Source organism: Dama dama, chromosome 11, assembly GCF_033118175.1.
Source record: "Dama dama isolate Ldn47 chromosome 11, ASM3311817v1, whole genome shotgun sequence".
In the NCBI taxonomy this organism is placed as follows: domain Eukaryota; kingdom Metazoa; phylum Chordata; class Mammalia; order Artiodactyla; family Cervidae; genus Dama; species Dama dama.
Window position 1 is genome coordinate 74,000,863 of NC_083691.1, and position 71,571 is coordinate 74,072,433.

Consider the following 71,571-nt stretch of genomic DNA (forward strand, 5'->3'; position numbering starts at 1 on the left):
AAGTTACTCCCTCCTCCAAATGCCAATTGGAAAGAAAAAAGAGCAAGATCACCCCTGTTATTGTAAGTGTCTCCGCATCTTTTGTGACATTGCTTTTCTATCACTGTTCAGATGCACTTTACCATGAGTTGTCATCTTGGGCATCAAGGCTGCCCTCCTCTCAGGTCACAAGTCCAGGCTTAACCCTACTCTTCAGATCTCACACAGCACCAGGGAGATAGGCCTATGGAGCATCCAGTACCAGTTACATCTTGTCCCACCAAAGCACTTAGACACTTGTCTGAGCCTAGCCTCTACTCAGATTTCCTACTCCTCAGAAAAATTTCAAGAGTCCTTCCCCTACTTCCCCCTCCTCACCCCATCCCAATCCTGAGCTGTGGTTAGATATTGCCCCCTATCTTTCTTCAACAAGTCTCTGACCTCAGATTCAGGGAAAACTGATTAGACACTTTTTCTTTCCATCCTGAAAGTCCTTGGGTAAAACTGGCTCACTCCTCCTTTGTCACTAACTCTGCAAAACAAGGGGTGAGAAATTTTTGGCCAAGTCACACAAACCATAAAAGGCCTTATGAAACCTTAATTAAAGAGAAAGGAGAGGAGAAGGGCTTCTGCATTTGTACAAATGAGAAGGCTGCTCAAGTGGCCTTCGCAGGAGATAGGGATGACCAGTTTCTCCAGATTGTATGCTATATTTCCATATTATATATAATATTATATATATATCCTGTAACACAACTAACTACCAAATGAGTAATGTAGACAAATATTACAGGAGTTCGAGATCAGGAAGATCAAAGAGGTTTGGAGGTACCCAGAACACTTTTAATTTGCTATTTGGAATGTTGAATTTTTCATCAAAATATTACCAATACAGATTAACTTTTAAGAGAAAGTATTTTGTGACACAAACTCCTTTATTCAAGTTCAACTTCATAATAAATTTTCCCTTTAGCACAGTCATATTGCTTCCAATTTTTCCCATTTTTATTTTTCCCCCATTTTTAAAGAAATTATCTTTCTTTGGATAAGTTCTTTTCTATTTCCACTTTTTTCAGTAAAGATTTCCTTGATTAGTTGCATTTCTATTTGTTTTTTAACAGTTTTATTGAGATATAATTCACATTACATACAATTCATACATTTAAAATGTACAGTTTGAAGATTTTTAGTATATTCACAGATCTGTGGAATCATCACCACAATCAATTTTAGAATTTTTTTTTTTTATCATTTTCAAAGGAAATCTCATACACATTAGCAGTCATTCTCATTCTTCTTCAATTCCCCAGACCTAAGCAACCACTAAGTAATCATGTCTTTATGGATTTTCCTATTCTGGACATCTCACACAAATAAAATCATACACTATGTCATCTTTTGTGACTGGCCTCTTTCACTTAGAATAATGCTTTTAAGATTCATTCATGTTGTAGCATGAATCAGAACTTTATTCCTTTTTATTGCTGAATATTTCTTTGTATAAATTTACCACACTGTACAGCTTCCCTGCTGGCTCAGACGGTAAAGAATCCACCTGCAATGTGGGAGACCTGGGTTCAGTCCTTGGGTGGGGAAGATCCCCTAGAGGGGCAAATGGATACCCACTCCATTATTCTGGCCTGGAGAATCCTATGGACAGAGGAGCCTGGAGGGCTACAGTCCATGGGGTCACAGAGAGTTGGATGCGACTGAGCCACAAGCACACACATTCCACATTGTGCTGATCAGTTCATCAGCTGATGGACATACGGGTTGTTTCCACTTCTGTGAATAATGCTACTATGAGCATCCACACTCAAGTTTTCACGTGAATGTATGTTTTCATTTATTTCGATATATACCTAGGAGTAGAATCATCATTTGATTGCATTTGACCTGACCTGATTTTCCTGATTAACACTCCTTCCATTGTGTTTTCTTTTACAAAGTAAAGTACAGAAAGACACAGGGAGAGACAGGGTGAGAAGACAGAGGGTGTATCTGCTCAAGTGTCTTGTCTGAAGTTCGTGAGGACATTCAGAATCAAATGATCTATAGCAATCAATGTGATTGGGTCAAAATATCCTATAAAGAAAAAGTTTTCTGGAAGAACAAAGGTCCTCCCTGAGTTGAGCTGCATACACAAACAGCTGGAGGAGAAGAGAAAGAAGACGGCACTCCAGCAGGGGCCACAGCGTAAGCAAAGCACTGGTGTTTGGGCTGAGTATGGAGCATTTGGGGGATAAGTTGCAAGTAGTAGAAGGTGAGGTTGGGATGATTTGATGGGAATCACATCATCAAGGTCTTTGAAGAGCAGCCACAAGGGTTTAAAGACTAAATTTTTAGGTTTTGAAGGAACCATTGGAGACTGTAGTCTAGGGACATGAGTGACATGATCAGATCAAATGGACATGATCAGGGTAATGACGGGCAGGTACAGGCAGGATAGACAGAAACATGGACACATTTGTGATAGCAAGTCCCCATTTTTTGGAGGCTGTTACAGCAATTCAAGGTTGAGGTTAAAGCTTTGTGGATAGCCAGCTTGAAGCTGGTGACTTACATTGATTCAGTGGGCAAAGGCAGCATTCATCATGGCGCTGGTTCCCCAAAGGGCCCAAGTCTATGTTCAGGGAAGTGATCATTTCCCTATTATATAAATTGATTAGGTCATTCAGAGCTGAGATCAATGCCAGGGGTTTGCTACTAATCAAGCTAGAATAACAAGCTGGAGGACAAGGCAGGCCCTCTGCCAAATGGGTAAGGAGAAAGTCCAGAGGCACAGAACACTGCAGCAAAGTGCTCTGTTCCTGCCCTGGGAGTCTGGGCAGAGAAAACTGCCGAGAGATCTGGCAATGTCCTTCAGCTTCATCTGGAGACTCTAGGGCCAACTCCTGGAATGACAGTTCTAGGCCTTCTGTCAGAGCTGACCAGTCAAGTGGAATCCAGCCCTGGAGGCCCATGGCTGGGCTGTCCTCCCTACCTGCAGGAGCTTGTAGAGACAGGGATATTATAGGGATGGAGGAACAGGCTAAGGTGATGACGCTAGTAGTGAGCCCCGGAGAGGCAAAGGCTTGGAGAGAATAATTGAAGTGTATTTTGATAATAATAACAATAGTCTGCAATGGCAATGATTTGTGTTTACATAAGGCTCCCACTGTGCTTCAGAAAAAGAGAGGGCTCTATATTCTCAGTGGATGAGATGCTCTCCCTCACTCAAAGGTTCCCCTGACCCTTTCTGAGAAGACTGTAAAACTAGCCACAAGCCATCCAGGACCAGTAAGGCTACTTCTGACTCTGTTAGTGGTGGAGCCTCTCCCATTTGTCCCTTCCCTACCACAAAGGAGAGTGCAGTTGGCTCCATCTATAAACTGGAGTAGAATTTCTAAGAAGAGCCAAGTCTCTGATGTGTCCTGGTTTGGGAAAAGCAGTATCTCAAGTCGGATGCCTTTCAGCTTCTGGACAGCTCTCTTGTCCCCACCAGCCTCCAGTCTTCCTGTCAGGGCATGGGTCAGAGGCGTTCCCAGGCTCTGAAATGCTCAGTGAATGGTGGAGGCTTGCTCAAGAACCACTTTGAGTTCCTTGACACTTAGGGGACTGACGATGCCACTACTTTGGGTGGAACTTAGCTTGAATATTTTCTATTGTGGAGATCAGACAGCCTGAGATTTGGGGTGGGGGGTTGGTTTTGGATTTCCTCACAGTTCACTCATCTAGGGTATCTAAGCACAGTCCCCATCATTATCTTCATTTTCTGTCATCTGCATCATCTCATCATTATTCAGGGTCCCCCTCTCCTGTGGAAGGGGGACGGACGGAGTAGGGGCTGGCTGCCAGAAGAGGACAGTTTTCTGTCTGTTCCAAGGGCATTCCTCGACACAGAACTTAAGAGATCCAGGCAAAGCCGGCCTGCGTCTGGGCGAAGAAGCTCCCGCGGTAGGGCCGAGCCTCGCGTGGTGTTCCCCTGTTGCGGCGGGGCGGAGAGGGCGGAAGATATCCGGCCCCCGACACACACCCTCCCCCTCAGGGCTCAAGAACACAGCCTTCCCACTGCTGGCCTGGGGGAGCCGGTTAGGGAGCTCTCCCTACATCTCTACCCACCCTGCCGCCTCCAGGATCTTAACCAGGGTCCCCCACCACCCTGGGTCGAAGGATCAGAGGGTAGGGGTGACGAATGGAGACCCCGGGTGGGCCTGAACGCTCCCTCCTCCCGAGGCACCTTGGTCCCCTACTCGCGCTTGACTCCTCCCCCGTCTCTATTCCGCAGCGTCCCCGCCCTGCCAGCACTCTGCTTCAGCGACCGCACCTGCCTTAGGGGTCGAGGGGACACACGGGAGGCAGAAAGGGAAAGAGAGGGTTTGGGGAGCGTAGCGCATCAGGGTGACCGGCTGGGCCCGTGCCGCGCGTCCCCGCAACCCGAGCGCAGCCCGCCCCGCGGCTGCCGCACCGATGCGCTGTCCGCGGTGCTGACGCCGGCCGCCCTCTCGGTAGGCAGGGGGAGGAGACGCCCTCGTTCTCCCGCCGCCCGGAGCCCAGTGACCCCACCCCCGCGCCTAAGTAGGATCCTTTCCCCCGAAGGAACTCTCCGAGACCGGGCGCCGCGGATGGATCCAGGAAGAAGAAACGAGCGAAAGGGAACTTAAACTTCGGACTGGAGCCCGAGAACCGGGTGTTGGGGAACTAGCGTCTTTCGGCCTCCAGCACCTGAGACCGCAGGGCAACGTCAAGTTGAGCAAAGTTTGGCGGCCGCTTGGACATAAGGGAGGGATTCCGGGGCTGAAGCGCAGGGAGGGACTGGACGGTGTTCCCCGGCGGGGTGGTAGCTGCACCGCAGCCCGGACACCTGCTTCGGTGCCCCGCATTGGTGTCACCGGAACGACCGGGAAGGCGTCGCAGGAGCCCAGCTCCCCACCCCTTCTCTCCCGTCCTTACTCCCCACCCCCCAACACCCCGCCCCGGGCGCCGGTGACTCCGCCTCTCCCTGGCGGGCGGCTCTCCGGCTGGAGCTGGAAAGGGAGCGCTTCCCCGGACTCTGCTCGGTTCCAAGGCTCCGAAGCCGACGCCGCCAGCTCAAGCCCGGGGGCGGGAGCTGGACTGGCCGCGGAGCCTGCGTCTGGGAGCCGCTTGGCAGGAACGCCTCATGGGACGCCCCCGGGGTCTCTCTCCGAGCCTTGCTGCCCTGTCCCAGTCCTAGGCGCCCGGGCTCTACAGCCCGCCCCGCCCGCAGTCCGCGGCCTGATTGGAGGGGAGTATGAGGCCCGGGGCCCCGCGGACTCCGGCCACAAGGCACCAGGGGCCTACCTTGAGACCCCCGCGCCCGAGGGCGGTGGGTGAGGAGCCGCGGGAGCCGGCCAGGCGTCGGGGCGCGGAGAGGAGCGCCCCAGCTCTGACGCCCGAAGGGCCGCGGGACCCGTGTGCGGCCTGAGCGCCGAGGAGGAGGCGAAGGCGCCCTGCCGTCCGGGCTGCTCCGCGGCGGCCCCAGTCCCCTGGTCACCATCCTCACGTTTCTGCTCCCGCGGGGGGGATGTCGCGGCCCGGGCCCCGAGCGCCGCCCCGGCCCCGGGGCTGAGCTCCGGACCATGTCCTCCCGCAGCCCCCGGCCCCCGCCCCGCCGCTGCCGCCGCCGCCTGCCGCGCCCCTCCTGCTGTTGCTGCTGCTGCCGCCGCTCACACCTCAACGAGGACACGGGCCGCTTCGTACTGCTGGCGGCGCTCATCGGCCTCTACCTGGTGGCGGGCGCCACCGTCTTCTCGGCACTCGAGAGTCCGGGCGAGGCGGAGGCACGGGCGCGCTGGGGCGCCACGCTGCGCAACTTCAGCGCGGCGCACGGCGTGGCCGAGCCGGAGCTGCGCGCCTTCCTCCGGCACTACGAGGCCGCGCTGGCAGCCGGCGTCCGAGCCGATGCGCTGCGCCCGCGCTGGGACTTCCCTGGCGCCTTCTACTTCGTGGGCACAGTGGTGTCGACCATAGGTGAGCTACGCGCCCGGCGCGCCACTTTCCTCTCCGCGTCTTTCACCTGCTGCCCTTTCCACTGCTCCGGGGCTCGAGCCGCTTCCCTCGGCTTCCTCTTCCCTTCTAATGCCCGAGTGCTTACTTTCATCGCGCCCTCTCCTCCCCGCCAGTCCCTCTCTTCCTGCTTCGTGTTCCTCTTTACTGGCTTTAGGCGCGGGAGGTGACCTGAAAGGCCTATCACTGGCGCTTACCCAGCGGTGACTGCCCGGCCGAGAGGCCAAACGGGGAGAACACTCACCCGGGTACTGGGCAGACCGGGGGCCGCCCGCGCTCCAGCGCTTGCCAACTCCGTGACCTAACCTCTTGTGTCTCAGTGTTCGCTTCTGAAAAGGACAGGCGAGAGTATGTATGGGGGGCCTGGGGCTTCCTTCTTATTTCTCACGGCCCCCGGTCCTCGGTTTCCTCATCCAGGTAATCTGGAAAGCCCTTTCTTTCTCCTAGCGTTTTTGTCTCTTTTCCCTCTCTTCTTTCTTTTCCCATGCGTTTTCCCGAGTCCTCTAGACCCTTTACCTTGGAAAAGGTGACCATTTTTCAGACTAATCCCCAGGTCTCCTTCCACCTTTTCCCTACAGTCTGTACCATCCCTTCCCAAAGCAAAAACCCATTAGACTTGGAGAATGGGACTTCAGCTGCTCTTATTCTGGTTTTCTGCCCTTACTATCCACCCTGCAATTTCCCTCCAATTTTTTGACCTCTTTTCTTTGAAACCTTGTTATCTTTTCCAATAAATATTGGCACCAAGGGGTAGCTTGTATGCAGGGGTTAGCTTCTCTATACTTTCCATCATCCCTTCCTCTTATTTGCAGTAAAAACAGCTCATGGTTTTGTAACAGTACAGGAAATGCTGTGTAAATGTTCCTTGAAGCCCTTCCCCCTACTTCTTTTACCCTCCTCTGAGCTTCTTCTATAGAGATTCAGGAGCCACCACTGCTCCCCACTCCACCCTGTCTCTGTCTCTCTTCTTCTCTTACCCACTTTGTGCATCCCCCCATTTCCGGGTGTCATGTGCGACAGATCTCCTCCCATTACTGTATAGAGTGCAGAATAAACACAAGATTGTTACTTTGGCATGACTCTGTGTCTCATCCACTCCTCCTTTGAGTCCCAGGGTGAAAAAAAGCATTTGGCTGCTCTTGCTTCCAGTCACCCCAAAGCACTATCTGCTGGTGGTAGGTTTGGCGGAGGGGACTGGAGTCACGGGACTGAAAGGTGAAGGATGTCGTAGGCAGCCTTCTCTGGGTGAATTCTGGCCTGGAGTGGTACACCAGCTTAGAGATGGGGTGTGGACTAACTGCCCGGTGTAAGCCATTGCAGATGGCTGCTGGAAGGCAGAAAGACTGCATCCATGTGCAGAGCATGAGCACCTAGAGGTGGCTCTCTGAGCGTGTATGTACAGTCTACGAAAGGACTTCTTTTCAATGAATTTTCATGTGTCATGTTTGATCTGGTGACTTAAAATAGAAAAGGCAAATATGGCCCAAGTCCAAAGCACAAACAAAGTGGATTAAAATACCCTGTAAAAGCTATATCATGTTGTTATGGTGACTGAAGATATAAAATGACCCCCTTAAAAAAAATCCCCTTTTAAGAACTGCATCAAGTTGCTATAGCAACTAGTTTTTTTTTAAAGTGCTTTAAAAGTGCTAAAGATGCTTAGTCCTGATGACATCATGTGTTCATAGCTCATTATTGATTTATGTTCTTCCTCTTTTAAACACACCCATTTGCTTTCACCTAGAGGCACACCTGTGCACATATTGGACAGTCACAGCATTTCTGTCCCGGCGGTGTGCTCTGACTTTGGCTTCCTAATGGGACCCACTGGTTAAGGGAAAAGGTGACAGCAATGTCTCCTTCCCCTACAGGCCATGAGTCCGTCTAGATGGGGCCTCATTCCAGTGACCTGTGGTCCCTGTGCCTTTCTGATGAGCTCCCTTCTTCATTCTTCATTCACTGCCTTTATTCACTGCCCAGCCATGGCTTCTACAGCTTCTTTTCAGCTCTATGCACAAAATCAAGTCAACATGTTGGCAAATTGTTCCAAGCCTGAGCCTTTAATCTACTGGCAGGATTGGCTGTTTTTTAGTCAAGCAGAAAGAAACTATGTTCTCTTTCTTGATTTGTGTTTGGGAATGTAGGCAAGCCTTGTAGGAGGACTATGTTGAAGCTTGTGGCTATGTTACAAATGACCCAGCACATTGTTTCCAAAATCTGCTGCAGGGAGACATTCATCTTGGGTAAGAGCTGCATTTAGGGACCAGAATCAGCTGGTGGACAGCTCAGCATTCAACTAGCCCCTTTGCAGAGGTGCCAAGAGAGCCACATAGGTAGCAGGGTCTCTGCCAGTGACCCATCTGCTGTCATGGTCTCAGGCAGTTAGATAAGTTCTTCTGAATCCTGAAGTAGCATGATTTTTATTTCAGTCTTCTTTTGCAAAAATGTACTTGGATGAAATTTTAAGTAAAGACCTACATACGTCAGTTTCACTTCTGTTTATATAGTTCCTTTCCCTTAAATGCCCTGAGTCTTCAGAGACAATGATTATCACTACTGGTGCTTTTATGGATTCAGCAGCTCAGGGAGCCAAATCTGAGTCCAAAATGGGCTGTCAGGATTCGATATCTACCATGTCACCCAGTGAAGAGGAAAATTAGCATGCACTCAGTTTTATTTGAATATCACAGTGTGTATGCTCCATGCAACAATGTGGACGTTTTCTTGTATTGTGTAGACCCAGCTAACAGATTTGTCTAGACCTTAGTGTAGAAAACTCTGCCATCATTTATCCCATAAATATGGTATATTGTCATATAATGTGTATTTCAGGCCCTGAGTGCTATATTTTGAAAGGTTAAAGCTTATTCTACAAGGCAAGGGTTGAAGCATATTCCAACAAGGGCAGTTGAATTGCAATGTTCACGGACACTACATCTTGGCTAGCCTCACTAATGATGATTGGAACAAGGAGGAGTCCTTTGGTCCAGTCCCATGTGGCTCAGAGTGTTAAGGGATGTGTCTCGGGTCACAGTTAATTATGTGTTCAGCTGGGTCCAGAATCCAAGTTATGCTGTGTTTATTCTGCCAGTTTCATTCATATAATTGGTGGGCACATTCTTGTTTGAGGCTGAAGTATTTAATGTGTGTGTGTGTCTGACACCGCAGCAGGGCTGAGCAGACAGACTGGTCTGTTGGTCAGGCCAACAATTAAGTCCAGAGAGAACTTGAAGGATCAGACACATCTTAGAGTTCAGACAGGCTAGAAAGAAGCATCTGGCAAGTCTTAGACAGCTGGGAAGACAAGAGCCAGTACCAAGAAGGTCAGAGACAGGAATGCTAGCAAGTAGGAGACATTTGGGTAAATTCTGGTCCAAGAACAGTAGCCACTTGCTCTCTGCCTTCTTTTGCACTAGTTTGTATGTGTGTGTGTGTAGAGGAGGGAAAGAAGGGGCAGGAATGGGCCTCCAGCTAGAGGGAGAGATAGAAGAAAAATTCAGGTGTGGCTGTGTATACTCAGGTTAGATGAAACGTCCTAATGAGGTGGAATATTTGTCCTGACATTTGGCTTGAGCAAGGCCCATATCCGGAGCTAGGTAATCTGCAATTGTGAGACACATGTGTGTCCACACAACACAGACCCAGTAGGAAGATTTGCCAGTGATTGTTCAATGGTAGTTGAGGCTGAATAGAAATTCAGTCTGAATAGCTCAAGTAAAATAAAAATCCACTTTGTGGTCTAAATTATTCATATTGATTGCTTACACTGAACTGAAATCCTGGGCAATTATTTCTCCCATTTATGCTCTGTGACATATTCCCAAGGAGATGAAATCAAGTTTGTTTTAATGTAAATGCATCCAGTTATTCATTCCTCCATTTAACAAAATCCTAAGCAAGCAGAATTCACAACCATGCATGTATTGCCTTTGGCATGTTGTTATCTGCATCTCCCATGATGACTTGAACTCCTGAAGATAAAGACAGTAACTGGTGTTCTTTTAGCACTAAACAGTGTTCTTGGAGGTAGTCCCTAGGTGAATGATATTCAAACATACAAAGAGTATTAATCTGTCATTTCATATCCTAAAGGATGTTTTATTGGTTTACTTTGAAAAGATTAAAAGGAAACTCTCCACTGGGGTTTTAATTATGCAACTGCTGTCAGATTTACACATAGGGAAGAACATATTTAAAAGTCTCTCTCAAATGGCAGCTTGATATAAACAGAAATATTTTTGCTTCCTTTTATTAGGTTTTCTGGCAGCGTATTTTAGCTATAAAGCTAAAACCATGCCGCTCTAGCCGGGATGGTGTAGGTATAAGAGATGTCACTTTTGGCACTGCATAATTTAGCTTGCTACTTTCAGAATTAGGCATACTTAATTATTCAACTGCAAGATTAGTAACAAGTTCTAACTTTTTTCTTCCTTTTTAATATGGAGTTTTTAAAATGTTTTTGTTTCAAAGGAAACTAAGACATTATAAGACCGAAATGTCACTACCACATTTACACTTGGTTTTCTTCTGACATGTATGTAATCCAGCTGGAGCTGGCTCTGATGCTAGGAGTAAAATATATTACCCAGAAGGAGAGGAGCACCTTTCTTTGCTTATTTCTCTCATCAGTTTGTTTTTTTTTTTAAATTGGAAGATGATGCTGTGACAACTTTGAAGGACAATTGGGGGGGTGGGGTGGAAATCCATCGTTAGATTTGGAACTCTAGATGGACAGCGAGGAAAATGCATTCTAATTCATTGCTCCTTCCTCAGCAACTAGCACTGGACCCAGCACATTGTAAATGGTCAATAATTATGATAACTCATAATACTCTGCCCTCATATAACTGTTTTCATTTTTGCAAGGTCCCTTGCAGTACTTTCTTTTGTAGGAAAATGAAAGGAAACTGATTGACAAGTGCTGAGCTGCTTTTGGTCTAACATTTTATAATGTCATCAGTGTTGTTTCCATCCTTCCACATGTCCTTCACACACTCATTTTATTTATTTATTTTTTAGCTGCATGTGTCTTTGTTGCTGCACGTGGACTTTCTCTAGTTGCAGCAAGCGGGGGCTACTCTTCATTGTGGTTTGCTGGTTCCTCATTGTGGTGGCGTCTCTCCTATTGTGGAGTGCAGGCTGTAGTTGCATGGGCTTCAGTAGTTACAGTTTGTGGGCTCTAGAGCACAGGCTCAGTAGTTGTGGTGCAGGGGCTTAGTTGCTCTGCAATATGTGGGATCTTCCCAGACCAGAGATCGAACCGGTATCCCTTGCATTGTAAGATGGATTCTTAACCACTGGACCACCAGGGAAGCACCACATACTAATTTTAATGAGTGCCTAATATTCTCTCTAAATGATGTGCTATAATTTACTACCCCCATTGCTGGGTGTCTGGGTGTGGTTCTCAGTTTGGGGAGCTATTTTGAGTAATACCACAGTGATTATCTTTATGCAGATGGCCTTTTCTTCATGCAATAGCTCCTTGGGTTGAATTCCCAGCAGTGAAATTGATAGTCAGGAGACACTGCCATTCTTCATGGCTCCTGGGGCCAGTCCCTTTGGAGTGAAGGACTGTCTGATCTCTCCTGAGCTGAGCCTACAGCCTCTACAGAGCCTAGAAGAGACTAGACAGTTACCCAGCAAATTGCTCCATGGAAACAGCCACAGGTCCACTTGGTTTTCTCCAGGATTGCGCTCAGACCCTGGGACTGAGCTGATCCCTGACCAGGGCAGTGGCTTCAGCATCTTCAGCCTCTCTTGCTTTACTGAGGGCCACTTCCTTTGGGGAATTTGGGTGAGTGGAGAAGGGCAGGAAGGAAAACAGGAACAGCTTCCCAGCCATCAAAAACAGAGAGGGAATACCTGGAGCCACTTCCTTCCCGTCCCCTGCATTCCCGGGGATGTCTGCCACCACTTCTGGGCAAGCCAGCTGACGGAGAGGGTGCGTCCCTTTGATCCTGACTGTGCCCAAGGACCCCAGCCTGGACTGGCCCAGAACTGTGCCACATGGAGCAGATACCTATCTCTAGAATATTCCAGCTGGATAACACTGTAAAAATCCTCTAGAACTTTCTCCAAGCATTTATATCTTTTTGTCAACAAAAAAACAGCAAGCCACCTATTACAGAAAGAAGACAGTAGCTGAAGTCTTACAGTGTCTGGACACAAAGGCATTATTTTCCCAGTAACAGATACTGCCGACCAAGAAGGCGGGGCAGCACAGAGCCGTGCTTCTCAATCAAGACAGTATCCAAATTACTAGCTCTGATCATAGTGTGGGTGTCAGTTTCAGGAGGTCTGGGTGGACCCTGAGACTCTGCATTCCTCACTAGCTCCCAGAGATGCCCATATCCTTGGTTCCCAGAGTGCACTGGACACAGCGTGGGTATAAAGCAGCAGCAGTGAGTCAGGGACTGCAGCCTAGACCCGCTCTGCCCCTCACTGGCTGCACGGCTGTGAGCAGGAACGGTCACCAGGCGGGGCCGCAGTGTCTTCATTCCTAAAAGTAGGGAGTGCCGGGGTCACCTGGGTCCCCTCCAGCTCTGATGCTCTCATATCTGGGAAGGTGGCTCGCTCACATCCTCTGGTGCCCTCAGTGCAGGCTAAGCACACCAACTCTGCAGCCTGGGTCCCGGTCCCAGTTCTGCCACTTCGAGCCACGCGCTCCTAGTGAGAGGGCATGCCTCTTCTCACCTCAGTTTCCTCCTCTGAAAAGTGAGGATAGCAATGCTCCCTGCCCATGGGCACCCACAAGGGAAGAAGGAGCTAATCTGTATGTGCAGTGCCTGGCAAGCCCTCAGAAAGCATCAGCCCCTCAGAACAGGGTGAGCCTCATGGGCGAGCCCTGCACTGCCCCCCTGCACAAAGGGAAGCTGAGCTCAGCCCTGACCCACCGTTCTGCGTCCAGCCCTCTGGGTCTCACCGCCCCTGCCCTGTGGCATCTACCACCCTCTCATGGGCCGCTATCTCGGGGGCGCATTGCTGTCTGATGCTATTACATAACTGACCTGGGAGGGAGCTCTTTAAAATGCATTTTCTTTGGGTCTTCAACTGGAATTTTTAATGCCTCATGTGTGTGCTGTTTGATCTTTTTAAAGATGATTGGTGAATAACTGAACGAGTGACCAAGTGGTGGTTTAGACTGGTGTCCCCTGCTGTGTCTCTGGTCCTCACCCCTCAAGCAGAGCCCTGGAAAGCCACCCTCTATCCCCCCACTGCCCACCTTCTGGGTTTGGTGGGCCAGGGCCTCTTGGCATAGCCTGGGCTTAGGGGGAGGTCGTGGAGCTGAGACCTGGCCTCCCCACGCTTCTCTGAGGCGGGTCTGGTGTTGGGACTGTGGGGAGAGGCAGTTGTAGGATGGTACGATGGCATCACCCCATTGTGGGGGAAGCCAGGCTGCTGCTGCTCCTTTCATCCTGGGGCTCCTCAGCTCCCCCAATGGGTGGAGACAGCATCCCCAGGTCTAGGGCAGGAGAGGCAAGGCTGCAGAGCCTGCCAGAACGTTCCCTCTCCAGACTCCACCCTGCCAGGAGTCAGGGCCTTTGTTCTGGGGAGCCAAAGGGTAACTGGAGCATCTCTGATCTCTTTGATTATTACCACCGTCCCCCCCATCCACAAGTGTTGTTTGCCTGTTTACAGTGTTTTTACTTGTGTTTACTCAGGAATCTTTCCCCAAACCCCAGAACAGCAAAGAGAATGCTGTATTCCCATTTCACAGATGATGAAACAGCTCAGAGAGGTTAAGCAACTTGCCTAGGGTTACAGGGCAAAGAAATCAGTGGCAGGATAGAAGATTCAGGAGCCCTGACTGCACAAGAACCTCTCTGTTGCCCCTGAGCCACGCACAGCCACAGAGGGAGACAAGTCCCAGCCCAGTCTAGGGTCTGCTGGGTAGTGGGGGCAGAGGAGGTGAGTGTGAGGCTATGTCAGCAAGGGCTCAGGCACAGTTTGGGGATTCGGATTTGGTTCTGCCGTTCTCCTTGTAGCCCCAGTGGCTACGCTGAGCCGAGGGCTGCGGGCTTTCCATCCCACACCACCATGCATCCTTTCTGAGGGAGGCCGCAGGCAGGCAAGAGAGTGTGGATGAGCATGGTACTCCGTGCAGAGCTCACTACAACTCCAGCAGCTGTGTTGATGGGAATGTTCGGGGCCCATTGCACCAAGCTCCTGCCCAGAAAAAGGATCTCATGACCTGAGGGCCCTCAGCCTTGTACTTAGGACAGCAGCAGTGGCCAAGGAGAGGTGGGAACAGAAAAGCAAATAACCCGGAGGTCTGCACTTTAGCACACCAGCCAGGAAAGTCTGGGGACATGGCCAGGTCAGGACTATCCAAGGGCATGTCTTAGAGGCAAACCTGCTCAGACATTGAGGGAATGCATGAAACCAAGGACCCGCCAGTGCACCCCCGACTCTAGCCACTCTCAACTTCTGGCCAGCCCCCCTCCACCCCACCCTCCCCCACAGCTCCACCCCTGAACTCCAGGCGCGTTCAGGCTCCAGGCCGTTGCTCATACTGTTTTCTCCACCTGGATGGTCTTCCCTTTCTTTCCATCTTTTCACCAAATGAACTTGGTTTTTAAGCTGCAGCTCAGATGAGACCACAAGAGCAAGACCTTCTTGGAGCCCCTCTTACTGCCCCAAGACACGTGGTCACTATCTGTTTCTATGCCAGTTTCCCTGGCAATAATGCCAGCCTCTGTTCAGTGGGGTAAGGTATAGTAAAGTCTGGCACAGGACCCAGAACCCAGTAGGTGTCCTTTCTCCTTCCTCCAGGTCAGGAGCCCTGTCTTAGAAGTGCTTGTCACCACTAGTTAGTGACAGTAACAGCCATATGGCAGCAGCCATGCAAAGAATGACTACTATGAAGTGGGCACTGTGTCTGGAGATGGAGATAATTAAAAAGCAAAGAGGTAGTTTCTGCAAATCATGGAGCAGAATGCTTGGCACAAAGGCGGCGATTAATCAACGTATGTTGAATGGATGGAATGAATAAATGAGTATGAGTAACTGAAAACCTTGGACTGCTGGAAATAATAAAAAGAAAGTGGAAAAAGCTGGGCGCAGGCTGGGCTCCAGGAACCTCGCAGCACCTGCCTTTCCCTCCATGCCCGGCGGATCCAGAGGGGCTGGCCGTGCACTGGCCACTGGTTTAACAATCTCTCAGTGGCTGGCAGGTGTGTAGCAGCCAGCCAGCTCACTCTGGCTGGGGCTCCCCTGGCGGACAGTGCTGTCTCCGTGGCTCTCTGAGTCAGCCAGGTCCTTGTCCTACCCTGCCTGGGGCCCGGCAGAATTACTGGAGTGAAACCAAACCAGATGATTCTGAGCCTCAGCCCCAGTGCCCCAGGAGTGGTGGGACAAGTTCAGTTCTGAACAATGAAGCCAGGCTTCTGGTCCCAGCTCTCCCACCAGCCCAGATGGCCCATCTGGCCCTGGCCGTCGCTGCAGCTTCCGGCCACAAGGAAGCCCTGCTGAATTCTGCCTCTCAGCTCAATAGCTCTACCTTCTTCATCACTAGCCCATGACGCACCCCTTAGAAGCCAGATGTTGGCTCATAAATTGAACAGAAATTTTATAAGTAACTAAATGCAATTCCACAAATCCAGAAAACCACCTCATCCACACAGCCGAGCACCATCACAATGCCTCTAAAAATACTTGGGAAAGCTTTTATTGGAATGGGGTGTCCCACCTTTCTGGAAAGTTACAGTTGAGATAAACATAAGCCTCAAATCGCACTCCGCGTGACTTCTCCCTAATCCTTTCCAAATGGCCACGATCTCACCCCCTTGCTGCCAAGTGTTCTGAATTCTGAATGCCTTGTGGTGAGCTGCTCACACCAGGACCTGCCAGAAAAGCTGCAGGGACAGCCCGGGCCAGGGAGGGAAAAGAAAAGACAAAACTGCCCATGCTGAGTGGAACTGCAGGGCCTGACCCTCCCAATACCCGAGAGCCTCTCTCTCCTGTTCTCTGCTCCATCTCCCCGTGCCTGGCACTGGGCTTGGCACATGGGAGGGAGGGGCTCCATGAATACTTGTGGAATGAACATAAATTTGAATAATTGGCCATTTCCAGGATTTTCAACTCTACTTAGACACCAGTCTAACAAAAAAGTAAAATATGAAAATTTCCACTTAATCAGATGATGATTCACTTTGTAAAAGAAAGCCTCAATTTGCAGAGGAATTCACTCTAGTGCTTCTGTAAGTAGCCAGGGACACCAGTGCATTTCAAGTGAGATGCAGCATGCAGCCAGTATGTCAGGAAGCCAGCAGCCACATCAAGTCCCCTTACTGCCATTGCTACACAGACCCCAGATCTCTGAGGCAGCCCAGTCCCTAAAGTCAATGGGTTCTGGTCAAATTCAGTTCAGAGGCATGGATTTCAAGAGCTGATGTGAATGGTGTGCCCTGTTCTGACTGGAGTTGCTCAGGTCCGCTGGAGTGGTCCAACCAACAGAGCATATGCCCAGCACGTGGAAAGTGCATTATAAAGCTCATTGCTGTGCATTATTCATCCAGGCAGGCTGGTCCTGTAGGTGCCTTCATGTTAAGAATGGATAAATTTGCATCACCAAGATGCAGATTTCAGTGTAGTGTAGTCATTACGGGCAAGTACTGGGGACCCTGGCCTGCCTTAGGATTCCAGCTCTGTCATTCACTAGTGGGGTTGCCAGGGAACATCTCCTGATCAGTCACTTAAGAAGTCCAGCTTACTGCCTTCATCTCTACCCCTGTCCAATCTCCCAGGCATGACCCATCCAAGACCCCAGCCTCACATTCCTTGACCATCTCATCTATAGAAGTGTTTTCCTCTATCCCCCTCCAGCAAGTCCTCTGTTCCATCCATGTCCAGTGAATAAACTGCACTGCCTTCAAAGCTATGACTAGTGAGCTGCACTGCCTTCAAAGCCCACCTTCTGGTCACCACCTCCCACCTTTCCAGGTCACATCCTCTGTTGCCCCAATATAGTATTCCTTGGACCCCAAACCTGCAGTCTCCTATTCTGATGTTTCCATCATTTTCTTTGGGCCCTCATTCCTTTCTTGACCCAGCTTAGATTCACTCTCTCTGCAAGGACCCTTAGCTACCTTGCCCCTCTCTCTCCCTGCATTGTGTCCCTATACCTACCCTGGTACCATCAAAATACCAGCTTTCCACCCATTCCTAACCTGTGCCCATGCTGCTCCATGTGACTAGAAAAAATCGTGCAAAGATGCTGACCAGTCCAACTTTAAATTAATGACCCTGGGGACCAGCCAGACACTCCATCCTCGCAGACCCTCCTCCTACGTTCCTACTGTGTCAGTTCACCGCTTATTCCTCTTCTTCCCAGGGAGGCTGACTTCCTAGCCTCCCACACCCCTCACTCTCTGCTCACACTTCATTGAGAAAATAAAAGTAATCAGACAGAGACTCTTTCATCTTTACAACTCCAAATCCATTCATCATGTGGAGCTGCCTCTCCTTTGAAACAGCAGATGGACTGCCCACTTTCAAATGCCTGCCTCACTGGGTCTCATCCTGTCCAGCTTTCTCAAAGACTTTCTTTTTGCCGTTACACACACCATGCACTGTTGGTCTGTCCTCCAGTATGCAAATATGCTGTATTTTCTTCCTTCTTAATAGACCCCTCCCTTGACCCTTTGCATCATCCTCCAGCTACCTCCCCATTTCGCTGCTCCTTTTTACAGGAAAACATCTCAAAAGAGTAGTCAACATCTCTCTTCCTCCACTGAATCCACCCCAAACCAGAGTCCAGCCCCATATTTCCACTGAGTCTGCTCTTGTAAGATCCCCCATGACCTCCTTTCTATAATTCCAGTGATGCCTTCCCTATCTTCATCTTACTCAGCATCTCAGCAACATTTGACACCACCGGCCATCCCTCCTTGAAATCCTCTTTTCTCTTGGCTTGTGAAGCACCACGCGCTCCTTGGTCCTCACTGGCTGCCATCCATTCTCCTTTGCTGAACCCTCTCCTCTGTGCTTTCTTATTGTTAGAGGGTCCCTTTCTCCCTGGATTCTCTTTCCAGACCTTGTCACTCGACCTGTAGGAGAGGAAAACTTTTTTCTTCTGTCCCCTTAGGTTCTAAACCTGGAGTACTGCAAATTAAACTGATGAAAGAGATGGACATAAGAAAAGGCTTATTATGTATGCATATGGAGGCCTTTATAGAAAAGAATTGAAGACCCAAAGAAAGAGCAATTAAGCCTGGGTCTTATATGCCATTTTAACAAAGCTGTAAATTGTGGAGAAATAATACAGAACAGACAAAGGTTTGGGCTTCTGGGAGCAATAGGTTGTGAGAAGGTAAACATGAGGGGGAAACTTACGGACAGAGAAGCCTGGCAGGCTACAGTTCATGGGCTCATAAAGAATAGGACATGACTGAGTGACTGACACTTTCAAAAATTTTTTTTTCAATGGAAGGTAAGGGTTATTTTAGTAAGCTTTATTGTGCAGACTCTATCTCTTGCAGTCTTGGGGTGAGAAGTGTCTCTGGTGATTAAAAGTTGTTCTTCTTTCCTGCTGTAGTTGAGAGGAGGGGGGACACCTTCACAAAGGAACATTTATACCTTACCTTTGGGCTTATAGAGGAAGGGTAGAGAGCTTTTCCTGCATCTGTTGTTTCTCTATTGCCTCTAGCTCAAAATAATCCTTATGCCAACGTTGAATATTTTGTGGTAACATTCTTTGAGCCCTTACAACACTGTTGGCTTTAAACCCCGTCTATCTTCTGATGACTTCTAGATGAATAACCCCAATCTTCCACACTATGCTTCAAGACTAGAGGTCCAACAGCCTAACTGGTGTCTCTGTGTGGAGGCCTAGTATGTATCAAAACTTAAGAAGACCAAAGTAGAACCCTTGATTTCTGCTCTATTCCAGTCTTCTTCATCTCAACATCTCATGCCATCATGAGGAGCTGTCCTTATTCCTTTCTCTCTAATCTTCCATATTCATCATCAGATCGTGTCAGCTCAATCTGCAAAATACACTCCAATTTTGTTGCAGGAGGGGGGACCCCTTCCAGAGCCCAAGAGTGGACTCTTGTCTGACACTTGGAAATGAATTGTCCAGGGAGATACATGCACTGATGAAGAAAGAGACTTTATTGGAAAGGGGTGCCTGGTTAGAGAGCAGCAGGGTAAGGAGCCCAGGAGAGCTGCTCTGCCATGTGGCCCGGAGTCTCAGGTTTTATGGTGATGGGGTTAGCTTCCGGGTTGTCTCAGGCCACTCATCTTGCCTGTGCCCATATTTGGTCTGACTCAGGGCCCTTCCTGGTGGCACATGCATCCCTCAGCCAGGATGGATTCCAGTGTGAAGGATTCTGGGAAGTTGGCTATCTCCTCCTTCTTTTGGTCCCTCCCAAATTCTGGTTAGTTTTTGACAGCAACACCGTGTTCTTTATTGGGACCTCCTGTTGTGAGACTACTTGGGCAAGTGGTTGTCACTGTGCCTGGTTGATGGTTTTGGTCAACAGTTCCCCACCTCCATCCCCTGTCTCCATGCCCATCACTACTGGGCTACTTTGATCACAATCATTGTATGTTGCTGGGACAACCAAATCAGTCTCCCAACAAATCCTCCAGCTTCCTCCTGCTTTTTGACCTCTTTTCCACACAGCAGCCAAAAAGATCTTTTTTTCTTTTTTGGCTTCATTGCAGTGCGCAGGCTTCTCCAATTGTGGTGTGCTGAGATCCTCAGCATGTGGGGGATCTTAGTTCCCCGATCAGGGACTGAACCCATGTCCCTTGTGTTGGAAGGCTGATTCTTCACCCCTGGACCATCAGGGAAGTCCACAAAGAGATCTTTAAAAGTATGAATCAGTCAAGTCCTTCCCTTATTTGAAACCTGCCAATGACTTCCCATTGCAGGAAATCTGTCCCTTCATCATGACCCGCAAGGCCCTGAGTGACCTGGCCCTGCCTCCTCTGGGCCTCACTGGGTCTGCTCTCCCCTTTGCTCAGCTCACTATGGCCAAACTAGACTTATTAGACCTCACTGCATTTGCATTTGCAGTTTCTGCTGCTTGGAGCCCTGTTCCCTAGATGTCCCCTCGGCATAGCTGACTTTTCAATGACATTGATACCTTGACATCTAAAATGAAAATGGCACCCCTGAGGAGCCTTCTCTAACCACCTGACTACAAGAGTGTTGCCCACTCACCCCCAGCTGCTGTTCATCACACTGCTGTCTTTTTAGAGTATGTACCACTTTCCTAAGTCATCCACTTCCTGTATTTACTTGTTTATTGCATGGCCTCTGGCCACTCCCTGCTGTATGAGAACAAAGGTCTTGTCTCATCTACTGTTATATTCTCAGCACACAGCACAGCAACTGGTGTTTGTTAAACAAATGAACAAACTTCTAAAGCGTCTGTTTTAGCATCTACGAAAGGGGAATAAAACAGTGTCTGTCTCACACGGTTGTTGGGAGACTTATATGAGACCATGAAGATCGGTGCTTCATCTGGCCGTGGCATTTAATAAACACTTTAATATGAGTTAGTGTTTTTCTTGGTGATTTGGCTGATATCACACAGTGAGTGGCAAAGCTGAACCCCAGATCCTTTGCTCATTCCGGTATGTCTAATGCCACCTCTCAGGGTAGGCCTGGGGGAGCAGTGTGCGGGAGGTCAGGACCGGCCTGCCTTAGGCATGTTGAGGATCGGCAACTGGTAAAACTGCTCAGTAGGTTTAGGTCTTATCAGAGGTCATATTGAAAGCTGGGCAGAAATGCCTTAGATTTGGCGTGAGGAGCATTAAGAGGCCAATACACTTTCTTGAGCAGGAGTATAATGTGATGATGAGTGTTTGAGAAGAACATTCTGGCTGATTAGTCACTATATAGTTATGCCATTAAATCAGGCAATCTTGTTAGTCTAAATTGTCGGTCTCTAAACGGCCTGGAAACAACCAGATAATTGTGAAGTCCCTTGTTTTGGGTGTTCACTTTGAACATTTAAATCAGCCCACTACCAGCTGTCCCATTCAGTTTATGGGGAGCTTATGTGTCTCTAAGGTGGCAAATCCTTGATTTTGTAATATTCATCTCTGAACTGCTATGTGATTCCAAACTCATTCAGAGGGATTGCCAATGTGTATTATTTCTTCATGAGCTCTAAGTGGCTCATGATATATGATAGCTCTTGTTTTACAGCCACTGGTGTATGCACTGTGGACAGAGAGCAGAATTTGGCACATCCGACTTAGCAGCTGTGCACAAATCTTTCTCACAATGACATCTCTCTTGTGTGGTCGTGGGAAGGACCCACATAATTGGCCATATAACAGGTCAGTAAGTGTTGTTCATCTGTTAATGTGGCAGACCAGGATGCTAAATACTTGTGTGCAGAGTGATTTGAATGGAGGGGGACAGCGATAAGGGCTGAGGATCCTGTGGCCTTTGGAAAGGAGAAGAGGAAGCGTGAGACATATGAGAGATGGTCTCAGGAGCCAAATGGCAGGGTCTAGTAACTGGCATTCAACATGACTCAGTATGACCCCTACTAATCTTGGTTCTCATCCTCGGTTCTTCCTTAATTTCTTGACATCAAAGTCACACATGAAGATCTAAGGAAAGGGGCTAACTACGGGCTTGGGGATCTTTGTGATGCATCCGGAGATTTGTGTGCATGTCTAATAATGGGAGGAAGGGAGTTGAGGATGCTGCAACTGTACAGAAGGCAGTGAAGTCAGGCTGAGTCTGGATGAGAAAGCCCCTCCTCCAAAGCAGAATTCAGCAGGGCAGCCCTCCCCACCCCCAACCACTGCTCAGAGACTGCTGAGGGCAGCTTCTGTGCCCAGCAGGTGAGAAAGGCACGGAGGGAGGATGGCCTGAATGCAAAGGAAGTTGGTGTGTAGCAATGACCTTAATTCATGACATCTTTGTCAGAATCACCTTCACCTTCTTCTAAATCCCTGGTTTATATCTTTTTAAATGTTTTTCCATAAAATTTCTTCTTCTTTTATAGCTGTTTACAGCTGAAGGGCACTCTAACTTCAACTCGGAGCTGAGTACTCTGATTAATTCTGTCCTAGCTCCTGACCCTCTCCTCTCCCCAGGGCTGAGGAAGAGGAAAGAGCTGATGCAGACCCTGCAGAGAGGGGCCCAGTTCTCAGTATAACGTGATCGAATGAGCCAGCATCTGCACGGCCCTGGCTGTTCTCCCTTGTAATTTTCCTAGTGTTTCCAACCCCCGAGGGGTGCCACTGAAGTGGCACACATGTCATTTAGAGCTCCTCCCAGCCCTTCTGAGCTATGCACAGGGAAGCCTGTGGTTAGAGTTGAACTTTCAACCAATGACCTGTCTTACCCAGAACTGGCACCAAAATGTTTTTATGTATCAAGGAGTCCAGAACAAACTTGAGGTAGAGACGCATACACGTGTGTTACTGATTTCACATTCTGTGTACATCAGTGAGTAAGCAGACAAAGTCCCCGCTGTGTGGAGCTAACATTCTAGTTGGAGGAGGCAGTCAGTCAACAAATAAATAAAAGGCAGACAGTGATAAATGCTATTAAAAGAATAAGGTAACAGAATGAAGAGTGATGGGAGTGGGGGTGCTTTTTTGCATAGGGTAATCTAAAAGGGTCTCTGATGACATGACCCTTGAGGAAAGACATGGAGTGAAGCAAGGGAGCAAGCCATGTGGCTACTTGGAGGAAGATTATTCCAGCAAGTGTCAAGGTCCTTAAGTAGGAGTTTGCATGGTTTGTTGGAGAAGCAGCAAGGAGACCAGTGAGCCTGGAGGAGTGTTTGAAGAAGGGTCAAGTGGGAGAATGTTAGAATGTGAACTCAGAGCAAAGTGCATGTGTGTTAGTCACTCAGTTGTATCCAACTCTTTGTGATCCCATGGACTGTAGTCCACTAGGCTCCTCTGTCCATGGAATTCTCCAGCCAAGAATACTGAAGTAGGTTGCCATTCCTTTCTCCAGGGGATCTTCCCGACCCAGGGATTGAACCTGGGTCTCCTGCACTGCAGGCAGACTCTTTACCATCTGAGCCAATAGCCAAGGACTAAACCATGCAGGGTCTATGGTCCATGGCAAGGCCTTGAGATTTTACTCTAAGTAAAATGAGAGCCTTTAGAGGGTTGTGAGAAGAGGAGTGCAATGAGTTTATAGGCACAGGGGACCAAATGTAGAAGCATGGAAACTAGTTAGGAGGCTTTTGAAGTATTCCAGAGATGATGGTGACTTGGATAAGAGTGTGATGGGCACTGTCAGAGAAAATGATTAGATCTTTCAGAAGAGATATATTCACTAAGTATAGAAATCTATACTTATTTTCTTGGGCTCCAAAATCACTGTGGACAGTAACTGCAGCCATGAAATTAAAAGATGCTTGCTCCTTGGAAGAAAAGCTATGACAAACCTAGACAGTGTGTTAAAAAGCAAAGACATTACTTTGCTGACAAAGGTTCGTATAGTCAAAGCTGTGGTTTTTTTCAGTAGTCATGTATGGATGCATGTCATGTATGGATCACACACTAGCAAAGTAATGCTCAAAATTCTCCAAGCCAGGCTTCAACAGTACATGAACTGTGAACTTCCAGATGTTCAAGCTGGATTTAAAAAGCAGAGGAACCAGAGATCAAATTGCCAACATCTGTTGGATCATTGATAAAGCAAGAGAGTTCCAGAAAAACATCTACTTCTGCTTTATAGACTACGCCAAAGCCTTTGACTGTGTGGATCACAACAAACTGTGGAAAATTCTTCAAGAGATGGAAATAACAGACCACCTTACCTGCCTCCTGAGAAATCTGTGTGCAGGTCAAGAAGCAACAGTTAGAACTGGACATGGAACAATGGACTGGTTCCAAATTGGGAAAGGAGTACCTCAAGGCTGTATATTGTCACCCTGCTTATTTAACTTACATGCAGAGTACATCATGCAAAATGCCGGGTTGGAAGAAGCACAAGCTGGATTCAAGATTGCTGAGAGAAATATCAATAACCTCAGATATGCAGATGACACCACCCTTATGGCAGAAAGCGAAGAGGAACTAAAGAGTCTCTTGATGAAGGTGAAAGATGAAAGTGAAAAACTTGGCTTAAAACTCAACATTCAGAAAACTAAGATCATGGCATCTGGTCCCATCACTTCATGGCAAATAGATGGGGAACAGTGGAAACAGTGAGAGACTTTATTTTCTTGGGCTCCAGAATCACTGCAGATGGTGACTGCAGCCATGAAATTAAAAGACACTTGCTCCTTGGAAGAAAAGCTATGACCAACCTAGATAGCATATTAAAAAGCAGAGATATTACTTTGCCAACAAAGGTCCATCCAGTCAAAGCTATGGTTTTTTCAGTAGTCATGTGTGGATGTTAGAGTTGGACTATAAAGGAAGCTGAGCACTGAAGAATTGATGCTTTTGAACTGTGGTGTTGGAGAAAACTCTTGAGAGTCCCTTGGACTGCAAGGAGACCCAACAAGTTCATCCTAAAGGAAATCAGTCCTGAATATTCATTGGAAGGACTGATGCTGAAACTCCAATACTTTGGCCACCTAATGTGAAGAACTGACTTATTGGAAAAGACCCTGATGCTGGGAAAGATCGAAGGCGGGAGGAGAAGGGGACGACAGAGGATGAGATGGCTGGATGGCATCACCGACTCGATGGACATGAGTTTGAGCAAACTCCAGGAGTTGGTGATGGACAGGGAAGCCTGGCGTGCTGCAGTTCATGGGGTTGCAAAGAGTCAGACACGACTGCTGCTGCTGCTAAGTCACTTCAGTCGTGTCCGACTCTGCGCGACCCCATAGACGGCAGCCCACCAGGCTCCACTGTCCCTGGGATTCTCCAGGCAAGAACACTGGAGTGGGTTGCCATTTCCTTCTCCAATGCATGAAGGTGAAAAGTGAAAGTGAAGTCGCTCAGTCGTGTCTGACTCTTAGCGACCCCATGGACTGCAGCCCACCAGGCTCCTCCGTCCATGGGATTCTCCAGACAAGAGGACTGGAGTGGGGTGCCATCGCCTTCTCTACAGACACGACTGAGCGACTGAACAACAGCAACAACATAGAAATCTAGGTTGAAGGGCTGTTTTGTTTTTTGTTTTTTTAATTTCAGCATTTAGAAGGTTGTTTCTTCACTTGCATAGTTTCTGACAAGAAGTCTGTGATTTTTCTCTTTGTTTATGTTTATGTAATGTGCCCTTTTCCCCTCTGGCTGTTTTTAAGATTTTCTCTTCATTCTTGATTTTCAGCAATTTGACTTTTTAAAATTGTTCACTTACTTATTTGGCCACACAGCTTGTGCAATGTTAATTCCCCGGCCAGGGATTCCCCAAACCCATGGACCCTGCAGTGGAAGTATGGAGTCCTATCAACTGGACTGTCAGAAAATTCCCTTGGCAATTTGATTTTGATGTGCCTAAGCATAGTTTTCTGTATGTGTTTATCCTACTGTTGGCTTATTAAACTTCTTGGATCTGTGTGTTTATAAGTCTTATTAACTTTGAAAATTTTTTGACCAAAATTTGTCAAATAGTCTTTTTTTACTCCCATTATCTCTTTTTTGGACTTCAATTACACATATATTAGACTACCTGATACGGTTTCACAGGTAACTGAGGCTCTTGCTTTCTTTTTTGTTTTTTTTCAGTCTTTCTTTTTTCCTCTCACTGCTTCATTTTGGATAGTTTTTATTGCTATGTCCAAGTTAAGTCTTTTTTTCTGCAGTGTCTAACCCAGTATTAATTCTATCCAGTGGAAATTTTCTTTCAAGTATTATATTCTTTATCTCTAGAAATTCTGCTTAGTTCTTTTCCATTTTTTTTCCCCATTTCTCTCCTCATTAAGTTCATCTTTTCCTTCAAATTTTGAGCATATTCAATATGTTAATAATGGCTGTTTAAATGTCTTTGCTCATTCCCTAATCTCTGCCATTCTTGGGTCTGTTTATGTTGACAGATTTTTCTCTTTGTGGATTACATGTTCCTTCTTCTTTGTATGTCTGATCCTTTTTAATTTTTTTTAATTTTATTTTTTTTCTGATCCTTTTTTATTAGAGACCAGAATATTGTGAGCTTTATGTTTTTGATGGTTGATTATGCTGTCCTCCTTTTAACAGGGGTAGACTCTGTTATGGCAGACAGTTAAGCTGCTTATGGGTAAGTTTGATCTTTCCTCAGCTCGTTTTTAAGCTTTTAAAAGTGAGGTCTAAAAGAGCCTTTTCTCTGGGACTAATTTAGCCACAGTGTTAGGGCATACTCTTTCTAGGGCTCTATGGAATTCCTCGTGTGTTTTTTGAAACCTCTTCACCCTAACTGATGGGAACTCAGGTGATTCCTGGCTCTATGAGAGCTCTGGGAATTATTTGGCTTACAGCTCTCTGGCAACTGTTCTTTCCTGGAAGTTGTTCACCACCACCCCCGCCCCATCTTGGTCTTGAGGAGCTTCACGCTATACCTGCACCAACTGTTATTCAGCCAAAGACACAGGGGAACCCCACAGATTTCTGAAGCGCCTTCTCTTGGTAGTTCTTCCTCTCTGGTCTGCTACCCTGCAAGTCTGCCTTTTTTTTTTTAAGTCTGCCCTTTTTTGAAGCTGCTTTGTCCTTCACTGAGACCGCTAGGTTCTGGATCCCTATTCCTTCTACTGCTATCTGCAAACTGCATCCAGGCAGAAAACCAGGTTTTACCCTGTTTGTTTCCCTCTCTCAGGGACCATAATCTTGTACTTACCTGTCTTCCAGGGCCTGAAAATAATTACTTCATAAATTTTGTCCAGTTTCTTAGTGGTTTATGTTGGGAAAGAAATATGGATCCAGTTATTCCCTCATGGCCTGAAGCAAAAGTCAGTGGTTAGATTCTGGATCTATTTTGAAGGTAGATTTGCTCATGGATCAGATATAGAGTATGAGATAAAGGAAAGAATCAGAAAGGACTCTAAGATTTTTGAACTGAACAACTGGAAGGATGGACTTGCCATTTACTGAGATAAGGAAAGATTTAATAGAACGAAGGAGAGGGTGGCTGGGAGGGGAAATAAAGAGCTCAGTTCTCAAAATATTTATTTTGAGATGTCTCTTGACTTCAAACTGGATGTCAGTCAGGCAGTTGGAACCAAGATGCAGATTTAGAACTTGTGAGTCTATGGACCACTGGTTCTTAACCCTGTTTGCAGCAATATTAACATCACTTAAGGGGTTTCCCTGGTTGTCCAGTGGCTAAGACTCCAGGCTCCCAATTACAGGAGGCCTCAGGTTCCATCCCTGGTCAGGGAACTAGATCCTATATGCTGCAACAAAGAGTTTGTATTTTGCAACTAAAGATCCTGCATGTCACAAAGAAAGATCAAAGATCCCACATGCCACAATTAAGACCTGGCATGGCCAAATAAATAAACATTTTTTTAAATCACTTAAGAAACTTAAAAAAAAAAATCAATATTCAGACCTGACCTTAGGCCAATTCAGTCAGAATCACTGGGGATCAGGCCTGGGAATTGATACTTTTAAAAGTTCACCCGATGATTCCAATGTACAGGCAGGGATGAGAACCACTCTTCTATAGTATTATTTAAAGCCCTACCGAATATCAACACGGACAGTGTTCTCAACCCTGACTGCATATTAAAATGATCTGGGGAGGACTTTCCTGGTGGTACGATGGATAAGAATCCATCTGGGACACGGGTTCAATCCCTGGTCTGAGAAGATTCCACACGTCATGGAGCAACTCAGCCCGTGGGCCACAACTGCTGAGCCCATGTGCTCCTAGAGCCCATACTCCGCAACAAGGGAAGCCACCACAATAAGAAGCCTGCACACTGCAACAGAGAGAACCCCTACTCGCAGGGGCTGGTAACCCCTACCCCTAACAACTAGAAGAAGTCCGAGTGCAGCAACAAAGGCCCAGTGCAGACAAAAGAAACACATTTAAAAAAATTACCTAGGGAATTTTTGAAAGTCTTGATACCCCTCCCCCCACCCCGCCCTCCACAGCCAATCCAACTGCATCATCCTCCCCAGGGGTGGGACTTAGAAATTCATATTTTGTTAAATTCCTCAGGTAATTTCAACATACAGCCACGGTCCTACAGTGTGCTCGTTGATACCCAGAAGAGAAGTGATCTGAAGACAAAGCCTTAGTGGTCTAGAAGATAAAGGTGGGACTGAGCTAGAGGGAGAGGTCCCAGGCTTATCTCAGATGTCCGAACTGTGGCTGCCCACTCACATTTAGGAATTAGAATCAACTCTGGCCGGTAGCTCAGCGGGCACAGGTGGGGCATGTGGACTCAGGCGTCTCTTTAGGTCAGCGGGTGAGCAGCCAGTGTTATCTGTGTGGTGTTGCCCAGACCCACGTCTCCCCAGGGCTCTATGGGACGGTTCATCTTCCTCCCCTCCTTGGCTGTCGTCCTCTCTGAGCAGCACCTGCCTTCGCCAGTCACTCCTCTCTCCTGCTGGTCACCTTTCTGAAGTCTGTTGAAATTCCTCATCCACAGGAAATCTCTCTGCCCCTTCTCAGAGTTTGAGCCTTTATATCCCTTTACCTTTGTTTTAAGAGATTCTTAGGAGGGAAAGTAGATAAGATCAGGTGATGAGATGATCATTTTAAATCAGAAGTCTGCCATGCTTTTTAAGTGTGAGGACCACTTTAAAAGCTAGAGATATTTTTACAGAACCCGTCTGACAGAAGTCACATACACTTCCAATATCTATTCATTAATAGGGAAAATGGGCTTCCCTAGTGGTTTGGATGGTAAGGAATCTGCCTGCAAGGCAGGAGACCCAGATTCAATCCCTGGGTTGGGAAGATCCCCTGGAGAAGGAAATGGCAACCCACTCCAGTATTCTTGCCTGCAAGATTCCATGGACAGAGTAGCCTGGCGGGCTACAGTCCATGGAGTCGCAGAGTCGGACACAATTGAGTGACTACACTTTCAATAGGGAAAATACATGCTGACACACAAAGTCCTCTGAACTAATTCAATACCAGTTTTAAATGCATCTTTTCACCATCATAAAATCATTTAATATGTTTGGAAACCAATAGCACAAATGTAGGAGAAACTTACGACAGCTGAGCTGCCTTTGCAATAACTGCAGTCATAGGTGTCCGAGCCGGGTGACTGGGCCCCATGGTTCTAGGCCCTGGGAAGCCATTGGAGGTTTTTGAATGAGGGGAGGGGCTGTTCCTGGAACCCTCAAGTGCTGCTACCTTTATAGCTTTTCCCTATCTGGTCTGGTCCATAGTTATCCCTTTCTCTTTCTGTCAGGTGGATTCCTCCCCCCAAAAGAGCACACAGAAAATGTGGGCTGGCCTCCTAAACAAATTATTTCCCCAAAGAAAACAAAAGGAGCTTAGAGAAATTCAGTCTGGGTTTTTTTTTACTCATTCTCCCACCTTTCTCTTCTCTATCCTTCCTTATACCCTATCTTTAGAAACTCTGTTCCTTGTTCTCTAATAGTACAAATGGTCAACATTTCAAAGCCCCATGCTAAGTGTTTCCCACACTTTATCTTACACAATCCTCATCACCTGCTGTGGAAGTGGGTACATTCATACCCTCACTTTTCAGATGAGGAAACCAAGGCAAAGAGAAGTTCAATGGCTTTCTCAGATCAAAGAGCCAGTGAGTGACAGAACTGAGATTCTAAGCCAGGTGGCCCTGCGGCTTCTGCCATTTCACCCACCTCCCACCCTACCCCCCTGGACGGCAAAGTTGGTGCTTCTTGAATGATCAGGAATTTAGAGATATAAAGGATACTTAATAAATGACTGAATTGTGGAAAGACATCGACATGTATCCAAGTCTCCCAAAGGGCACATTCTCTGGTGGCAGCCTCCCTGGTTTCCTCCAGGGAACCTCCTTTAGTTTCAAGGCTCTACAAACTGGGCCCAGTCCCTCCAACCCCGAGAGGGATTAAGGTTCTCCTTCCTGCACCCTCAGCTCTAGCCAAACTAGACCAGATACCATGTACTTCCAGGTCCTCATTACGTTACCTCTGCCCAGAATACCTTCCCCCATTCATCCCCCTGTACTTCCCCCTAAGCCATGCCATGCAACATCCACTTCCTCTGCAGAGCCCACCCTGATAATGCAGGCTTCATGACCCTCTTTCTTAGCTTCTGCCTATGGTCATCTGACCACCCACCCCTGACCCCTCATGGCCTTATCTATTCACAGATGTGTGACTTCCTACCCCACCATGCTGTCAGACCTTGACTTTAAAAAATTATAACAAAATGAGTTGTCTATAATTCATTAAAATAATATATGCCAATTGGAACTCTTGAAAAAATCCCCACATTTTCACCATAAAATAGAATCACTACAAGTCTTTTTTTTTCTGGACAAAGATTTGGGGTCCTGAAAAAAATCGGGGGTCCAGCTTTTTATATACTGATATATAATGACTTCCCTGGTGGCTCAGTTGGTAAAGAACCAGCCTGCCAATTCAGGAGAGGCAGGTTTGATCCCTGGGTCAGGAAGATCCCCTGAAGAAGGTAATGGCAACCCACTCCAGTATTCTTGCCTGGGAAATCCCATGGACAGAGGAGCCTGGCAGGCTACAGTCCACAGGGTCATTAAAAGTCAGACACAACTGAGTTGTGTGTGCGCATATAATGTAGGAATAAACTTTTCAAGCATTCCTGTTATTGGACACATAGTATTCCTTGGAGAGGATGAGCTATAGTTTGTCAGAAGCATGATTACATCCCCTCCTCCACAACCTAGCCGGGGACCCTCAGGATGGCACTGCTGAAGACTCTGTGAGTGAGTAATTGGGTTGTCTGGTGGGTGGAAAGAAGGTGGGTTATGTTTGGTGCATGGTACATGTTAGCTACAGGGGTGGCATTAGGAGGCTGGAAAATTACAGAGAACTCATGCTGAGCCCACGTCTGCCAGCAAAGGGCATTTAAAACAGATCCCAGGAAATTATAGTTTTTGCAATCTATGAGTTACTCAGACAGGAAAGTACACGGGAGTGGTGTGTTTTAGTAAGAGCACAGAGAACAATGGGGCTAGCCATCTCTAGGGCCTGGGGAGGTAGGGTGTGAAAAACAAAGGCTTTCCTAGGTGCTGCTGTCCGTAATCAAGCCCTGCCTTTGAGAGCTGATACAGAGATGCGGGGCTTCCCTGAGCTATGTGGCCTTGAGGGACAGGCTGAGACCAGCTGAGAACTGATATGATGAGAATTCCTTTGGCCTGTGTTATCCCCGAGATGCCATGTATGTGTCGAGGGAGAGGAGGAGGGGTCAGGCAACAAAGATGGGGTTCAGGCATATCTGTGTGTCCGACATCAGGGTCAAGGTCTATCTCTTCTGAGACAGAGGACTCAGTCTGAAAAAAAGAGGTAAAATTGGTGGTGTCACCAATGTTTCTGGGCCTTTTGCTGCCACCAGGAGCAGACCCTGGGGACTCCACACCACATCTGGGGGAGCCTGCTCCCAGGAGGCTCCTTTATGAAAACAATCTGTGCCCTGCTCCCATCAGTGGCGCAAGAGCTATGAGAACTGAAGCTGGTGGATGATGCTGCACTTCTTGGCAGAGGGATGGGAAATAGACTTTGAAAGAGGAAAACAAATATCATATATTAAGGCATATATATGGAATCTAGAAAAATAGTACTGATGAAACTATTCGCAGGATAAGAATAGAGACACAGACGTAGAATATGGATTTGTGGACACATCACGGGGAAAGAGAGGGAGGGACAAATTGAGAGGGTAGCATTGCAAATATACATTACCATGTATAACATAGATACCTAGCAGGAAGTTGCTATACAACACAGGGAACCCGGCCTGTGCTCTGTGACAACCTAGAGAGGTAGGGTGGGGGGTGGCTGAGAGAGAGGCTCAAGAGGGAGGGGAGATATATGCACTTCTGGCTGATTTGTGTTGTTGTATAGCAGGAATCAACACAACGCTGTAAAACAATTATCCTCCAGTTAGGAAAAGAAGTGTTGAACATTCTTCTTCTGATCCCCAGAACCACAGCAGCAGGGGAAGAGGAAAGATGAGCCATTCCGCACTTGAGCCCAGCTTCCAGAAGACCAGTCCAGGGGCAGTGTCCAGAACCTCCTGACCATCCTTTCTCCCAAAGAGCCAACAGGGCACACACCTGGGGGAATACACCCCATTGCCTTGTGGGGTATCTGTCCAGCCAGGGGCAGGTGTACCCAGTGGGCCAGCTGAGCTTCCTACAGGTTTCTGCTCTGAAAGCCCCAGATAGTCACAAGCCTGCAAGGAGAGCCAGCCACCATGGGGTCACTGAGCCGAATTCTGACACCACCTCCACCACTTACTTGCCTTAGCCTCAGATTGTGCATCTAAAAACTGGATAGTAGTCCCCCAATCATGGATGCTTAGGGGAAAAGGTACATAAATTCTCTGAAGATGACCTCTAAAACCATAAACCCCACAGAAGACTCGTAAGGAAAATGACACAGTGCAGTGATAGGAACTTAAAAAAAAAAAAAAGAGGTTGTCATCTGTGCTCTTATGGAGGGGTTGTGACTATTTGTGGTGATGATGAGGCCCTGGCAGATCTTCTTTTCATAATTCCAGGGACACCTCTGCTCAAGTAAAGTTCCCATCTCAAATAATTCCTTTAAAGAGCACACATTCACATGTCATGTAGACTGACCCATGTACTTATCCACCAGAAAAAGTGTTTCCATAGCCAGCACTGAAAACCCTTCAGCTCCTCCCTGTCTTTTCTTACGTGTCCCTGTGGTGCCCTGGCTTCCTGTAAGCTCAGATTTTCTGCAGCAGCAGCAGCGTCCCTCTGACTTCGGTGCTCTCACCTTATACTCCCCCTGAAGATCTCAAGGGTCCCAGTGCAGCAGTGGGTCTCAGTGGTCCCGGTTCTTGCAGATAAAACAAGAACCTGTGCAGTGTGGCCAGGGGTCCAACAGAAACCTCCTGTAGGCTCCTGGCAGGCTGCAGGACCCCAGAAGAGCCCAGGGTCGCTGGGACCCTCTCCCAAGAGACCACCCCTCGGCTCACAGGAGAACAGGTGGCAAAGGCACTGCAGTTTATGAAGAGAAGAAAATAAACGAACCCTTCTTATTCTGTTCATTGAGTACCTACTAAGTACCTGGTATTGTGTTGAGTCTAAGTGAGGCTGGTGCAATGGATAACTCACCTGACTGCAGATCAGAAGATTCTAAGTGAGATTAGGATCGTGACTTGCTTGCAAAGGCACCAGTCTTTGGTCTGGGAACGTTCTGGAGAGGTTGTGAGAAGCAGTCTGCATCCTCACAATTCACATGGGTGCCAGGTAGACTAGCTCTGGCCCGGGAGCCCGAGCCTGGTGTGGGGGTTAGGAGAGCCAGGCATCAGAGACAGCCTGAAGGGAGGAGGCAGCTCAGAAGCGTGGGGCCTGAGTGTGTGGGCCCTGCTGGAGGGACCCAGCGGGCCTGACGGAGGCAGCTGTTTCCTTGGCTGCCCTCAGATCCCCCAGGAGGTTATTGCCGTGGGTAGAAACAGTCCCCTGCAGTTAGCAGGATAAATATAAACACAGCCTCCTGATCAGGGCTCAGAAACTAAGCTTTGCATCTGAGCTCTCTGCAGCCTTGGCTACTGCAGAAAACAGAACAAGCTAGGGTACGGCAATGCAGGGCTGCTGCAGCCCAGCAAATGGGCTGTTAGCTGGCTCAGGCTGCCCAAACAGTGTCACAGGCTGGGTGGCTTAAACAGCAAAAATTACAGTTCTTAGGCTGGAGCTCTAAGATCAAGGTCATCGGCAGAATTGGTTTCTTTTGAGACCTCTCTCCTTGGCATAGAGATGGCAGCCTTTTCACTGTGTCCTCACATGGTCTTCCCTTGGTGCGTGTTTGTGTCCTAATCTCCTCACATAAGGACACCAGTCGTACTGGATAGCGTTGTTGTTCGGTCCCTGTGTCGTGTCGGACTCTTTGTGACCCCATGGACTGCAGCGTGCCTGGCTTCTCTGTCCTCCACTATCTCCCGGTGTTTGCTCAAGTTCATGTCCATCGAGTCAGTGATGCTATCTAACCATCTCATCCTCCGCATGTTGGATTAGGGTCTACTTACACGACCTCATTTTGCCTTATTTACCTTTCTAAAGGCCCTATCAACAAACACAATAACATTCTGAGACACTGGAGCCTTCAACATATGAAATTTTGGGGAGACAAGAGGTCATTGTGGCCATCCCCCTGCCTTCAGACTGAAACATCTTAGGACCCTCCTGCGTGACAGAGAGTTGGTCTGTATTTTAAAGACCACCTTAGAGAAAGAGATCCCATGTATTTGGTGGGGTTACCCTAGTGATTCAGCTGGTAAAGAATCCACCTGCAGTGTGGGAGACCTGAGCTCAATCCCTGGGTTGGGAAGATTCCTCTGGAGAAGGGAAAGGCTACACACTCCAGTATTCTGGCCTAGAGAATTCCATGGACTATTTAGTCTATGGGATTGCAAATAGTCCAACACGACTGAGCAACTTTCACTTTCACTTTTCACTGTGACTCAGACACTTCTGAAAATTGCTGTTGCTTATTGTATATGACTAAAAGCCAGCTTAAAATTTCACACAGGACTTGAACAAATTTGAGTGATAAAGCTAGAATAAGCTGAACTGTACTCTCTAAGAGGGCAGCTCTGTGTCCTAGCATGGTGCTTGCTTTATAGCAGGTGCTCAGCAGATCTTGTGGACAGGAAGAAGGGGACAGGTGGGTGGGGAGGAAGGGAACTAAAAATAATTAAGAATTGATGAGAGTTGTACCACATGCTAGACACCTACAGCAAGCAACTGATCACTGCACCGGCTCTATCAAGAGGCAAACTGTGCTCAGGGTTCACTAAAAGGGAGCAAGTAGACGAGTGCCTCTAGGAAGCCAACACTTTAGATCCTGAATTCAAGGAGAAATGAATCTCACAAGTCTTTAAATAAGGGACGTGGTCAAATGATATTTTTTCTGTGGTTTTGCAAAAGATACAGACATGGTCTTCAAAAGGATATTACCACCATCCCTTCCCAAAGGCATGAGGCAAAACATTAAATAACAGGGAATGCATTTCTGTGGGGAGCGGGATACTGTGGTCCATGGTGGCTATTTTCTGATAACCTGACTTATACAGAAATGGCATTTGGAGTTCCCACAAGAGGGGACTTACTGTGTTAGGTCTCTGCACTATCATTCAAGCCCCTCATGGGGAAATTGTACCCTCCCACACCCCAGGCCAGACACGGAGCCCTTTGGCACAGCAAGCCCCTCATGGCTGGCACAGAGTAGGCCCTTTGTGGTGTTATAGAAGTGAGTGGCCAGGTGAGTGCACGCGTGAGGGACTGCTATGGTCTGAGTGTTTGTGCCCCCCCCCATTTGTATGTTAAAACCTAACCCCCAAGGTGTTGTTATTAGGAGGTGGGGACTTTGGGAACTTGATCAGCTCATGAGGGCAGGGCCCTTATGACCGGGATTAGTGCTCTTATAAAAGAAGCCCAAGAGAGCTCCCTGGCCCGTTCTGCCATGCAAGGATACAGCAAAACTCTGCTGTCAGTGAACCAGAAAGAGGGGTCTCACCAGACCTGAACCTGCCAGTGGCTTGATCTTGGACGTTCAGCCTCCAGAACTGTCGGATATCAGTATCTTTGTTTATAAGCCGTCTGCTCTGTGGAATCGTGTTATAGAAGCCCAAGTGGACCAAGACAGGGAGTAAATGCCTTAGAAGCAAGATCCAGCAACGGACATGCAGTTGTGAAAATTTAGGCCCATCATTCGTACTTTCTCCCAGACAGAAGTCTGCCCAGGTCAGTCTTCCCCCTTCTTTGCCCTCTGCAGGGTGTGTAACCTTAATAATGAGCATATTTACTGAGTGTTCACTCTGTGCCAAGCACTCCGCTGCCCTCGGGAGCCACCCCATGGAATCCTTGTGGCTGTCCTGTGAGGTAATACTGTCTTCACTCCATAGATGAGGACATGGACACATGGCCAGGAGCTCTGCGTGGGCACCGATCACGAAGTACAGCCCAGATCTCTCACTCCAAGGCCAGGGATTTTAACCACTGTGCTTGGATACCTTAGCAGTTGACTCAGCCTCCCTGTCTTAGCCCGTTTGGGCTGCTATAACAAATATGCCACCGACTAAGCAGTTTAAACAGTATTTCTTTCTCACAGTTCTGGAGGCTCGCAAGTCCAAAATCAAGGTGCTGGCAGATTCGGTGTCTGGTGAGGGGCCAATCCCTAGCTTCCAGATGGCCGCCATCTCGCTGTGTCCTCACGTGGCATAAAGAGAGATAAAGAGGGATCTCGGGGCCCCTCTTATGAGGGCACTTATCCCATGCATAAGGGCTCCACCCTCATCTGATCACCTTTTGAAGGCCCCACCTCCTAGTACTGTCACATTAGAGGTTAGGATTTCAATCTGTGAAATTTGGTGGGTGGAAACAAACATTCAATCCATAGCACTCCCTGAGGTAAGTAAGTGAAGTGCCTGTCTTGGCCTTGGCCTTCCTAGGTGTGGGTGTCCCAGCTTTCCTCATATGCTGCTTCAAAGGCCTTCATTCATTTCTTCCCTCTTCAGCACCTTGGCAGCCCCTTGCAGTTTGGCATTCATGAGGTTGTCTCCCTCTCCTCACACCTACAGCCAGCTTCCTCCTAGTTGCCAAAGCCCAGGGGAACTGTTAGGAAGTTTCTGAGCACCCCCTCATTCCTGCTTCCTCCTCTACTTTCCATGCCTTCTGCCAAGTCTCCCTCCTCCCTTTGGCCTCTGTTCCTTAGTTCCCTTTGGGCTACTGTCCTGCTCTGGGCAACCGCCCCCCACTTTGATACCTCTGAACTGGACTCTTTGACCTGCCGCTTCAGACGTCCTCATGACAGCAACCAGAGAAACTGGCCTTTTCTTTTAAAACTGTCATGTAAAATTTTTAGTAGATAAACATTGATGGAGCACATATTAACACTGTACTCAAAATATAAACTGATATGCCCTCAACTATTTCCCTTGTTATAACTGAAAGATTATAGGCTTGAGAGATGAGGTTGAGAGACAGGAAATAGGCTCAGACTCGAGGGAGACACATGCCATTTATGTCACATTATCTCTCATGGATTCAATTTCCTCATCTATAAAATGAGACAATGATGACATTCTTTCCTGGGTTATCGTGATGACCGAATGAGATAAGACATAAAAATTTGCTCTATACACTGTCCAGAGATATTAAAAAATGTTGATGGTTATTCTTAACATCTTAATACCTTCTAAAATGGCAGGAGGTTCTGCTCATAGAGAAAAAAATTATATCTGGCATCTCAGATGTCCCTTGGAATCTAGTTGAATACTTATTGCATTTCTTCCTCTTTTTATAAAACCACTTGTTTACCTCTTTGTCCCTCATGTTAAAGTCAGATGAGGGACTTCCCTGGTGGTCCAGTGGCTAAGACTCCATGCTGCCCACACAGGGGACCCAGATTTGATCCCTGGTCAGGGAATTAGATCCCACATGCCACAACTAAAGATCTTGCATCCTGCAATTAAGATCCAGTATAGCCAACCAAATGAATATTAAAAAAAATAATAATAAAAATAAAATGAGAGTAATAGGTTTTTTTCACATTCTGGGGCATTTACGTAACTGAAACTTTGTCCTGAGAGTGTCCGTAAGAGATTTGCTGACCAATCTCTTTGTCCTGTGTTTCCTTTATTTTTCCCTCTTCCTTTCTCCCCTACCTCCATCTCCTTGCCTCTGGCTGTTGATTGGCCTGGAACACCCTTACTGTAGATGTCACCTCCTTCCAGTTCTTCATTAGATGTTACTTCCTCAATGAGGCCTGTGCTGACCTACCCCACTTAGTACCACAAACCACCTCCTCCCTCCCCCAGGCTCTCTCCACCCACTCAGCCAACTCTTTTCTTCTTCTTTCCATAACACTGCCACTTTCTACTATACCATGCAGTTTACTTGCACAATATGCTCACAGTTTATTATCCATATTCCATGCTGAAATGTAAGCCTTGTGAGGACAGGGTGCTTTGTCTGTCTGGATCACTTATAAAGCCTAAGGGCCTGGTAGATAATGGGCCCTCAGTCACTATTTGTTGACTGAATGAAAACCTCCTTCATGGACTCCTCTTCTGCCCCTTCTCCAGGGGCCCCCATTCTCATACTGTACATGCTTCCTGGGAAGTCTTATCCACATGACCCTTGAACAGATGTTTCAACCCAGACCTCCAAGACTGTCTCCCATTGCTTCCACCTGCTTGGGTAACTCATCTTTATTGCTTCTCTAGGAAGCCCACTCAGATCTTTTCTTTTGTCTCCTGGCATCCCATGATGTCTCTGATGTTGTTATTTTTATAAGGTATCATGGTTATTTTCTTGAAAATGTAGGTCTTATTCATTTTTATTTATAATTTAAAAAAAAACAGTGCTTGTTGGGGAAAAGGTTATGGTTTCAAAAGTAGCCATACTTTTGAACCACATTTGTACCACAAAGAAATGTGAAATATTTATAAAAGCAATGCAGGAGACTCGGGTTTGATCCCTGGGTCAAGAAGATTCCCTGGAGAAGGAAATGGCAACCCACTCCAGTATGCTTGCCTGGGAAATCCCATGGACAGAGGAGTCGGGTGGGCTATAGTCCACAGGGTCACAAGAGTCAGACACAACTTAGTGACTAAACCACCATTACAGAAGAAAAACGGAAATAAAAATCACCCATATTTTCACAATCTAGAGGTATATTTCACCTATGGAATTAAATACATTTGTGGGCACACATGCATACATACATATAGCCAATATATTAGGAAACTTGGAAGGAATTAATTTAAAAAAAGAAATAGCATCTATGGAACACTAAGAGCAGAACTATTTTGAGAAAGACAAAGGCAACCTCTGAGAGTCAGGAGCCAACCTGGAACTCGCAGTTGGGCAACAAGGTGTGGGGATGGGGTTTGGACCTTGAACGTAAGCACTTTCCCAGGACATCTACAGCTGCCAAGGCCACCTTGTGACTCAGGTGGAGTGAGATTAAAAGTCAGACCACTCACCAATATCATGTCTGAACACAGACAAACAACGTCATCCAAACCACAGAAATGACCAAACACCTCTATCAGGTTAACGTGAGCAACTGCTATTTCTTTATCAGTCACGGCTTTGGCTTTCCTCCCCCTTCTAGGTAACAATTATTAAGATTCTCAAGCCTAGAATTATCCTCTGTTTCCTGATTTGGTGGCATCTAGTTCAGAGCAAAGCCCTGCTTTCTTGAGTCCTTCCCTAGTCACTTGACCCAAGGCCAAATCCTAAATGAGTCTCCCAGGTCCCCATGATAGACAGTGTCTTTTGTTACTATGAGTCAATAGATTCCATTTTGTTGAACTGCAGGTGTGTTCCTGGTGACCTTTAGCAGCAGGGTATGGGCAATATTGTACATCTGAGGATTCTTCCCCACCCCCATGCCTGGCACATAGCAGGTCTCAAAAACATGTTAGGTAGATTAACTAAAATGAAGATGGAAATCACATTTCTGGTACAGAACCTACTGGTGGTCACCAGACAAACTGCAGTTTCTGCCCCTGCCTTATGAAGGATGAGAAGAAACCTAAGACATGGGCCACGTCTTCATTGGCAAGGCAACACGGAAACACACAAGATGAAATAATACTCCAGGACCATAGTCAATAGTATAGAGGCCATCCTGAGCAGCACATAATTAAATGCCTGATGAGCTCTAGGTGCTACCAGGTGATGAATGGGATTCAGGTAGGTGAACAGAAAAGGAAAGAAATCATTGCAGACTTTCAGAGATGGGAAACAGTGGGCACAAAGGCACGAAGGAGGGAGTGTTCATGCTATGCTTGCTAGACACTAGCTTCTTTCAGGCTGGGATTCTGCCCTCCTTGCTCACCTCATATCCCCATGGTGTGGTGTCCATTATGAAGCAAGATTTTAGTAATTACCTGGTAAATGACAATGTGTGTGTATGGATCAGTGAGGGGACCTGTGGCCCTGAAGAAGAAGGTTCAAAAAGAGATGATGCTAGAAAAGTTAAATGGGGCCTTGAATCTAAGTCTAAGAAATTCTAGATCTTCCTGTCCCTTGGGAGTTCGTTGCAATGTAAGCAGGAGAGAGATCTGGGCAGAGCTATGCTTCAGTGCATTGGGTCTGGGACAAAGTTCAGAATGACTGGGACAGAGAATGTTTCCAGAAAACCAGGAGTCTGGTCCCAAGTCATCAGGCCCGCTCTGTGCAAATGGGGCAAGGGGGTTAAAACAAGGTGATGAGGAAGGAAAGTGGGATTTGGAGTCGGCAGGCCTGAGTTGGAATTTCTGTGACCTTCAGCAAGGTCCTCAACGCCTCTGTGCCCCGGCCCCTGTCTCTCGTTGCTTGGGATCTGGTACAGATTCCTGCCATAGGCCCAGGGCAGGCATTTTGGCCACAGTCAGTCCTCCTGCATGGTATGATTATTTGCATGTTTCAAAGCAAACTCACAGCCACAATCTCTGAACCAAAGGCTGAGTCAGGCCTTAAGAGATGGAATGGAAAGAGTTGTGAATGTGGGGCTTGAGGCCTGAGTGCTGGGGGTGTTCTTTCAGGAACTATTTTACTTCTCTGAGCCCTGGTTTCCACACTTGAATAATGACCAGAAGTCACACACTCCCCCAGCACACCCAGGAGCTGCTTTGAGGACGTATCTGTGATAGCACCAGCAGAGTGCAGGGCATAGAGCAGGCTCCAGACATCCTCCGCTCCACCCTGCCTTCCTGTGAGCCAGGGATCAACCTCCCTTCCCTGCGGGGCAGCCGAGAGCTGAATGTGCAGCTGGGATGGCCCCCACCCCATCTGGAGAAGGAGGCACCCCTCCCTACTTAGCCTCAGTGCAGGGGCCACAGGTTTGGGCCCTCCTGACCCAGCCAGGCCCTAACAGAGACGTTCATGCTGGTTTACCAGCCTGAGACAAGGGGCCATGTCAGCGGGCCAGCGCGGCATACCCACGGTTCCCCGGGGACCCACTCTACTGTACACGGCAGCTGGACCTGGCTGCAGCTTCAAGTGCAGTTTGCTTTTCTCATGGTTTCTTGGCTTGTTTCCTCCTCTGGAGCAGCCAGGCAGACTGCCTTCTGTGAGGAGAGGTGTGGGGAGGTGGCCAGGTTTGGGGAACCAGAGTCAGCGAGATGGTTTCAGAGCCCCGAGAAGCAGCCCCGTCCTCGTGTCTCCCCTCAGCCTCGGGGCAGGGGCCCCCCTCAAATGTGGCTTGTGGCTGCATGGGTGGGGAGGAGGACATGCTTCTCCAGATGAATAAAAACTGAATTAACTGAGAGGAGCTGGAACTGTGTGCGTGAGAGGACAGTTTGACAGGAACTAACACTGCTGCTGCTGTCGCTAAGTCGCTCAGTCGTGTCCGACTGTTCGCGACCCCGCGGACTGCAGCCCACCAGGCTCCTCCATCCACGGGATTTTCCAGGCAAGAGTACTGGAGTGGGGTGCCATTGCCTTCTCTGGGAACTACCACAGGTTCCCTTTAAAAAAGAATCTTCTCCTCTCTTAACTAGGATTGTAGGTGAAGTGTGATTCAGTTGACAGTGTATGGACACTTCTGGGTTGAGGGACCTGCCTTCTCCCCACAGTGGGTCTACTCGCCCTTCTGAGGGGTGGCCTGTGCCTCTCCACAGCCCTGCGTGGGGACCCTGAGGTTTGGGGGAGCAAGGCTGGGGCTGCGTGGGCTTCCGGGCTTTCCTCACCTCTTGCCCCACCTCCGGCTGTTGTTAGCCAGACTTTTGTCGCATCAGGGACTGTCCCTGCCTTCCCTGGCCTTGGAGTCAGTCTTCTCCCGCAGTTCTGGGCTGAGGCTACATTCTGGGCTCTGCTCTTTTTGTGGTGGGCAGGAGGGGCGGTGAGCTCATCCCTGGAGAGGATTAGTCATCAGAGAGACAGGGACAGATCTAGGGGGGCAGGACAGAGGACGGGCTCTATGTAAATGAGTCATCTTCCCTCCAGCTTCGAGGCCCCAGCTTGACAGCTGCTCCCCAGGAGAGGTTGTTAAGCGGGAGCGTCCCGGAGGCAGGCGTAGTTAACCGGCTTTTAATAACTCATTTTGCGGAATGATTTTTGGTGAGGAGAGAAAAACCTTAATCCCACAGATGAAGCGCATGGTGGGGGCAGGTTCAGTTAGCCCCATGGGCAAGGAAAACAGCACTGAGATTCAAAGTCGATTCTTGGGGTCACATGTCCATCACTCCCAGATTACCAAAACTTTTCTAATGTTAAAAATCCCCGACCCGCAGCCTGTGGGGTTCAGACTACTTTTTTAAGCCCCAGGCCCTCTCAGCCATCCCCACACACCCCTTAAAGATCATCCCAAAGGCCCCCAAAGAACAAGCAAAAGCGAACAGGAGAGTGAGAGGGCCCGCTTTCTCCACGGGGCTTGTGTGCTTCTGTGTTGCCTCTCTGGACCGAGTCAGGGAGCTAGTGGTAAAGAACCTGCCTGCCAATGCAGGAGACATAAGAGATGGGGTCGGGATCCCCGGGTCAGGAAGATCCCCTGGAGAAGGGCATGGCAACTCACTCCAGTATTCTTGCCTGGAGAAAGCCAAGGGACAGAGGAGTCTGGCATGGTCCATGGGGTCGCAAAGAGTCAGACACGACGGAGCGGCTCAGCACACACACACAGGGAGCTTCTAGTGTGAGGCCAGCCCCACGGCCCTCTGTGGCGCCGAGCCCTCCCCAGCGCTGAGCCCTCAGGGAGCCTCCCATCTGGTTTACAATTGAGACAAATCCTCAAGTACTAGTGGGCTTCTCTGGTGGCTCAGCTGGTGAAGAACCCGTCTGCCAATACAGAAGACACAAGAGACACAGGGTCAATCCCTGTGGTTGGGAAGATCCCCTGGCGGATGAAATGGTAACCCACTTCAGTATTCTTGCCTGGGAAATACCACAGACAGAGGAACCTGGCAGGCGACAGTCCATGAGGTTGCAAAGAGAGACACGAGTGAGCACGCACGCACGCACACACATGCACCCAAGTACCGGCAAACGTCGCACGCAGAGTGTCAGCTTTTCCACCACAGGCCCACTTTCCAGTATCAACCCCCTCCCCCCACTAACACATATGATTTCAGGATTGGAAAAGGTGGTGCCTCCCCCCCAGCATGGGGACCAGAGCCTGAAGCCAGCCCAGAGGGGATGTTCCACTCACCCAGGATGGCTGAGGACACGGAAGCCCGGTGAAGTGAAGGGACTCCAAGATAGTGGTGGAGTCGTCTTGGGTGTGTGTACGGGGGCTTTTCCTTGCTGCTGAAATGCCTAGTCGTAGTTCACCGGGCCCTGCTCCACCTGCGGCTCATCAGCTGTGATGTGAGGGCCAGCCTCGCCCGTGTGTTTCCCAGTTAAGCTTGCAGCTTCTTGAGCGCCTGCCACATTCTAGGCACTGTGGGAGGCACGAGGGAACCACCTCCTCATCCACTCTTCACAGCAACCTCACGAGGTAGGCGGTCATCAGGCGATTTTTAGAGGGAGAATAACGTGTCCCCGTCAGCCCATTAGTGAGTAGAGGCGCCAGAGCTTGATGCCACAGCCCCTGCCCTCAGCTCTCCAAGAAAGCCAATGTTGGCCCTTCCTAAGCCTGCAGGAAGGGAGGCTCACCGAGCTTGATGTTTCCAGAGTTTGTGAGTTTCTACTGTACACACACCCAAGACGACTCCACCAATAACTTGTTGTCCCTTCACCTCACGGGGCCACTGTGACCTCGGCTGTCCCAAGTGAGTGTCAGCATCCCCTCTGGGCTGGCTTCAGGCTCTGGTCTCCGCGCTGGGGGGAGGCACCACCTTCTCCAAAGCCGAAATCGAGTGTGTCAGAGTTTGTGAGTTTCTGTTGTACAAGGCCAGACATGTTGCTGGATGCCATGCCCAGATGATGGAGAAGCTTCTAGAGGTGTCAGGTGACACCCTCACTGCCACAGAGCTCCTGCAAGTTCAGCCTGAGTGTAAGGTGGACAGGAGGGTCCCCAGCCTTGCCCTCCTCCTTCTGCGTCAGGGTCACTCACTCCATCAACAAGAGTTGCTGAACGCTGTCTGTGGGCCTGATACCAGGCTGCACTTGGGAGCCAGCCAGGCTGGACCCAGCCCCTTACCCTGGCCCTGTGCACACCACTCTCCCAGCAGGGCACACCATATCTCTAACTTCCTCCTTCTCAAAGTCCCATCCACGCTTCAAGACTAAACATGAATACCTCTTCCTCCATAAGACTCTCAGTCACTGCAGGAGAACACAGCCCTGACCTAAGCAGCTCTGGGGACTAATTTAAATTTCCCAGGAGATTCCACTTTGAAGCCAGAGTTAAGAACTGCTGCTCTAGCCAAAAGCAGCCTACGTCTCTTTTGTCTGAACTCTCGTGCATTTGACTCTCTCTTAGCGCATCACAAACTCCTTTCTCTAGTTTCACACTGGGCTCTGCCACTTGCTTGCTCTGTGATCTGTGCAAGTTATTTAACCTAAGTGCCTTTATTAAGTGTGACTCAGTTTACTAATCTCACAAACGGGAATGATAATAATTCCCACTGTAGTTCATCAAATCTAAGACACCATCAATTATAGATGCACCAATAATGTATGCCATTAAGAATTTTGAATGCTGCCAAATACACTAAGTCATTGATTATAAGGTGCATCTTGATTTCAGGGGTGTTAAAACTTGAAGGAAAAAAATCTATGACTTAGGATGAATGACACCCAGTGTCTCACTGAATTGTGAGAATGGATGCATTGATTTACATGAAGCTTTGGCATAGTGCTTGGAAAGAGTGAGGGCTCAATACATATCAGCTATTATGTGATAATATAATTATCACATATTCCATGTTTCCACTCCTCATTAAATGCTTTAATAACTTCTTCCAGCCTTCCTTTCATTCTCAACCCTCCCAGAAGGTTTGGCCAGGCTGCTCAGCTGTCCTCCTCAGGAGAGGGACTTGGAGAAGGATGACATGGGCAGCCTCAAGGTTCCAGACCTGGGGCTTATGTGAGTCTTAACTGAAGTCTCACCTCTCAAGTGCCCAGCCCGCCTCCACGGAGCATGGCCATGTACTTCCTGCCTTCTCCCCAAGTCAGTGTCAGCTCCAACCACAGAGCCGCCTGAAGGCTGCCCCAGCCTCTGCCCCACAGCCCACCCCACATCTCCCACTGTTTCCTGTTTGGAGAGGCAGAGGTGCTGGAAGACTCAGCTGCTGGCCTGGCCTTGGGCAAGGCCCAGCTCTGTGTGAGCTTTAGGCCCCTTGAGTGTTAAAGTGAGCCTGTTACCCCTCCTCCAGCAGTCAGGAAGGATCCCAAGAGAGGGGGGTGTTGGGAGATGCTTCCCAGAGGAGTGTGCCCAGCAGACAAGTAGGCCATGGGTAGGGCTGCCAGATTTAGCAGATAAAAATACAGAACTCCCAGTTAAATATGAATTTCAGAAACACAACGAATCTTTTTTTTTTTTTTAAGTGTAAATATGGCCCATGCAATGTTTGGGATGTTCTTACACTAAAAAGTTCATTTGTTTATCTGAAATTCAGGTTTATCTGGGAGTTCTATATTTTATCTGATGAGTCCAAATGGGTACTTTCCCCTCCTCTGCCCACTGCCCCCCTGACCTCAGCTTTCTCACTGTCCCTGACATTTAACTCTCATCCTTGAGAGGTTCTTGAAATTTTTATTTTCAGTTATTGAATCAGCAAATAACTATCACTGCCTAATTTATATATGATTCCCTTGTCCACTGTGAAGAATAGAAAGAAGACTTTGTTAAGTGTTTATTAATGTGCTAGGCAAGGGCTTCTGCAGTGGCTGAGCAGTAAAGAATCTGCCTACAATGCAGGAGACACAGGAGACACCGGTTCGATCCCTGGGTCGGGAAGATCCCTTGGAAGAGGGCATGGCAACTGGCTCCAGTATTCTTGCCTGGAGAACCCCATGGACAGAGGAACCTGGTGGGCTTCAGCCCACAGGGTCGCAAAGAGTCGGACACAGCTGAAACGGCTGAGCACCGCATAGCACAATATGCTAGGCAGGCACTATCCTAAGAGTTTTAGATGTATTGACTCAGTTTAGTACAGAAAATGGAGGCACAGAAAGGTTAATTAATTTGCTCAAAGACAATTCCTAGTGGAGCTAGGATTCAAACCTGAGCAGCCTATATAATCTATAATTCCAAATTGCCGATATAATGGTCCTTCCTCCCAAGGGGTCCCCAAACTCATTGTGGAGACCGTCCCATGAAGTTGATTCTAAGTCATCTGCGCTTGGTGCTCAAAGTAAGGTTCACTGACCAGTTGCAGTGGCCTCACCTGGAGCCAGGTTAGAAATTTGGAATAATGAATGCCACCTCAGAACCTGATAAGATTCCAGGTTGGTCCTAGATAATCGAGTCAGAGAATCACTACTCCAAACAAGTAGAGTGACAGTCAATGCATTCACTCAACAGACTTGGCCCAGCACATTCTACATGCCAGGCACTGCAAAGGCATTGCAGCGTTGCAGTGACTTTTTTAAAACGTGGGAAATCCTCACACACGTTTTTAAATGTCTCATCCTTAGTTTTTCGTGAGCATAAAGTATGGCATTTCCTGAAGATTACTTTTTGAAATACCCAAGTCACTCGAGGTGACTAAATACATTCTACGGTCAATGGCTTATGTTTGAGGAACACTGGACTGTGTTAGCATAGCCCTCATGGTTTCATATTAACACAGTGAGCACTCTGAAAAGTCCTGCAGTAAATAAACTTGTTTCATTTTAACTTGTTTTTTAAATCATGGGAATTCTCTCCACCTTCCATTAAGTCTACTGACTCATCTTGAGCAACACCCATCGGCAGGCTGTCTTACAGTTCAGAGAGGGTTTGTATCAGGAGCTCATTTTACAGATGAAAAAACAGAAGTTCAGAGGAGTTAGTGATAGTGACTTGCTTCAGTCACTTGGCTGATAGGAGCTACAGCAGAAGTCAAAGCTTTGAGTTCAGGTCTGGTACTGTTTCCTTGTTTAACCAGGCCCTTAACCACTGGCACCAGCTGGAGTGCGTTTGGTTGTACGTGACAGAAGGCGTAGGCAGGAGAAGGGATTCATGGGTTCATGTACCTGGAAGCCCAAAGGTCGGCCAGACAGCCTGGCCCGTTTGACTGGACAGTTCATTGGGGCTTTCAGGACAACTTGACCCAGCCTTCTGCAGTGTCAGCTTCATCTAAGCTGGCTCCTCATGGTCACAGATGGCCACCAACCACTCCTGGGGCCACCTCCTGCTCCCTCCATACCCAGGGCAGCACTCTTAAAAGTGAGAAGCATTTGACCCAGAAACGATCAATGAAACTCTCATCTCATCTGATTGGTCTGAATGGGGTCACATGCCCATCCCTGAGCCAAACTCTGTGGCCATGAAAATGCCCTGCACTGATTGGCTTAGGCCTATATCCTCCAACCAGTTATAGTAAGGGACTGGATTTTCCAGATTGGGCTAGACTAATGGAGCCCACCCTTGGCTGTTGGGTCAATTCTTCAAGGGGCCTGGCTGCTATACTTTCGGGGTGGGGGGTGGGGTGATGGTTAAAGGAGATAGCTGCAATGTCCACAGCAAGGGTTTTATGTTACTCGAAATTTAAACCAACAAATCATTATGATGTATATTTTAAATATCTTACAGGTTTATATGTCAACTACAACTCTCTAAAGCTGAAAAAAAAAAGTTTTAGGGAATTTAAATCAAAATATTTGAAATTAGGCAAATTCCAACCAGTAGGGTCATCAACAATAGAGTATTATATTGTTTCTTAAAGGAAGCGCTTTAGCCCATTCACATGAGAATCATCAGGGGACATTTGTTAAAATGCAGAGTCCTGGGTCATTCTAAATAAGTCTCTGGAGTGGGACCTGCCTTGGAATCTGCATTTTAATCATGCATCCCAGTTGCTTGGATTCACTGTGGCTTACACCTGTTGTCCTGGGGTAATTATTTGCTGTCAAGTATCTCAGATTAGATTATAAATTATACTTCCCCTCCACCAAGATGACACTGCAGAGCTAGTAGGAAAAGTTGCCCCAGATGAGGAACCCAAATGTCCCATTTGGTGCAGTGAAAAATGGCACCAGAGTCAGTTCAGCCACTTAAAAACAGTAACTCGCTGAGTATCTTACTCAGCCCATGGCCTTGCCTGCACTGTTGCGGTTGATGATGCATCCCTCTCAGGATGGCCGAGGGGATGGGATGAGGGGACATGTCCAGTGTCCAGCACAGAGGCTGCCACCCAGGGCCTGAGACAGATCAGTGCTGGCCTCCCCATCTCGCTTCCAGGCTCTCAGAGCTGAACTCCAGAGGCCCTGTCACTGGGGCCCCATTTGCGAAGGCGGCACCAGACAGACTGTGGGAATGAGCTTCACAGCTTTTGTCAAAGTGGCATAATAAAGCCCCCAAGTGTCTGCTCTCTGCAAACTGGGATGGCAGATCAATTGTGGCATAAACAAAACAGCAGGCTTGGTGCGAACCCAGGGACAGATTACGCCTCTGCAGAGTGTGAGTGGGGGAAGGGGGAATTCTCTGGGTGGTTGGGTTTGCCTTTTCTCTGGCTGAAGCTTCAAGGCCCTTCTCCAGAGCCAGCCTGGCTCCCCACAGATTGCCAGGGTTTGGGGGGACTGTTCTTCCATTGTGGGAACATCTGGCTAGGCAGCAGCACCAGGCACTGACCCTACCCCTCTCAGCGCCCCCAGAGCTCTGAGCCTCTCTTGGTGCTGATGGGGAAGGACAGTGGACCGTGCCCCCTCCACCCTGTCTCTGGAGCTGAGCCGATGGTGGGTCTGTAGGAAAGCAAAGGGGGGTGAAGTGGGCACAGGGCCAGACCTCAGGAAAAGGCCAGTGAGAGGGACCCTGGCGTTGAGTGCCCTCTGTGATGCCAGGGAACCTCCTACCTGCCTGTCCTCTTCATTTTCGGCTAAAAGTGCCAGAGCCAGTCACACAGTTGGTGTCATTTGGGGCCTACAGTCATAGCCACGAGGAGACCTTAGGACCAGGTCTGGCCCAGCTTCTGCGTGGAGGCAGCAGGGAAAAGCTCTGCCCTTGTCCAGGGGTGAGCCGCTGAGAGCAGAGGGGTAAGTGGAGAGCTGTGTAAAACCTCTAAGAAGGCAGCCTAGGTCATCTGTGAGGGCGTCTGTCTTGTTTTCCACCAAAGCCCTGAGTGTAGCACAAGGCCTGCCAAACCAGGTCCTCAGTGTTTGCTGGGAAAAGGAATGAGCCAGTAGAGGTTGGCCTTGCGGCTGCACCACAACACCCATTGTTAGGATAGGCATACCTTTTCATGGAGCCCATATGTCTTTGGTGATCCCCCCAAACACAGGCACCACCACCCTGCACCTTTCCTTGAGTGGGTGGTGCTTCCTATGACTACACTGCATGCTCACCTGCCCTCCGCCCCTCAGGCCCCCATGATCCAGGAGGCAGCCCTCGTGGGCAGTCTCTTCAGATTTGGCTGCAGAGGTCACTTGCCCCCTGTCACTCTCCCCCGTCCCTGGTGCAGGATGCCCTAGGAGACTGCTCCCACTAGTGCTCCCACTCCCTGCCCCTGCCTGTGTGAGCTGCACCAGTCAGCCTTCGGCCCAGGGAATTGTCCAGCACAGGGTCAGATTCCCGGAGACACCTCTGGCTCTCCCAGAACCCTCAGCATGCTCTGCTCCGGTGCTCCAGGCTGAGTTTACAAGTGTCTGCAGTTCAGCCAGCATCCACCAGGAAACGAGTTGCCAGGCTGCCCCTGCTGCAGCCTCATGCTCTCTTGACCAATCCCACCCCCACCATCTCTTGCCTTGGGGATGCCACAGCACCCTCCTATTTCAAGGCCATCTCCCATTATCCCTGGGTACTTTCTAGCCTTTCTGTACAGCGTGGAAGTGGGTGGTACCAGTTACTGGCCACCCTATTTTGCTGATTTAATAGATACAATGTAGGTGTATTTAAAACTTCTCTTTATGGGTTTCCCTGGTGGTTCAGTGGCTAAGACGCCAAGCTCCCGATGCAGGGGGCCCGGGTTTGATCCCTGGTCTGGGAGCTAGATCCTGCATGTCACAACTCGGACTCAGCACAGTCAAATAAATAAATATTTAAAACTTCTCTTTAGAATGAGGGCTAATGTATTACATGTCACGCTAAACTTTTAGCTGAAAATTCTAAAGAACAGGAAAATTCCATTCAATATTCTCTTAGGCATAGTATTAATATTCCAGGCTCAGCATTTTTCATTTCTTTAGGAATTTAGCCAAGTGATCCCCCAACCAGAGGTGTTGTTTTCCCTTCATGAGTAGCAGCAGTGTTGTGTATGATGGTCTAAGCACCAGGCAAGAAGCCAGGACACAAGTATGGCATCTGTCCCCCCACGAACCATCTGTCCGCCACGAGCTGTAGGTCATGTTCCCTCAACCCCTGCTCCCTCACCTATACAGTGACAGGTAGACCAGAATTAAGATCCCTCACAGTTCCTAATCATCTAGGCATTTTGAGGTTTTTCTTATCATGAGAGTAAAAAAGCTCCTAAAACATAGTTTGAAAAGTTATTATACAATGAACACTCATCTAACCACCACTCAGATCAACAGATCACTTCCAGCATCCCAGAGTCTCCCTGGGTCCACTTCCACTCACCCCGCCCTGCCACCCCAAAGCAAACTCCAATTCTGACTTTTATCTCAATTTCCTTTGTAATTTTACCAGTCAGGTATGCATCCCTAAAAAGGTACTGTAGTTTGGTTTTACCTGGCTTTGAATATTATGCCAATGGAATACTTTTGTGTCCAGTTTCTTTTAACATTCTTTTTGTGAGGTTCATTCATGTTGTTGCAGGTAGCAGTGGTCTTTGCTTTTTCTTTGCTATATAGTATTTTCTTGTATGAATTGACCATGAATTAGTTATGCTGGTGGACACCTGGGTTATCAATCTGTTAGTAGGATTTCTATTACAAATACACACAGAGACAAATACAAACACTCCCACTCCACATATTGTCATATTGATTCAGAGTTGATTTCTTTATGAATTCAGAAACTTGAGTTTGACTTTAAAGTGTAGCAAAATCCCTCTTTTGAACTCCTGGTTACACTGCTAGTTTGTTTTTTTTCACACTCTTATAGCCAAATTCTGAACCTAGGGACATAATCCCTAGGAGGAGACATCTTCCTCAACAGAGGTATCAGTATAAGATTTTCTCCTAAGTTGAGTCATTAAGCATAAGATGAAGACAATGTCAGGCAATGGGGCATTTCCTCCAAGGATTCTAGAAAATGATTAGCATACACATTTAAGGAATCATTCTGAAAAAAATTTTTCTCTAGGTTTTTCAGGGACATAGTTAAGCCACCCCTTTCCCAGAGCTGGCCCTACCTCACTAACAGGGCATAGGTAGACCTCTTGACCTTGGGCATGCATTAAACAGGGATGCCCCTGAATTTTAGCTGCAGAGGTCTTGATAGGTGCTACCGTGCTGCTCTGATAATGTGTTTTCAGCTCAGACCCCAAGCAGCAGTGGATCTTCATGCTAAGGGATAACATCCCCTCCCATAACCAGAGTCAGGTAGCTATGGGTCCCACAAAGACATCACAGCTGGCAGCTGGCTGAGAGCTCATGGTGGAGGAGCAGAGCTGCCAATCTGCAGGACCCTGGCCAGGATGGGCCAAGCACCCTGGCCAGAAGCCAAGCCTTCTGCAGCAATCAGTCGATAAAGAAACTCCCTTTAAGACTGTGCTTTGAACAAGTGGGTAAATTAAGACTTAATTATAAGAGTTCAAAGCAGTAAGCAGCTGCCCAGGCATAGAGCAGACCTCTCAGGATAAAAGTCACTCCAGACACACAGCAGCACAGGACCCAGCTGGGCTGAAACCTTTCCCTTGGCTACAAGTGGAGCAAGGGTGATTGATGGTGGTCCTTGGGTGAGAAAGAGCTGATGTCCAATGGCAGAGACAGGCTCACTCTCTGAAGGCTGCATACTCATTCTCAAACAATCCTTTGTCAGTTTCATAAACCCCTTTTCAGAGACCATCAAATATAGCTACCTGGACTGAATACACCCTACCTGGTCCTCAGCGATTCTATCAAATGAAGCCTTTATGGAATTCTGTCCTAACAAGGCCCAAGTGTGCCACTGGTACATTAAAAAAAAAAAAAAAAAAAACGATTTGAGTGGTGAGAGAGCAGATGACACTTGTGTGGTTTGTGGGTATCTCAATGTCTTCCCCTGTGCAGCTGTTTTATGTGTCGCCATGGGTCTTTCCTAGTGACTCTCTCACCCCACTGGTATTGATTTATAGATCCCCCAGAAGAGGAGTCATGTATCCTCCATCAGTTTAGTGGTTGTCCAGACTTAGGAACCATATCTGGTGCCGCCAAGGGAGAGAAATGTCTTGGCACTGCTTCTCCTCCAGGTGAGTGGTGCCACTCAGGATGAGAGCCATGTCAACACCTGAACACAACTGCGCCGCGCCGGGTGGGGACCACCTGTCCAGCCAGGACCGCGCTGATCCCTGCTCTGTCCCCACAGGTTTCGGCATGACCACCCCCGCCACGGTGGGCGGGAAGGCCTTCCTCATCGCCTATGGGCTGTTCGGCTGCGCCGGGACCATCCTGTTCTTCAACCTCTTCCTGGAGCGCATCATCTCGCTGCTGGCCTTCATCATGCGCGCCTGCCGGGAGCGCCAGCTGCGCCGGAGCGGCTTGCTGCCCGCCACCTTCCGCCGCGGCTCCGCGCTCTCGGAGGCCGACTGCCTGGCAGGCTGGAAGCCCTCGGTGTACCACGTGCTGCTGATCCTGGGCCTGTTCGCCGTGCTGCTGTCTTGCTGCGCCTCGGCCATGTACACCAGCGTGGAGGGCTGGGACTACGTGGACTCACTCTACTTCTGCTTCGTCACCTTCAGCACCATCGGCTTCGGGGACCTGGTGAGCAGCCAGCACGCCGCCTACCGGAACCAGGGGCTCTACCGCCTGGGCAACTTCCTCTTCATCCTGCTCGGCGTGTGCTGCATCTACTCGCTCTTCAACGTCATCTCCATCCTCATCAAGCAGGTGCTCAACTGGATGCTGCGCAAGCTGAGCTGCCGCTGCTGCGCGCGCTGCTGCCCCGCGCCCGGCGCGCCCCTGGCCCGGCGCAACGCCATCACCCCGGGCTCCCGGCTGCGCCGCCGCCTGGCCGCACTCGGCGCCGACCCCGCGGCCCGCGACAGCGACGCCGAGGGCCGCCGCCTGTCGGGCGAGCTCATCTCCATGCGCGACCTCACGGCGTCCAACAAGGTGTCGCTGGCGCTGCTGCAGAAGCAGCTGTCGGAGACGGCCAACGGCTACCCGCGCAGCGTGTGCGTCAACACGCGCCAGAACGGCTTCTCGGGCGGCGTGGGCGCGCTGGGCATCATGAACAACCGCCTGGCCGAGACCAGCGCCTCCAGGTAGAGGCGCAACCTGTCGCGCCACGGACCCTCAAGCAGGCTGGCGTGCAGCCGGGCGGCGTTTGCCCTCCTCTCAGACGCTGGCGCTTTCTTAACCTTTATCCAATAAAATAAAACCAAAAAAAAAAAAAAAAATTTTTTTTTTTTAAAGAAATACTATTTGGCCAGGCCTGATGTTATCAAGGGCAGGTTTTGGGGGAGCCTGTTATTCTTGTGGGTCCCCTTCTTGGAGAACCGTGGTCCCCAGCAGATTCTCCTCCGGGGAGAGAAAAAGTGGCAGCCCAGACCCTCGCCTGGTGCGCACGGCAGCCAGGGGAGTGCCGCCCCAGGGTTTTGCAGACTGGCACTAAACCCCGCCTCCATGCACATAAGCAGCTGGCAACCCCAAAGCATATGGTGCAACTTTCCATGGCTCTGAATTACCTCCGCAGCATTTAGAATCCTGGCCCAGCCTAGCAGCTTCCTTCTGGTCGTCAGAAATGATATAGTCACAGTTATGACAGGTGGGGGTGGGGAGAGCCATATGTTGCCTCCTGATGTATATATATAGAACAGCCGCTACACACAGAGAATGGTGTAGTATTATGCAATGAGATGCAGCATAGCACCAACTTGCGGACGGTGGCATTTCCCAGAGATCTGGGAATTGCCATGGTAAGGGGCTTAGGAGGCCTTTCTCAGCCTGGAGTTAGTCCACTTAGAACATGGAGCTGGGCAACTCTGTTTAAGGAGGGAAAGCCTGCAGTGGTCTGCAGGGCTCACTCAGGCTACAGAAGCCCAGCTCTGCCTCAGCTGGCTGATCTCTGTGGCTCAGGGCACATCTCTGAATCCCCTCAACTCTCCTTCCTTTCACCAGCATCATCCGTGGGAATGCTTTTTGTTGTTAAGCCAGGAACATCTGAGTCTTCTCAGACAAGATTTTTCTTTGTTGGTGGGGATTTTTTTTCTCAACCTTTTTTTCCCTTGTAGAGAGCCTGAGGGGTGCAGAGCACCCCCTCCTGCTGCCTCTCCCCTGTAGCAGGGCTCTGCTAGCTGCACCGGTGGGCACCAGGGCCTGCAGCCCTGGGAACCAAAGCAGCCATACTGCAAGTGACAAAGAACATAACTCCAAAGCCCATAATGTGTTTGGGATACATCCCATTCTGAGCCCTGTGGGTCCCTCTGATACTCAGGTGAATGTGTTTTTTTCCACACACACAGTCTATATTGGAAGTGGAGGCAAGCCGGAGGGAGAAAGCTGGTGGATGGAAGAAGCAGTTTTGGGATTCAAGTTTTGGTCTGGATGATCCTCAAGCTGAAAGACAGGTTCTCCTAGACTCACCCTCTGCCTCGCAGGGAGTCATCCACCTGGAGGAAGGCCCGATGCCCAGTCTTCATTGAAGAGATGAAGGTCTCGGACTATAAAGGAACAATCCTCTATCGGCCCATTTTCTCATCTAAAAAGATGACGATCCCAAGGACAAATACCAGAGTCTAGTCAGACACAGTGTGACCCACCAATATATATACAGCTTCTGACAGGAAGTCTTAGAAAAGCACCAGGACACCTCACACCTTCTGCCTGAAAGGCATCAAAAGCCGTGAAATCTCCCTTCTTGGAAATGAAGGAAGCATATGTGCCTGGAACTCTCAAACAACACACACAGCATTAAGAGTCATGCTTGAATGTCAGCCTCCCCTCGCCCCTTCCAGTTCATGGCAGGAAGGAAAAGACAAATTCAGATCTGAGCAACTCTCCAGCTACTTTGGGATCATTTCTTTTTTGGGTGGTGAGGGGTCATTTCTAATTTGGATCTAAATTGGCTTTTAAACACAGACCCTAATCTGGGAGTGAAGCCAGTGAGGAGCGGGCCTGGACAGAAGTCAATCTTGCCAATTCCTGAAGGGTAGGCTTCCAGAGAGCCACACTTCCAGGATGCACTGTGACATCAGCTAGACTGGCTCCATGAGCCACCCTTCCCAACCCCGCCACCCCTTCCTCCATGTGAGCGACAGCTGCAGTCACACTGAAGGGACATGTTCAGAGAGGCACACATGTTTTCAGGGCAGAGTCCTCTAATGGGACCTAGAAATAAGGTTTCAGGTCTGTCCCTTTAAAAGAAGGAAAGATGAAAAGGCATCCAATTAGAGATGTCACCTAGGCAACAGGAAATAACTTGGGGATCTGAGCCATCCAGAGGGAAAGCAGACATCCCCGTGACAGAGATACCTAGACCACGAGGACTAAACAACAGGCAAAACAGCAACCTACCCAGAAAGGTGAGCCCCAGGAACAGCACAGAAGACTTAAGACACAGTCATCCAGGCTGCTTGAGCTAGGCAGGCCAGAAGGGGCGTCCAGCAATCCTCTGACCACGAACAGGACTGCACAGAATCCCATCCCCATGAGAGGGAACAGGATCTGCCTCCAGAGAAGAAAAGCTCGCCACCTTCCTTGGCAGTCTTCTTGTCACCGCTGCTCCCTGACGTCTCTTCTGGGTTGCTCATGCTGCAGCCTTAGCTGTTTTCACTTCTTTTCCTGTGCTTTCCCGTTGGAAGGAGGCAGTTGCAGACAGCTTGAGCACGCTTCTGAGGGAATTGAAAGCATCGTTCAAGGGAGCCAGGAAAGGGACCTCTCTTCCTCAGCAACCTCCCAGAGAAACACCGGCCCTCTAGTGTACAGTGGCAGATCAGGGCTCAGTGGTATGCACGGACTTTTGTTCACGTTCCGTTAATCTACTCTCCGCTTCGCAATAAACATTGTCTTTCACCTCAGGCCAAAGGGGCTGCTTCCCTTGGAAAAGCCAAACTCACAAGGTCAGTGGGAATGTCAGAACCTAGACCCAGAGCTAAAAGGCTTGTTTGATATCCTGCTTGAGGGCGAGCATTGAGAACTAGACCTGCCTGACAAGCTGGGATGGGGTCCTCCTTTCATTTCAGGGTTATAGACATCATTAGGGACCCCTGATTTGGTGCAGGTTTCTGAACCCCTGGCTAAGAAAGTGCTCCTTTCTCTTAGATGCTGTGGCCTCTCCCACCACGCAGGGGTCTCAGGTCTGACCCACAGCTGGTAGCTCACAGTGCCCTCAGGCTCCAAGAGTTGCTTTCTAACCTGAGGCCCACACTCACTCCTCTCGTGCTGGGGCTGTGAGGCTGTGGTAAAGACAGCATGGGCTCTAAGAAGCCCTTGTCACCCAGCTGTGGCCATGCAGAGGCCAGAATCCTAGACAGGAGCCTGGCCTTCCAGAGCCAGGTGGGCAAGGGCACGCCTTGATGCCGTGTTCAGTAAGAAGACCAAGTAGTCAGGCCCTTGTGTTCTCTCTGAAGCCAGTGCTTCTGTCTGGGTCTGGCGGAGGAGGCAGAAGGCTCAGGCAGCCTCAGGCCCTCAGCTTGTGGAAAATGCCAGGCAATCCTGGGCTTTTGCCAGGAGTGTCACATATTGCAGCCTCATGCACACATGTGCTCACACACACACACATGCACACGTGTCAGCTTTATAAAGAGCTACTAGCCCCTTTCCCCAAGGCAAAAAAAAAAAAAAAAGAAAAGAAAAATCCCAGTCTGGGCTACTTTAAGAAGAAGGATTTTTGCATTTTTAGCTCCCTGGAAATCTGCAAGGGCCTGGAAAATTCCTCCCTGTCTTGGGGGAATTTCATGAACACTTTGCACAGATCTGTGTTTTACACAGAAGCCAGCGACCAAACCCAAGCCAAACCCTGGAAAACAGCTGCTGAATGTACTCAGGCTCCTCCGTCCCTCAGACAGGCCTCCCAGCAGAGCCCTGCCTCCTGCGCGCCCCCTCCCAGGTGGGTGAGGAGCATAGCAGGAGCCATGGGCCAGACGGCTCCATCTTACTGTAACTTTTTACATTTTTCACAAACAAAAAGCACAATTGCACGTGCTCACTGTCTGGAAAGCACATTCAGACAGACTGCTTGAGGCACTTCTGAGTCCAGAAGAGGCACTGGCTGGGGCTCATTTCTTTGTTGGAACAGTTGTTAGAAAATATGCTGCTTGGTGCTGCCAAAGGCTCCCTACTCTGTGGGGTTGGGGAGAGGGGGAGAGGGCTGCTGACAGCACTCCTGACCTCGAGGACAGGGCCATCAGCCTGGACTCTGGCCCCTGGAGCAGCTCTGACACCTCCAGGCACCGTGCCCACCCAGCCAGTCTCCACCCTGGAGTGGTGAGATTACTGCACCAACCTGACCCAAGACCCTCCCCTTCCCCTTGCTGTCAGCCTCCTCCCCTTCCACCCCCCCCTCTTCCACCCTGTCTTCCCTAGGGAAGCTACCCCCTTGCTTTACAGATCATTTTCTATGCTCCCTGTTCTCTTAGGAGGGATTTAGAGCATGCGGGGCCAGTCTGCAGGGTTTCTTAAACAATACATTTATTTTTCTGAGCAGCACTCCAAGAGAGGGTTTGAAGGGTGTTGAAATTAACGATGAATAAAATGCAGCCTGCCACCCCTTTGAGCTGTTTGCTTTCTGTCTGTCAGAGCCGCCTGCCTCTCCACCTCCCTGATCACACCTCCTCTCAGGGGGCCCCAAGAGACATCGGCTCTGAGGACTGGGCCTGGGTGGCAGCGTCTTCGGGGAGTTACTCTGGAAAACAACTGTGTCATTCATGTGAGCTAAGGGCACCAACAGACATCCTAGGCCGCTTCCCCAGATGGGCTAAAGCAGACTGATAGCCAGGCCCGGAAAGAAAGTAGGGGTGTGGAGGAACCAGCACTGGGGAAACAGTCCCAACTGTGCCCAAGGTTTCCAGTTCTGGCTGTGCACTAGACTTTCCAAAGGGACCTCTGAAAGATACTGATGCCCCAGCCCCATGCCCCAAATCTGATTTTAGTGGTTGCAGGAGGGAAGCAGGCAGGCCTTGGAATTTTTTGGCAGCTGCCTGGGTGATTTTGAAGGGCAAATGTCTTAAACCCTAAACCTTGTCTAAACACAGAGTGCTCACATTGTGGTGTGGTGGAAAGGCCACCTATTCAGAAGCTAGGAAGACTGGATTCTCATTCTGCACCTGGCAGTCAGCTTTCTCAGATCCTCAGTCTCCCCATCTGCAAAATGGGATAATGATCTCACCCTTCCCCACACCTCCTAGGAGGCTTGGAACGCTGAAAAGTGTAAATGCTCCACATATACAATATCACTGTTATAGAAGCATTTCATGATAAGAGACCAAGGAGCTCCTATGGCTTCTGCAGCAGGCCCTCTGTGGTGCCAACTAGGACAGAAAGTGCATTAGTTGCTCACTCATGTCCAACTTTTTGCAATCCCATGGAGCGTAGCCTGCCAGGCTCCTCCATCCATGGGATTCTCCAGGCAAGAATACTGGAGTGAAGGCTGCAACCAAATGATTTCTTCTGCCCATGATGCCTTTGCAACCTCTCCTTTTTGACCCCTCTTTAATCACCATCTCCAATTCCACTGAGGCTTCCTCTCTCCTCCTCAGCCTCCTCGCCAGGTTATCTTTATGCTTCAGTTTGCTCTAGATATGAGATGCAATTGATAGGTCACTCAAGTACAGGCCCTGCCCGCCTCAATCTACAAAATCACTCCCTGGCTCCCTCAAACCCCAAAGTTTCCGTATAGCTGCAATGATACACAGTATACTATTTTCCATTCTGGTTTGTTTTGTTTTAATGCTATTAAATTGACTTCCTGATCTGCCTAGGAATCATACCCGACTTTGCAAAACTGTAGCCTTTGGTGTTTCTGGAAAAAGGCCTTCCCATTCCCCTGCTTCCAGCAGAGACCTACCAGCTAGCTGTTGCAGTGGAGGAGCCTGCCCTATGGTCACCCATCAGCCTCCTTCTGTCTTTGGGCCTCTTTCCCCAGCTGTATAATCAGCTCAGGTCAGTGTTGCAGCTGCATGAAGTGGTCCTCACCTTCCTTTCAAGCTCTAAGGCCTAAGATTCCTATGACATTTGATCAATAGATTTCCACCCAGCCATCCCGGATGGATTGCCAACACTTCCCTTCTAGGGTGAGTTACCTTTCTGTTTTCCTGATGAAAAGTGAGAGGCGCTTAGTCATGTCAGACTCTTTGTGACCCCATGGACTATACAGTCCATGGAATTCTCCAGGCCAGAATACTGGAGTGGGTAGCTGTTCCCTTCTCTAGGGGATCTTCGCAACACAGGGATCAAACCCAGATCTCCTACATTGCAAGTGGATTCTTTATCAGCTGAGCTACCAGGGAAGCCTGATGAGAAGATAATAAAAAAAGAACTTATATTTGCCAAGCCAGGCTCTTGGACAAGGGATTTGTATGTTTATCTCAATCTCCTACCAACCCTGGGAGTTTGGTACTTTTCCCGTTTTGGCCCCAGATCGGAGGGGATAGGTCATTTGTTTAGTTTGCGACCAGCAACTTCTTGCCATGCTAGGGCCGGAAGAGACAGGGTGAGAAAGACAGCACAGCCCTTACTCCAGGCTGTGGGAGGCCGGCAGCAAAGAGGGCCTGGCAGCTCTGCAGAATGAGCATTCCACGTCCGTGGGCCGTCTGGGCTGCCAGGCGCGCCCACAGAGAGACAGCCAGCCCACCAGGCAGTCGGAGGAGCCTCTCAGATGCAGGCTGTCCAAGCTGAGCACAAGAGGGGCCCAATGATCTGGCTGCTGAGAGGTAGAGGTGTCGCAGTCAGAAGGAACCATGTGTAGGAAGACAGGAAAGGGACCTGTGTGCAGTCCCCTGGGCCTAGAGCCAGCACAGAGCTTTCTTGACTGTAAGAAGTGGAGTTTGGGCAAAGTACATTTGTGGCTCTTTCCAATTCCACTTTGAGAGAAACATTCACAGAAGAGATGTTGGTGGAATCACTAAAGAAAGGTGTAACCATAAGGCAACGAATGCCTGGTGTGAGAGCTCACTTCTGCCTCTCTGGTTTCTGTCTCTCTGGCCTGTGGTGAACAGACTTCCCCACCTTCCTATGGTTCCTTTTCATTGTCAGCAAAATGAGGGGCTAGCTTTCAACCTGTAACTCCGAGGTTCAGGAGGAGAAATGTCAAAGTGCCACAGGGATTCCTATCAAGAACCATCCTTAGCAAACCTCGGCTATTTCCCCGACCCAGCTTGGACAGTTTGTCCCAGTTCTTTGTCCATGGACTGGGCTGAGTGGGACCAGCCATCTGGATGCAGGAAACAAGGAACTGTGCCCCACTGAGGATGGACCGGCTTCCTGCTGAAAGTTGCAGGCTCAACACACCCCTAACCCTGTGAGAACCTCCATGAGCTCCGGGTCATCCTGTTGGTCTGGCCTCATCTTTACAGCTGTGATGGCCAATGCAGTAGCCATCAGCCACACACAACTCTTTAACTGTAAGAACTTAAATTAAATGGAATGGAAACTTCAGCTCTGCAGCTGAATTAACCACACTCACTTGCAGGCAGAAAACAGCAGAAGCATGGGCCCCACCTCCAATCTGCCTCTCAAATCTGTACAAGTGCATCTAACATGCCTTATCCAGACTGGTAGCTGCAGGAGAGTCGGGGACGTGCCGTTTTCAGCTTCTAGACTCTGCAGTACAGGACAGCCTGCTACAAGGTGGGTGGGTTAGATGCAAGGGCCTGTCAGCCAGTGATCAACCCCTTCTTCGGCCATGTGGAGGGTCTGCCTACAGGAGGGGAAGGGAGGCCCCTGTGCCAAGGAAGCGGAGGCGGACCGAGTTGCCTGCCTGAGGCCAGTGTGCTCCCCGAGGCCTGGTGCCTACAGTTCTTCCTCTAGATCTTTCTTCACCCCTGTGAGCCCATCACTTCTGCCATTGCCTGTGGGCTGAAGTTAGGTTACCTGACCCTGCAACTGAAAAAGTCTTCCCTGGTGGCTCAAGCAGTAAAAATCTGCCTGCAGTGCAGAGAGCTGGGTTCAACCCCTGGGTCAGGAAGATCCCCTGCAGAAGGAAATGGCAACCCTCTCCAGTAGTCTTGCCTGGGAAATCCCATGGACAGAGGAGCCTTGCGGGCTACAGTCCACAGGGTTGCAAAGAGCCAGACACGACTGAGCGACTAACACTAGCAGTCTTTTTACCTCAAATTAAATCCTTCCTTGCTCCTTGAGGGAGTCTTTTACAGTGATAGCCACTTTCATAGGAAAGTTCAGTCTTTGCATACATCTCTGGCAGAGTGAGTGCAGTAACCTTTCACAGTAAAGTGTAGATGACTGAGAGTGGTGCCTGTCTCGGAGACCAGATTCTGAAGAAGCAGAGGGAAGGGAAGGCCCTGGCTCCTCGTAGAAGGTGATGCACGCTCTACCAAACAGACTAAGGCCATGGAAAGGCCATTGGAGAGCATCAGGGATGAACTTTGTTGACTCAAGCTGCAGAGAACAGAAGCTGAATAGAAGCCCTAATACTCCTTCCCTTTAAAAACAAATTCCCAGCCATCCCTTGTTTTATTTCTAACAAATGCTCAGTCTCCTGTGTTGACTGAATGTTTATGTGACAGGGTCTCTGCCAGCCCGGCTTCTAATTCTATTAACCAAACACCCCAACATTCCCAGGAATCTCTCAATCTGTCTCCCTCTTCCATGTTCCAACTTCCCCAGATTCTCTCCTGAGCATCCAGAGCTTGGGGTAAGAGGGTGGTGAGAGGGAGATTTCTCCTGGCTGGAGAGCCAGGGAGCATCTCTGTTCCAGAAACTTGGAAGGTCTGCCCCTCCCCAGCCCCCCAGCCCCACCCTATTCTCCCTAACAAGGAATTTCTCTTTTCATTGGTCAAAGAATCAAAATAGGGCTTCCCTGGTGGCTCAGTGGTAAAGAATCCACCTGCCAATGCAGGAGACACGAGTGTGATCCCTGGTCTGGGAAGATCCCACATGCCGCAGAGCAAGTAAGCCTGTGTACCACCACTACTGAGCCTGTGCTCTAGAAACCAGGAGCCACAACTGCTGAGCCCATGTGCTGCAATTACTGTAGCCCATATGTGCTGGAGCCCATGCTCTGCAACAAGAGAAGTCACTGCGATGAGAAGCCTGTGCACCACAAATAAAGAGTAGCCCCTGCTCGCCGCAACTAGAGAAAAGCCTGTGCAGCAACAAAGACCTACCCAGCACAGTCAAAAACCAATCAATCAATAAAATGTTAGCTCATATCCCATACGTTTTTTGCAAGAATAAAAATGAGGCAAAGCTTGGAAATAGCACAACTGTTAAGTATAAAGTCTCTTTACTCCCCACGTCGCCATCATCAATCCCCACCCCCATCTGCCCCAGGGGCGAGTCAGGGCCCAGCCCCACCAGTGCTTACCTGCTGCTCCCAGAGAATGAAGTGACCAGCACCCCACCTGAGACATTCAAGAAAACCTGCAACCCCCAAGCAAATCAGCAGCTGCCTCTGGGTTGAGATTTCAGGCATCTCTTCTCCAGTTTCACCAATGGTGCCACTTGAAGAAAAAACAATACTTCCCCCCCACTCCCAGATTCCTGATGCTGAAAGTTGGCAAGATTGCCTATTGCAGGATCTTTGAAACAAACATGAGGCTCAGGCCCAGGCACCTTTTGTCAGGGGTCCCCCAAACCACCCTTAGAGAACTCAAACAAGCTACTATACTCATAGTTGTGGTTTACTACAGTGAAAGAATACATATTACATATTACAATCAGCAAAGGATTAAGACTCTGTGCTCCCAATGCAAGGGACCCCAGTTTGATCTCTGGTCAGGGAACTAGATCCCACATGCCGCAACTAAAGATCCTGCGTGCTGCAACTAAGACCCAGTGCAGCCAAATCAATAAATAAATCAGTAAAGGACAAAAGCACATAGAACGGAGTCCAGGAAGAACCAGGTACAAGCACCCAGGCATCCTCTCCCAGCAGAACCACAGAAACAGCACTTAATTCTCCCAGTAACGACGTGTGACAACATGTAAAGTATTGCCAACAAGCGCAACTCACTCAAGCTTTGGTGTCCAGGGTGTTCATGGGGGTCAGCCACGCAGGCAGGGAGCACCCACAGACGGACCTTAGCTACTCAGTCTTCAGTCTCTTCAGAGAGCAAACCAACACGGCACTGCTCAGGGCCCAGGTGATCACTTTGAACCACATTATTAGGTTAAACTATGCAGCATGGCTTAAGCTCCCAGGTGAACAAAGACACTGCTATCGAGCAGGATCTTCCCAGGGCTCAGAGGTTATCTCCCAGGAGCAGCTCAAGGGTCAAGCCTTTGGAAAGTGCAGTTGTGAGCACCCCAGCCTGCTGAGTTCACCCTTTACTGCATACACCTGCATCCAGGCCCCATTCTTCACTGGAAAGCAGCCTCTCCTGCCTGAGTCATGTCAGCAGAGGCCAGTGGCCAAAAGGGAAAGAGGAGCTTGGGAGGGCTTCCCTGGTGGTTCAGTGGTAAAGAATCTACCTGCCAACGCCGGGGACACAGATTCCATTCCTGATGGAAGATCCCACATGCCACAGAACAATTAAGCCCATGTGCCACAACCACTGAGCCTGTGCTCAGAGCCCGGGAGCTGCAACTACTGAGGCCCGCGCGCCCTAGAACCCGTGCTCGACGAGCAGCCCCTGCTCACCACAACTAGAGAAAAACCTGTGCAGCAACGAAGACCCAGCAGAGCCAAAAATAAAATACTAAATAAATAGAACAGAAGTGCATGGAAGCACAGCTGGGCTTGGCTTCATGCCCCTCCCAGGAGAATCAGCTCCAGATCCCAGCCCCACAGACCCTCTCTTCCTCTAACAGGGACCCAAGGGGATTGACGTGTTCTTTTTGGTGGCCGACCAGGCTTCTGGGAGGACAGGCCCACAGCCAAGGTGAAGCAGGCTTCCGAGCCAAACCACAGTCATGCTGGGCCATCACCACCGATCAGTCTCCAGAACCAAATCCAGTCTGGGCTCCCTAGCCCCTCTGCCCACTTGCTCCCTGCTGGCTCAACTCCTCTGACGTCTGCTCCTCTGACACCAGCGAGCCCTGGCTTGGGGCTGTTCCCAGGAAGCCCTCAGCTCCTGCAAGGAGACCTCGTCTGGCTCCTCCTCTGAGATTTGTCCATTCACTCAACACCTGCTCTCTGCTTTTACACCCTGGAATAAATACTGAGAAGGGGGTGGCCTGCTGCCTGGGGGAAGGCAGGGCTGGAGGACATGGGAGGGGAGAAGGAACAAGCTAGGCAGGGTCAGGTGGCCTAGGCCCCCCCCTTTTCAGCAAACAGCATTCCAGGACATGCCTGTCAAGGCCACACCTATCCTCAGACTCCTCTCCAACCAAGGAGGGACACAGTCTTCTGAGGCTGATGCAATGTGACACCCAGGCCTTCGGGTGGGAGGGGGCAGCTCTTCCCTCAGCCCCCACTGCAGACCCTCGGTCAAGCCGGGCCTACTCCACTTTAAGCCACATCCTCATGTTTTCTGAGTCAGTACTCTGAGGAAACATCACAGAAGTCAGCTGTTGGTGTCTACTTGGTAATGGGTTGACTTTCGAGTGCGGTGTCATTTTCTATTCAGACTGACCTAGATGAGGTTCACATTAAGTGAATTTCTTAACCTCTCTTAGCATCAGTTTCAACATCTTGAAATAGAAAAACAAACCTACCTTACTGCACTGGTGTGAAATGATACTATAAAGTGCCAATTTTAGCACAGTATTTAGCACAGATACTCAGTTCCCTTCTTACCTCCCTTTATCAATCCACAAATCTTACTTTTCCTATTTCAACCTGTAACTATAAGAGGCCATCCATCCAACCACTTATCCACTGATGCAGCTATCCACTGCTCCACCCATCTACCTATCCATCTACCCATCCATCTATTCATCTACTCATCCATCCACCCATCATCTACCCATCCACGAATCTATATAACATCATTTTCTGAACACCTTCTAAGTACAAGCCACTGTGAGTTGTCCACTGAAGTCGATACGGTAATATACAATCTAGAAGTGAAAATTAAATATTACGACCAGGATATAAATAACTTGGCAGAAAGTGAAAAGTGTCTTCAGGGAAGGACAGAGAAAGTGTTGGGAAATTAAACACTCCCAGACCTCTTTTCAAGCTCCCATAGAAGGCAACTGCCAGGATTACGCCTGATTTGATAAAACATTTCTCTTTCTCTAATGTTTGGAGACCACCAGGACATTTCTTTCCTCCTCCCCAAGGAAGACGCCTCAGATTCTCATTATCCTAACCTGGCTCTGGCTTTGTCTCAGCTTTCATTTTACTGTGTTCAGCTCTCAGTTGCTCCACTGAGGACAATGTATAGAGTCCAAATTCCTTCCAAGTTTTTAATTGGACTGTCCATGAGGGATTTTGAAACCAACAAAATAGGCTAAACGAGGAGATGATGGATACATTAAAGACAGCTGCCTTGGGCCAGGCATTCCCTACACAACAGTCTGCCCGAGAGTCCATTAAGTGAGGGCTTTGCAGCATCAGCAGCCAGCCTCCACCTTCTTAAAAACCTCTCCCCACCACCTGAGTTCTGTCCAGACTTAAGTCAACCCCTGGAAGAATTAGGGGGAAAGTATTTCCCTACGAAAGTGACAGATAAACAGTGTGGGGCTGTATTTCTCAGCTGATGAAAGAGGAAAATCTTAAAAATTTTGTTGCCGCAGTGAGAAACAAGGACCCGTCAGCATGATGAATGAAACACCCCATAATCTCTGCAGGCCACTACCCACCAGAAGTTTGACTGGAAAATTCCTGCAAAGGGGACTTCCCTGGTGGTCCAGTGGTTAAGACTCCTTGCTCCCAAGGCAGGGTGCCGGGTTTTGTTCCCTGGTCAGGGAACTAGATTCCCACACGCAGCAACTAAGAGTCTGAATACTGAAAGGAAGATGGAGGATCCCAAGGGCCACAAAGAGGACCCAGCGCAGCCAAATAAATAAATACATAAATACTTTTTTAAAATTCCTGCAGACATCGCTGAGTAAATGCTGCCAACGTGGCCAGCGGGCTTGTTTGGTGTTGCAGATTTTAAAGACAGAAGACCCAGCTTTGCCACTTACCAGTCCTGCGAGTTTGAGCAAGGCCCTCCAACTCTCCGAATCTGTATTTACTAGCGGGTAAGTCGCGAAAGCATGGGCCTCACCAACCTCTGTCTGCCGGCTTGCTGGTGGCGGTGCTGTCCTCTCCGTGAGCGGGCTCACGGGCCAGGAGGTATGGTGACAACCATCACTTGTGAGCTCAGTGCTTGGACAACTGACGTCCCTTCCCCAAGCCTCCACTTCCGTGTCTGTTACACGTTTGCTGCAGTTAAATGAGATGACATGTGCAGAGTGCGTGGCGCACGCCAGGTGCTCACTGGTCTTTGTTCCCTTCCCCCACCCTCGTCTTTGCAGGACGCACTCAGCAGGGTCCCCGCGGCCTAGGACAGGAGGCACAGGGCCCCCCAGACACCCAAGCTGAGGTCAACAGAGTACTGTTTAGTGCCTTCTCTTAGGCTGACTTCCACTTGGAAACCAAGCCAGGCTCAGTGGCTTCTTGGTCCTCGAAAATGATTTTCTGAAACCTTTCCTCCTTTCATGGTCCATGCAGCATCATTTACCAGACTTGAGAATTGTTTTTCCCAACTCTGGCCATCCTGAGTTCAGGGATTTCAGTTCTGTCTCAGCACACAGATCCCCTCCTCAGAGGCCAAGGCTCACTCACGGGCCTCTGAGGGTACCAGGCGCCTCTCTGAGCGGATAAAAGGCCAGACCGGGGTGACTGGTGAAGGCTGCAATGTTGCCCCTTCAGCCACGGGCTGGCCGCCCCCGTGCAGTGCGCAGTCGCCACCTCGCTGTTCCGCCCGCTTTCTCCTGCTCTCCCTCCCTCCCCACTCCGCGGACACTCTAGCAGCAGCTGACTCTTACTGAGGCCTTGCTAGGAGCCAGAGGCTGTGCCGTGTCTTTTTAAACTGGAATATAGCTGTGTTACAATGTTGTGTTAGTTTCTCCTGTCTAGCAAAGTGAATCAGTTGTGTGCACATATATTCTTCCCCCTTTTTTTGGATTTCTTTCCTATTTAGGTCACCACAGAGCATTGAGTCCAGTTCCCTGAGCTATACAGTCTGTTCTCTCTAGTTATCTACTATATACTTAGGATCAATAATGCATATATGTCAATCCCAATCTCCCAGTTCACTCCCCCCGCCCTTGCCCCCTTGGTATCCCTACACTGGCTCTCTGTGTCTATTTCTGCTTTGTTAATAAGATTGTCTATACCAATTTTTTCAGATTCCATATACATGAGTTAATATATTTTTCTCTTTCTGACTTACTTCACTCCATATGATGGTCTCCCAAGCCATGCCTCTTTTGATCACACAAGTCTCCGTAAAGAGGTGGACACATGCCACTTTCCTCAGCCCAGCATCCCTTCCTCACTTCCTTGCATCAGGGTACTGCCCCCCCATTTCCTCTAGAAAACCCCTCCTCCGTGTTGCATGGTTCTGGGGGGCTGCCCTGATAGACTTTGCCTCAATCAAAGTGAGTGGAATCCTTCCTGGGACTTTACATGGGGACCCGAAAGACAGAGGCCCTTGTTACTCTGGACTGAGAGATGCAAGGAAATGGCCCTCTTACTATTTGTTGGTGGCAGGGTCCTCCTGTCACATGAAGGAACCTGAGGACGAAATCAACACCCAAACAGGCAGGGAGGAGGGAGGGAGGGAGGGTGGCCAGCCGGCACCGCTCCAGCTTCCAGCAGCTCCAACCTCAGGTGACTCTGTTTTTATAAGCTGGTATAGGCCGACTTTCTCTTATCTGAAAGCAAAAACGTTCTGATTATTAGTAGATAGGTACATTAGCTAAACTCTCTTATTATTACCCTCAATTTACAGATGTGGAAGGTGAGGTTAAGATTCTGAGGTCCAGAGGCAGAGCAGAGATGTTTGCATGAATACGTTTCATTCTAAATAAGTGCCCCGTTGCGGCGTGTGCTGGATACTGTGCAGATACAAGAGTGGGGAAACGACTGTTCCTCAGAAGTTACAGCCTGGGAAGGAGGTGCAGTCATGTGTTACTGGTCTAACCCCACTTTATTCAAATCCACATACGCAATGCCGTATTTACATTCTTCAGGATGCTGCAAAACATCTCAGGTCAGAGCTGCCTTAAATAGTGGATGCCTGAATAATTCAGAGAACCACAAGTCTCCTAAGTCTCTTTTGAGGCCCATTAGGAGTTGGTTGTCATGGGTTTTCATTCTGGCTCAGAACGAAATCTGTGCATGAATCACCCAGGGACCCTTTGGTCACAAGCAACAGAAACTGCACTCAAAGTAACTTAGCCAAAGGGAATTGGTCGGCTTGGTGACGCAGAGCCCAAGGGTGGAGATGGCCTCCAGGGAGGAGGGAGGCCAGGGACTCTGGTAACAACATGGTCAGCCTGGTTTTGCACCTTTCCCCCACCACTCTCTAGGAGCTCTCCTGTTGACTCAAATTTTCCCGCTACTGCTGGGCTCCACGTGATGATGGCTGGGTGGGCAAGGGAAGATGAAGGGAGGGGAGGGGCATGCCTGTAAACAGTTCCAGGTGAGCAACACCCCAATGTAAAATCTTGAAGGAGGGAGAGCTGCTCATGTGTGTAAACTCCAGTGAGAAGCTTGGCTCATTTGCCCACCGCTCTGACGAGGACAATGGGCCCTGTGACCTGCAGCCCCTTCAGAAGTGCATGGAGGGGCTTTGCCAAGAAAGATGTGGAGAGGATGGTGAACACGTATCAGGTATCATCTCACCATTGAAGTGGATTAGTCTGCAGAAGACTCACTGGAGGACATCCAGCCCAGCCTCCTCCAGCACCCGGGGATGGGGACACACAGGTAGTTTATTAACACGTCCATTCCTGGCAATTCCACTCCATACCACCCGTGTGGCCTTAATTTTCTCAGGTGCTTGAACTTGACAGAGTTGTCTAAAGATCCTCGCAGTCCTGATTATCCAAGGACAGTCCCAGCTACATGAAATGAATTTCTCTTGGCAAAGCAACCCTTCCCAGAGCCTAAGCCTCCACCTGTGCAGGAGTTGGTGAGTAGCTTAAGTGTGGGCTGGCCAAAGGCAGGAAAAGGGTCAAGGGCAGGAGGAGGCCAGCCCTTGGGAAGCCAAGATCAGGAAACAGCGGGGCTTCACAATATTAAATGATCAAGATGCTTGTGGGTAAGGAAGAATTGACATCAGACTATTGAAAGTGGTGAAGGTGCTCCAGGAACTTGGCCCTTAGTCTTCCTGGACTATGGGGGAGAACATGGGGCCAGGATGGCAGGGATCTGGAAGCTCCAGGAAGGAACCAGAGAGGGTAACAGAGCTCCATGTGTAGAAGAAGCAACTCAGCTGCAGGCCAAGGAGGTTGGGCCTTTTCTTACTTGGCTGTTGTGCTGCCAGAACCCAGGTGGGTGCATCAATACAAGAGAACATCTTCAACCTAGTAAGAGTCCCCGGGTCTCCTAGGGGATGGTACCCTCTGAGCTGTCACCTGTGACCTCTGGTGACCACAGAATCTAGGCCGGAGTCACCCTGGGACTAGCTCTAGGGGAGATTATGAGGCCTCCATGTCCCTCACTAGGTAGATAGAATTGCTCTCCAACCCATGAGACTTGGAAAAAGGGTCTCCATTAAACCCTGTGAAGCCAGCTAAGAACAAATGAGTCGAGGATTCATTTGGAGGAAACAAGAGGTACCTGTGGATTGATTCCAAGTGATCTGAAAGACAGTGTCATTAAGAGAGCCACAAAATCTACTGTGGGAAGTCTGAAGAAAGCAGAAATGGCCTCAAGACACCTTCAGAGGTGACCCGGCCCATGACTGCAGGTCCTGAACTGGCCTTGTTGCCCCTGGAACCTGTCCGCCAGTGACTGTCCTTGAAGCACGATCACTTCCCCAAAGGGAAGAAGGTGGCATTTCCAGCACTGTCCTTCAGAAAGAGGACACAACTCCTAGAAAATTGAAACTATCTTTTTCTCCAGCTCACTTTTCTGGCTTGTCAGTTCTTACACCAAGGGAAAAACTGGGAGAGAGGAGAGAAAAGGATTGTCTTAGTAAGTATTACAGTCTCTGAAAAGTCTGCAAACAAGGTCCAAGTACAGTAATCACCACTTAGATCTGGTGCTCAAAAATCAGTTCAGGTTCATTATTTCCAATGAGTTAGTCAATCCCAAGAGGAGGGGAGAAGAGAAAAAATTTCTGAATACATAAAAATTTATCATCCATTTCCATTGTACTTACTGACCCTGTGCAAAGTGGCTGTCTGAAAATGTCTGATTGAGAAGCTCTATGTCAGAGGTGCCGGACAGTCAGGAGGCTCACCCTCCAGGCCAGCTCTGCCACCAACCAGCCATGAGGTCAGTGCCCCCCGCCTCCTGTGGAGGATCATCTTGTTCCATCCGTGCCAGTGTTCAAGTGGCCTTCACAATGACGCAGAGGGAAGCAACCACACTGGGCCCCATTACAGTCCCTGCTCCATGGGTCATGACCCATGTCTCCAGGGAGATCACATTCTGTGCACAAGTCTTTCCTAAGACGCTATGCCTGCTGTTCTGAGAACTGTGGGCAAGACAGACGAGGTCCTGAGTTTTTAGCTTAGTTGGATTCAAGTGGAAACAGGATTACAGAACAGAGTGGAGTCCAAAGAAGCTATTACTCAGGAAAGAGAAAGAACAGAAGCCAAGATATGCTTTGAGAAGAAATAAATCAAATATTAATAGGAGTGGGTTGCCATGCCCTCCTCCAGAGGATCTTCCTGACCAGGGATCAAACTTGTGTCTCTTGCATCCCTTGCATTGGCAGGTGGGTTTTTTTACCACTAACACCCCCTGGGAAGCCCATTAGTAGTATTAAATTAACATTTAGACAAGGTGGGGCTTTGAAGATGGTGGGCAGAGGAAATATCATCATCCCAAAGCACTAAATTAAAAATCCCTTGCCATTCCCAAAACACACTTTTCAAAATGAGTTTGGTCCAAGTGCCCTTATGAAGTAGGGAGGACAGCCAAAAGACTCCATTTCCTGGCTTTCTCAGAGAAGTGTGGACACATGACTCAATCTAGCCAAGATGTAAGTGGAAGCAATCTGTATAACAATCCAGGATTCCTTAAAGCAAGGAAGAGCATCCTCACACAGTTCTCCTTCCTGCTGACAAATGTGGGTGCATTGACTAGAGCCCCAGCAGTCACTTTGGGCCATGAGGGGGTCTTGGGAAGAGAATTTGAGCACAGTGGAGAGACAAACTTGAAGAATCAGGGTCCCTGATGCTTGTGGAGCCAACTTACCTAGTCTTTCTCCCTCCAGACTTTCTTTACATGAAAGAAAAA

General features: G+C 49.0%; 1 protein-coding gene across 1 annotated transcript; it reads left to right on the forward strand.

Moving 5' to 3' along the window:
- Positions 1-5,492: 5,492 nt before the first annotated feature.
- Positions 5,493-53,627, forward strand: KCNK12 (potassium two pore domain channel subfamily K member 12). The gene is made up of 2 exons (XM_061155463.1): positions 5,493-5,949; positions 52,468-53,627. Exons 1-2 carry the CDS (start codon positions 5,559-5,561, stop codon positions 53,367-53,369), a joined length of 1,293 nt encoding a protein of 430 aa, XP_061011446.1. The 5' UTR covers positions 5,493-5,558; the 3' UTR covers positions 53,370-53,627.
- The last annotated feature ends 17,944 nt before the right edge of the window (positions 53,628-71,571 follow it).

Excerpts from the sequence above, each read along its gene's own strand:
- KCNK12 (XM_061155463.1), top strand. The coding sequence starts at position 5,559 with ATGTCCTCCCGCAGCCCCCGGCCCCCGCCCCGCCGCTGCCGCCGCCGC. Across the intron at positions 5,950-52,467 it reads CACAGTGGTGTCGACCATAG|GTTTCGGCATGACCACCCCC; the intron begins GTGAGCTACGCG and ends CTGTCCCCACAG.